The sequence below is a fragment of the Cupressus sempervirens genome, chromosome 5, assembly GCF_028749045.1.
Source record: "Cupressus sempervirens isolate cs-2001-9-10 chromosome 5, ASM2874904v1, whole genome shotgun sequence".
Lineage (NCBI taxonomy): Eukaryota > Viridiplantae > Streptophyta > Pinopsida > Cupressales > Cupressaceae > Cupressus > Cupressus sempervirens.
Window position 1 is genome coordinate 484,199,866 of NC_143122.1, and position 72,089 is coordinate 484,271,954.

At 35.4% G+C, this 72,089-nt stretch overlaps 1 protein-coding gene across 1 annotated transcript; it reads right to left on the reverse strand.

Annotated features, from left to right (window-relative positions):
• Positions 1-12,897: 12,897 nt before the first annotated feature.
• Positions 12,898-50,843, reverse strand: LOC149556852 (uncharacterized). Its single transcript, XM_089785923.1, has 3 exons — positions 50,732-50,843; positions 26,156-26,329; positions 12,898-13,345 (listed from the first exon to the last, which is right to left on the reverse strand). The coding sequence occupies exons 1-3, from the start codon at positions 50,808-50,810 to the stop codon at positions 13,245-13,247; spliced, it is 354 nt and encodes a 117-aa protein (XP_089642049.1). The 5' UTR covers positions 50,811-50,843; the 3' UTR covers positions 12,898-13,244.
• Positions 50,844-72,089: the final 21,246 nt, after the last annotated feature.

Sequence of the window (72,089 nt, forward strand, 5' to 3'; positions counted from 1 at the left end):
TCTACCACCTCTGACCTCCTCCTCAAAATCAACCAAGCCCATCTTCTTCCCTTTCTCTGTTTTCACCCTCTTCCCAATGGACACTATGGGGGCCTCTTAATCTTAGCAGAGGAAACACTAGGAGAGGGTTGAGGGGTGGGAGCCTTAGGGGCAATAATTCTCATAGGGACGTGAGGAGGGTGAGGATCATGAATAGTAGGGATGTTACCAACCTTCACAATTCTAGGGGTTAACAAGGCCAAATGAAAATGGTAGAGGTGGAACATTAAACCCTGGTGCTAGATAGTGAAATTAGCACCCTTTTTTTTTTTCTTTCACATTAGTGACAGTGTCCACTAACTCATGTAGCAAAAAGAAAGGCTATCATAGTTCCTAAAATGGTTAAGGAGGAGAAAATGGTAAATAATAACAAACTGCATACCTCCCTTCAAGAGTGAGATATTTTATCAGCACTAAACAACAATCATTCCAAGGCTTGGGAAGCTTTTCCCTTAGAAACCCACCACGATGGTGAATAGGTTCTTCTCCCTCCTGAAAGAAATAGTTCAAACAAGCTTCATTTGTGACTCTTAGTCACTTTCTACCATTTCCTACCCATTAGAGCAAGGCTCGTAGCCAAAGCAATCACTTCCTCAGACATCTGAAAGGTGATACCATTCACTGTCACTCTCCTATCATCCCAAGAATTCACAAACTAAAGTGAACAACATGCTAATTCCCAAGAATTAGCATGAATGTTGATGATATTCCTATGGGGGATTATATTAGCTAAAGACATGATTCAGAGCTTATGTGTTGCATTCACAACTATGTTTGTCATTAATGTCCACATGCAGGTTATTCTATGAAGACTGGCAGAGCTACAAAGGTAGAAGCATTTGGCTCAGTTCAAGAATTGAATATCACCTTATGCACACTTGAGGTTATGTTCTACAATATGTCCAGATGTTACAGCTAAGAGCTTGTATAGAAATATGAAGATTGAACAGAGTTATGAGGATTTAAGTGAAGCTAGCTTTCAGATAGTATTTCTAGAAAGCAAGTATTGTTGTCTTGATTCTATCTCTTCACGGGAATGGAACTAGTTTAAGTGGACCAAGATAGTTGTTAAAGATGTGTTAGAGATGCCTTGGTTCAAAGGGTATAATTAAAAGACCATCGATTGAAAAGTTATGAAGACTATGAGCTGACAGTTTGTTTGTAATCTTGGATAAAGTGTAAAATCATAATATAATGTGTTTTATAATATCTTAAGATGGTCCTATATTACTATTGTAAATTGGGAAAGCCTTGAGGTTGACTCAATAACTTGTTTTTAGGTCTTGGCTTGAAGGAAATATGTTTTCCTTGGATGTAAAGTGTCATATACAGTCATATTTTTATAATATGTATTGTGCAAACTTTATATGCAAACTTGTGAAGATCATAGTAGAGTTTAGTGTGATTAAGACATGGTGAGCTTACAAGGAACTATATTTGAAAAAGCTAGTTGTTGGTTGGATAGTTATTGTTTCATACTTGTATTATTTAGGAAGAATAATACCAAGGCTATTTCGACAGTGGGTTCAGTTGTCCTCCTTTCAACTCCTAACTGGGTTGGCACAACTCCTAATAGAGTTGGAATCTAGTGACAAGGATTCAAGTCTCCTAACTGGTACTCATATGTACTAATTGCATTCATTGACTCGATGTCTATCCTATCACAAGGAACTTTTATGGTGAGCTTACAAGGAACAGTATTTGGCAACGCTAGTTGTTGTTTCATACTTGTATTATTTAGAAAGAATAATACTAAGGCTATTTGGACAGTGGGTTCAATTGTCCTCCTTTCAACTCCTAACTAGGTTGGCACAACTCCTAACATGGTTAGAATCTAGTAACAAGGATTCAAGTCTCCTAACTGGTACTCATATGTACTAATTGCATTTCATTGACTCCGAGTCTATCTTGTCACAAGGAACTTTTATATTGGTACACCATTTTATGAGTATCATCCCCACCAAGGTTTTCCCTCTAGTCAAGGGTTTCCCTAGTCAACATATATGGTGTTATTGTGTATAGTTATCTTTCTATGGTTGTTACATCTATTGCTTACATGCTTCAAAATTAATAAAGATATTAAGAGTTATTTTAATAGTATTAACTAATACTTATTCACTGGTGAGGGCTCACAAAGAATAGTTTCTCCCTGACACAAAGTTTGGAGCACATTTTTGACAATTTTGGATATTTTCAAACCAACTTCAATACAAACACAAAATCTAGCACATAAAAAACTCACTTTATCTTTTTCTATATGTTACATCCCAAATTTTGCCCTAAGTTTTAAAATTGATCATAGCCATTGATTTAATGAATTTTTCTTTCATGATCATGTGAAGTAAGTTAGTTAACTATAGATGTTGTATCAATTTATCTCTTTCATGATCATGTTAAGTGAGTTAGTTAATTATAGACATCATATCAATTTATTTCTTTCCTGATCATGTGAATCTAGCACATAAAAAACTCACTTTATCTTTTTCTATATGTTACATCCCAAATTTTGCCCTAAGTTTTAAAATTGATCATAGCCATTGATTTAATGAATTTTTCTTTCATGATCATGTGAAGTAAGTTAGTTAACTATAGATGTTGTATCAATTTATCTCTTTCATGGTCATGTTAAGTGAGTTAGTTAATTATAGACATCGTATCAATTTCTTTCTTTCCTGATCATGTGAAGTGAGTTAGTTAGTTTATGTTGTATCAACTGATAATGAGTTATTTCATTCTTGATCATGTGAAATGAGTTAGTTATTATAGATGTTGATGAAATCTATAATTGTCACTAGATGATCGACAATGGTTTTTGAATTAACGATTAATATATCTTTGAATTAATGTCTTGGCAAGAATGTTTTGTTTGGGTGATTGCAGGAACAAGACAAAGAGAATTCTTCCTTATAACTGTATGTTCTTAGCACATTTACTTTTAGAATTATGAAATCTTAAATAGGTAGCATAGAAAAATATGTATGTTTAAAATTAATAGATGTTACTTTATTTTCAATTGAACATGTTAGATTGACTTAAATAATAACAAAGTAATCATTTATTTATTTCTTTACATTCGATGATGTTAAGATGCAATAGATTAGATAGCAGATACTTCTTTCTAGTTATAGTTAGTTAAATGAGATCATAGTCTTATGAAAGGGTTTTACTATTAGATAAATATTTTGTTTTACATTGGTTATGAAAAAATGGTATGTTACATATGGTATCAGAGCATTGGGTTCAACACTGAACCTAGGGCACCCTACCTTCTTGAAACCTAAAAGATTCTGGATTGACTACAGGATGCAAGTACGTAAAACACCACATAAGAAGACATGACACCCCATCTTTCCCTATCTCATTAAAAATATGACTACACCTATTGTTCTATACCCTAAGATAATAAAACTCTGAATTAGGCAATTTAACGGATGAAGGAAAGAGTCAAGTGGACTCTTGCTAGCAAAGCGGCATATAGAAAAAAGTTGATTCAAAGTTGGAATGCTCAGCAGAGCAACCCTCTCTTACAGTTTCATAGATCTTGGATGGTGCAAGATATGTACCAGATTGAACCAAAACTAAGTGTTGTAAAGCAAGATTAAATGTTATGTTGATGTAAACATCCTCAATAGAGGAAGATTTTGTAAATAAGGTTGCTTTAGGTGAAGCGACGGAATAATAAATTAAATTAAATTATTTGCAAATCATGTGTTGTAAAGCTTTTCTTTTTAGATCTCTTCTTTTTCCACATAATAACACAACTATAAACTATAGTTGGGAACCATAAACATAAAGATGAACAGCAACAAGAACAATGTAAATCAAGATAGCAAGAACCCTCAATCTTCTAATAAAGTGCTACTCCAAATCTTGCAAGAAACACAACTAAAGTTAGAAACCATGGAAAAAAGGATGAGTGAAATGGCAGCTGAGATAGGGTAGAACCGTAAGGAAACCCAAACGACACCACCTCCTAGAGTAGAGACAGAAGTCTCTGAGCATAACAAAACTCCCTCTCCCAAGCAATTGAAAAAACAAAAGAGGAAAGAGATAGTAGTTGATTTATCAACAAACATAAAGAAAATAAAACCACCTAAGTTTTCAAGTTCTAAGTCCGGGAAGGAAGCAGAAGTATGGTTAACTGAGATGGAACAATATTTTGAGATTAGGAATTTCTTTGAAACCTCAAAGGCAGTTTGGGGAATATATCATTTTACCGAAGAAGTTGCAACCTAGTGGGGAAATACCAAGGTTGAACAGAACATTAGGACCACTGAGATCAACTGGGAGAAATTTGTGAATATATTCTGAAAATGTTGGCTGCCACAAACCTTTTATGATCAAAAGCTTTTAGATTTCCAAAACTTAAAGCAAGGAGACATGTCAGTACATAAGTACTGGGAGAGGTTCATGCGATTACTTAAATACGTACCACCTTATCAGCAAGACATTAATTTGAAAGTGAGAAAATTCATCATGGGATTGAATAATAAGATAGGAGGAGTTGTTGATGTTCTCGCTCCCTGAACCATGGAAGAGGCCCTAGAAAAGGTTGTTCGATAAGAACACAAGATCAGAAAGGGTAACTCTATCCGAGACAACAAAAGGAAGACAACCTAGAATTCAAATGGTGCTGATTTTAGGCCTCAGAAAAAAAAATTTAAGGACTACATAAACAACAAACCAGAGCTAAAGAGCAATGGGGCAAAGAATACCAAAAGCAATTATTATACAGATAAAAACAATAGGAATAATGAGAAGAAAGGGCCATTAGGAGAATGTTTTAACTATGGAGGAGATCATTATTTAAAATAGTGCCCCAATAAACCCAACGTCAGCCAGCCATAGCGACCACCTTTACCATAGCAACAACAAGTTTTTCAGCAAAGGATTCACGCAGTTTGGATAATAGACAAGCAGAGCAGCATTTAGGCCCCATTGAAACTCCGGGTAAGATTTACGGGAACCTTGTGTCTATATTAATTGATACTAGAGCATCTGAATATTTTATATCTCTCGAAAAGCTCTAGTTTTATGGCAAAACCATGGATAGTCGAGTATGTGAGCCAATCAAGGGCTAAGGTGGAGTAATGCTTATTTGAAGCTCAGGTTGACTTCCCAAATTTTTCAATGGAATTGAACTTATATGTAGCACCCCTGGGGTCATACGACATTATCATAGGAATTAACTAGCTCAGTAAACATAAGGCCAAAGTAGATTGTCTTGCCAACACTATAAACTGTGTAGATGATCAAGGTAGACCAACAAGCATTTCAGGGATTAAACATGAAATTAGATCAAAACATATTTCTACAATGCAACTTAAGAGATATGGGAGGAAAGGTTGCGATATTTTCACAGTTAGGATTGAGGATACAAGGGAACCTAAAACCACCGCATATGGGGATGACTACATTTATGAAGATGGGGAAATCAGACAAAAGTTAAAAGAGTCCTTCGAAGAAAAATACCGTTATTTGAAGAATTATCAAGATGTGTTTCCTGAGGAACTTCCTGAACTACCCCCTTCTCGAACATTTGATTTCACCATAGACTTGATACCAAGAGCAGAATCCATATCCTGAGCCCCATATAGAATGACAACTACAGAATAAATGGAATTGCATATTCAACTTCAGGATATGTTAGATAAGAAATTGATCTGGCCTAGTGTCTCACCTTGAGGAGCCCTAGTGTTGTTTGTAAGGAAGAAGGATGGAACTGTGAGGTTATGTATAGATTACAAGATGCATAATAAGGTCACCATCAAAAACCAGTACCCATTGCCGAGGATAGATGATCTTTTTGATCAAATGAAGGATTTGACAGTATTTTCAAAAATTGATTTAAAGTCAGGATATCATCAACTTCAAATAAAAGATGAGGATCTACATAAAACCACATTTAGAACCAAGTATGGACATTATGAGTTTACAGTGTTGCCTTTCGGATTAACCAATGCCCCAGCAACTTTCATGAATCTAATGAACAGTATATTTCAGGATTGTTTGGACAAGTTTGTATTGGTCTTTATAGATGACATTTTAATATATTCTAATAACAAAGAAGAACATCAGAGGCACTTAGAAATAGTTCTGCAAAGATTAAGAGAACACAAGCTATATGGGAAAATATCTAAGTGTGCTTTTTACCAAAAGAAAATTCAGTATCTAGGGCATATTATATCGGCTCAGGGTATAGTAGTGGATCCATCTAAGATAAAAGCGATTAAGGAATGGCCCATACCTAGAAATGTATCCAAAGTTGGGAGCTTTATCGGGTTAGCAGGGTTCTATAGAAAGTTTGTCAAAAAAAATTCAAGGATAGCCTATCCAATCACTTTGCTTCAGAGAAAGGGAAAGAAATTTATTTGGACAGAGAAGTGTCAATCACCCTTCAAATTTTCGAAAAGAAAATTGAGTATAGCACCTATTTTGAGGGTACCTGGTCCACAAAACAGTTCATAGTTATAACAGATGCATCCAGAGAAGGATTAGAGGGTGTGTTAATGCAGGATTTTATGAATCTAGAAAACTAAAAAGTTATGAACAATATTACGCACCCCATGATCTTGAATTAGCAACAATTGTGCATGCCTTAAAAATGTGGAGACATTACTTAATCGAAAAACCTTTTGAGCTTAGATCTGATCATCATAGTTTGAAGTATATTTTCACCCAACCAAATCTTAATGCTAGACAAAGGAGGTGGCTGGAATTCTTAGTAGATTATGAGTTCGACATAAGTTGTATTACAGGTAAGGAAAGCAAGGTGGCAGATGCCCTAAGCCAGAGAAGACACATCTCAATGATAACTACTGTAAACTTTAGGTTGACTGACCAAATTTTACAACACTTGGAGTGTGATGAGTTTCATACAAAAATCAGCTCTTATTAGAAAACTACAAGATCCTAAGTATTTAGAGTTTAGCTTAGAAGAGGATGGATTATTAAGATACCACCACAGAATTTATGTGCCCAACGACCCTAAACTCCGAAGACTGATTTTAGGTGAATATCACTTAGCCCCATATTCAGGACATCTGGGAGTAATGAAAATGTTATCTAATATAAAACCTTTATATTTCTGGAAGGGGATGAAAAGGGAGATAATTGATTTTGTAGCAGGGTGTTTGGAATGCCAGAGAGTAAAAGTAGAACATCGGTACCCAACAAGTCTGTTACACCCAAATGAAGTACCCGAGTGGAAATGGCAAGTAATATCCATGGATTTCATACAAGGGTTACCTATGACCTGAAATCGACACAACACTATTTTGGTCATGGTTGATAGATTGACTAAGGTTTCTCATTTCATACCAGAGAATTTATCTGATGGAGCACCCGAGATTGCCCATAAGTTCATAAAAGAGATTTTCAAGTTGCACGAAATTTCAAAGAAAATTATTTCATATAGGGATGCTAGGATAACTTCCAAATTCTGGCAAACATTATTTACAACTCTGGGCACCAAGTTGAACATTAGTTTAGCCTATCATCCTAAGACAAATGGTGAGACAAAACGGGTAAATCAAGTATTAGAAAATCTCCTAAGAGGATACTGTATGGACCGACAGTACTAATGGGAAACATACTTACCCTTGTTAGAATTTGCATATAATAACTCCTATCAATCCACCATTAGAATGGCTCCCTTTGAGGCCTTGTACGGTCATAAGCGCAGAACTCCAGTGAGTTGGAATCGGTTAGAAGATAGAATCATTGTTGGGCTTGAAATGCTTCAAGCGATGGAGGAACAAGTAATTCAAATTCGTCAAAGGTTGAAGGAAGTAAACGACAGACATAAAAGTTATGCTGATGCCAAAAAAAAACACCTAGAGAATTCTCAATAGGGGACAAGGTGTTATTAAGGGTTAAACCTTAGAAAAATACTATCAAGTTTGGCAAGAATGCTAAGTTAGCCCCGAGATATGTGGGACCCTTTGAAGTTTTGGAGGTTGTAAACCCAGTGGCCTACAGGATTACTTTACCACCAACCCTTGCTAGGATGCATAATATCTTCCATGGGTCATATCTTAAAAAGTATATTATCCACCATGAACACATGATTGATTGGAAATTATTGCAAGTACAAGAACTAGGGGTGGTAGAGGTAAGACCGCTCAAAATACTCGAGGTACATAAGCTACGCTTACGAAATCGAGAAGTAATGCAGTGCAAGGTCCAGTGGGACCAATATGCTGAGGATAATGCCACCTGGGAGGATTATCATGATATTTTTCAAAGATGTCCCTATCTTTTCTCTGAAATTGAAAACTAAGTATTTCTTCTCTTTCTGTATAAAGTACTACTTAAGTTTGCCACTATGTTCATCGAGGACGATGAAAAATCAAAGGGGATGGGTATGTTACATCCCAAAATTTGCCCTAAGTTTTAAAATTGATCATAGCAATTGATTTAACAAATTATTTCTTTCATGATCACATGAAATTAGTTAATTATAAACATATCAATTTATCTCATTGATGATCATGTGAAGTGAGTTAGTTAATTATAGACGTTGTATCAATTTATTTCTTTCCTAATCATGTGAAGTGAGTTAGTTAATTTACGTTGTATCAACTGATAATGAGTTATTTCATTCTTGATCATGTGAAATGAGTTAGTTATTATAGACATTGATGAAATCTATAACTATCACTAGATGATCGACAATGGTTTTTGAATTAACGATTAATATATCTTTGAATTAATGTCTTAGCGAGAATGTTTTGTTTGGGTGATTGCAGGAACAAAACAAAGAGAATTCTTCTTTATAACTATATGTTCTTTGCACATTTACTTTTAGGATTATGAAAGCTTAAATAGGTAGCGTAGAAAAATGTGCATGATTAAAATTAATAGTTGTTACTTTATTTTCAGTTGAACATATTAGATTGACTTAAATAATAACAAAGTAATCATTTATTTATTTCTTTACATTCGATGATGTTAAGATGCAATAGATTAGATAGCAGATACTTCTTTCTAGTTATAGTTAGTTAAATGAGATCATAGTCTTGTGAAAGAGTTTTGGTGTTGGATAAATATTTGTTTTACATCGGTTATGAAAAATTGGTATGTTACATTATAGCATCAACGATTATAAATTGACCAATAGTGTCGACTATATCATGAACAATCATTTCGTCCCAAAATTTCAAAGGTATGTGTAGGTGACAAACCAAAATAGGGACCCCGTTAGTATCGAACAGCAGATCGTCTTTGTAAATAGAGAAACCATTTCCAAAGCACAGACGGAGGAATCCTCAAAGGATTTGAAAGATGAGAAAAAATACATTCATCAAGGCCTTCATACTCTGCAAAGCCTAAAGCAATCACAAATTAAGAAACCCAACTTGAAATAACAGCATTGTTTGATGATTGATCTATGGCTGAAAAAATCTCCCAACAAGAGTATGTTGCAAGCCTGCAAATGCTCTATCCACCCCCACATCAGCAAGAGAAAGAACTGAGTTCTGAGAAAAAAGAAACAGGGTCATAGAAAGGGGTGGCCTTGACAGCCCTACTGTCCAGAAATCTACTATGAGGTAGAGAAGGCTCTCTTTAGACAATAAAGGAACTGGGAGCACCACCTTAAAAGGAAACCCCAAACAAAAGTCTGCAACAGCATAAAAGAGGGCACAACTTCAGCATCACATGCACCTCCAGAAGAACATCTAGGAGAACTTTCTTCCTCCTAACCCAAGAATACATCCTAGAATGCAAATCCTCGACATAGTCAACTCTCTCTCCATCTGCACTGATGGGGACATCAATAGCTACAATTTTAAGAACACTGGCATCAACATAGGAGCCCCTGCCAGCACCATTGATAGAAAAGCGGCAAGCTGCTACAAGGGAAAAGAAGGCACTGCCTAGTTCAAATCTATCCTCTTCACCCTCGTCCAACTTGCCTCTCTGTCACCTGCACAACCCTCACTTGCATTGCCATCACTAGCTCCAATACTTAGGGATTCCATCATCATAAATAAAAAAGTAATAAGAGTTTGCAACTCTCAATGCTTGAAAATTAATGGCAAGTGATGATGCTTAGGATAGTAAGAAAAATTTACAGGTCGTCAATTGTTCATGAGACAACAAAGATGCCAGTACTGATCTGAATATATCTCAATAGATCCAATAAAAATCATGTTGCTTCCTACTGCAACTTAAACTTAACACGTGGTATTTGAATGGGAAGTTTGAACTGATAAAGGATGGATGGCAGAAGAACAGTAAACGATATCAGGAGGCGCTGGTAAATAGTTATCATGCTTCCTCCATTTTTATGCAGGTAAGATAGTTAACAACGTTGTCTCATTTAGTCAATGCCATTTATACTGTCAAACGCAATGGTATTGCCATTCCAAATGTGCAATGGTAGCTATGGCATTGACAAAAAGTGTGTACACATTGGTAGCTATGTTATTGATAAAAGAAGAGTGGATGTATGCTTAGAATATCATATTAATAATTTATTAATTTGGGCCCAAGCAGTTGAAAAAACAAGAAATCTTTTAACCAATGCATATCCTTTTCCAACCATAACAACCATATAAATGAATCAGATTTAGATGCATAAATACATCATTCTAAGATGGTAGAAGAGAGGGCGGAGATGGGGATGCAGACATTATCAGTCATTTACTTTTAAAATGAATAATTGAGGCTAACGTGAAACACCTAGAATCTTGATTCCCCATTGCCCTATATTAACAAGGAAAAATGAACAAGCTATGGGCCCAACAATAATGCAGCCTTCTTTGGCGCAATATTTATCAATCAAAGATTATAAAAGAAATTAGACAGTGCTAAAAGATCTTTTACATGATCATAATCTAAAGTTTAATCATTTGCAGTAGATGATATATAACATTCAATTGGAGAGAATGGTATATCCTAATATAACAGCAAATCACAAAGTCTTGATAGAAGTTTGATTAGCAACAAAATTTGTTCAAAGTCCAGAGTTGCTGGAAACTCTTCTGTCCTTCCTTGGGCGCACGTATCCCCATATCCAATTTGGAAACGTATCCGAAACTGCCCAGATACACGTTGAATATTGTATCCATGCTTGCCTTAAAAAAGTTGATTTTCCAAGCGTGCCAAATACTACGAAATTTGATATTTTTAAGATGTGGCATAAATCTTACCAATTTTTAATTTAAAAAACCTTATTAATACAATTGTTTTTGAAAAAATGGTATAAACAAAACCCGCACCAAAAGACAGAGAAAATGTTTTTCTATTCAGCAACCCATTTTGTTGGGTTATCTTTTGATGCAGCTCTACAATTGAGTTATAAATATTTATGTAGCATTTATGTGTCAATATTGTTTTCGAAGTAATGAAAAACTCCTCTAATAACTTAGAAAATTGCTTTAAATATGTGTATGTGATATTTATTAATGTCGTATCCAGCCGTATCCATATTGGGGATCTTAAAAAATGGCCGTATTCATACCAAATACTGCATCTGTATTTCTATCCGTATCCGTATCCATGCAACTTTGGTTCAAACACAATTGGACAAAGCATTTACAGTGGATGATCCAGCCAACAACGGATGGAAGAAACAATGGAACCTCTTACAGGATCATAATGGAAGAGTGACAAGTACAACTCAAGAAACATTATTCCTTTCTAGAACTGAAGTTACATGATCACAGCTAAACAAATTGTAAGGGAAGCAGCAGGCCCAAAATATGGGGATGTTAGACAGCATGGTTATAGAAATACTATGTACAACATGAACATCTTTTACATGTGAACTAATCTTTTACTTGCACGTTCTTCCAATAGTTTGTGTATCCTCAATGATATTTTAAGCACATGAATGTCTCTAAAAAGAGAGCATTTCAGTACCATCCATTTGCTTTCAGATTCCTCTTTTAAATAGTTTCAGGGGTACTAGTACTAAATACTTCTGTTTAACCATTGGCACGTTTGTAACAGTCTGTGCGAACCATATCCAACAATATAAAAATTGACTCAGATTATGATGCATAAATACATCACTCCATGATGGTAGAGGAGAGGGCAGAGATGAGGATGCAGACATTATGAGTCATTTACTTTCAGAATATGTTATTGAACCCAATGTGGAACACCTAAATCTCGATTCCTCATTAGCCTACATCAGCAAGGAAAAATGAACAAGCAATGGACTCGTTCATAATGCAGCTTTCTTTGGTGCAATATTTATCAATCGAAGATTATAAAGAAATTAAAAAGCAGTACGAGGCCTTTTACATGATCACAATCTAAAGCTTCATCAGTTGCAGCACACAATATAAGACATTCAGTTGGGGGGAATGGTTGATAGTAATATAACAGAAAATCACAAATCTTGATAGAGGTTTTTCTAGTGGTAACATTCGTTTTAACACAATTTGGAGAAAGCACTTACAGTAGATGATCCAGCCAACAGTGGTTGGAAGAGACAGTAGATACTCTTAACAGGGTGATAGTGAGAGAGCAATAAGCACAACTCCAAAACATTATTCCTGTCTAGGACTGAAGCTACATGAAAACAGCTAAAAAAATAATTGAAAGGAAAGCAGCAAGCTTAAATATATGGGGATGTTAGACAGCATAGCTACAGATATTATGTATATCATGACATTTTTTTCAAGTGTACCAACTTTTCAGTTGCATGATTCTTGCAATACTATATGCTTCCTCAATGATGTTTTCAAGAACATGAATATGTATACAAGGACAGCATTTCAGTACCATCCATTGGCTTTCAGATTCCTCTTTTAGTAAGTTTCAGGAATACAGCTTCTGAATACTTATGTTTTTTGTGCTGAACAAGCTGTTATTCATTTCCACCACTAAGTAATTGTAATTCACTTTTTATGCATAAATGCGGAGAAAGGCCTGTATATTAGCTTTATAAGCATCCAAAATCAAGCAGGGAGTATTCAATTAACAATAAAGATATATAGTCTCTGAACAAGTCTAACGCTGAATGCCAATGCTGAACAGATACCATCATAAGATATTTACCTGGAAGGCAGGGCCAACTGTTGAATTTAACAACTGACTCCACAAATTAATACGATGAGAAGAAAAATAAGCTATATTTCATGCCGAAGGACCCTGGGTTGGAAGTCCCATTGTCAAGTATTTCTTAAAATAACATGAGGTAGAGCTGCCATCAGGTTGCCTTACACAAGTTGAAACCCTCATTCCAGGGACTAAACGAGAGAATAGAAATCTATATCTACTTCTGTGGTGGTGAATGCGCAGTTATGAGATATCTCCTGACATAATATTATCTGGATCTGCCACAGGTTGGCTGAAGAAACCACATCAAATACAACCAAAATGACCATAATATCTATCAAAAGTAAAACTGTAGGGCCAAAACTCAGTAAAAAGCTCATAAAAAATACAAGAAAACAGCAGAAGAGGGATTATCTTATTCCTAATTATTTACAGGGTATGGTTAAAGGTTGCAAAGGAGAACTAACAGTAAAAGTAAAAGACATACATAGAAGTTTCCACCCAAACTAATAAAAAGTAAAACTGATTTCAAAAATTGTTCCAAGCTTGACCACAAAACAAATCGAGTAACCTTATTCTTGCACCGGGAGCACACCAAATCCAGCCATAATGATAAAACCAGCCAAAATGAATTTTAAGTATAAACCACAATCTGGAAAAGCTCCAAAAAGGCTGCACCACAGGTTCATCATCCACCCCAAATAAAGACTTTTGCTTGACTAATATAGACAAAATATGGAAAAGGGAAGAAAACTTGGATATTTACATTTACTATTTATTTAAACGTCACATTTGATTTGTCAGACGATTGAAACCTGCCCACTTATCTTGATATATCAAAATTTGGTAAGACCATTTTAATTGCTTCAAACTATTGGCATGTGATTTTGATGCATACACTTAAATTAGGGTATAAAACATAATAACTCCTTGCTGCTTTAGCAAACAAAAAAATGTTGTGTCTTGCCAAGTGACCTCTTTCATAAATAAGTGTTAGGGATTATAGCAGAGAATACAGGTTGCATGTGCATTGTTATGTTTGTCAGTCAGATGTAACAATCACTTATTATCTAAGGAATTGGTAGTCTTGAAATGGTGTGATGCCCCCTTTCATGTGGTATCCCGAATGGTAGGACTATTACTTCAAATTCCCTACTTACTATGTCAAATAGATATGATCTTTAAGCAAGTAATGAGCAGTAAGTAATCTGATCTATTTATAAATATATTTAATAGAAAATGTATAATTATGATGCTCACAGTAATGGAAATTGCAATGATATTACAATGACAATGTCAGTTATATAATAGTAGATTGATAATGGCAATTGTAATATCTGATATTTACAACTTTGTCACGTACAATGGAAAATATCCCATATCAATTGTGCAAACAATCAATGTAAAATATATGTATATGTTTATGTTTCTGATGAGACATGATTATATGCAAAGTCTGATGTAATCTTGCTACAGTGATCTGATTGTTGTCTCTAGTATTCAACTATAGGCTTGCAATGATAACATTGGCTATGTCTGATGTAGTGATAAATATATGCACAAGAGATGTTGTTTCTGAATATGGCTTATAAAGCCGGCTGTGTCTGATGTAACAATAAATGTATGCACTGGAGATGTCGTCTCTGAATAAAGCAATATATTCTTGCCTGAAGGATGCCATAAGGCAATATGCTCTTAACAGGGCAATCCGTAAAGGGTAATGATGAATGTGGATATGTAATGAATGGAGATATAGAAATTCTGTGAGATGTGTATGATGCTGTGAGATGTATGAATGATGGAATTGAATTGTAAGTTGGTGGGAGATACACAATACATATGAAATATGGAAATCACCATCAAGCAGTGGTAACGCTGGTTATTTAATGCAATGCAGATTGTCATGTGTATAGAGATGTATGGCTGTCTTGAAATACGTGAAATGGAATGAATATGAATGTGAGTTTACAATTTCTTATCCAATCATGGATACTGGTTACATGATGGTGGGTGGGCCTAGCCAACCACTATGCTACAGTTCGTTCATGAAGTCAGCAAGGTCATGGTATCATTTAAGAGTGATCAAAGGATTGATCACTTTTAGATATTATCATAATAATACTGGCTGCATGGAGATGATGGACTAAGTGCATCAATCCTCGTATAATTAGAAACCTCACTGTGGTTCACTTATAGCTAAACATATTATACAATGTTTATACAAGTGATGCCGCCCCTTGTCATAATATTTATGCTGTTAATGAGGAATACAAATAGTTTCAAATTAGGGATATCACAGTCTCCCCTCCTTCAAAATGCTTGCCCATGAACATTTGGTTACTATCTTCTTGCTGAATAATTTTGCAATTGAGGCCACATCCAACTCCTCCATCTTTCTTCATGATGACTTCAACTCCTAGTTGACCTGGCCCATCTTTCCTTTGTGGGCGATTTTGCTTTTGATTTAGAATGCATTCCTTACGCTGGGAGAATGTGCATACGATGTTGCTCTAGTTATGATTTCAACCAAAGACGAGATTGAAATGGTTTTCCTCTCTTCTGTAGATTGGCAGTGATTGTTTGGTGGATCATTGTTTAGTGAACCCTGCAAGATGTACTCATGCCCCTGTGCTTTGAACTTGAAGTTTTGCTGCTTGAAGTTTTGTTTGAAGCTGCAAATCTGTCTCATCCATTGAACCCCAAGAATCATGTTGAATTTCCCAATTTTCATGATAGGGAAGTGATCCATATAAGTGTAATTCCTCATAATGACTGCAAGTTTGGGAGGTACAGTGTTGCAGTTCACGATTGACCCATTAGCTAATGTGTTCTCAACGTCTTTTTGCTTATAACTTGGTATTCTAAGGGCTGCAACCAAGTTAGTGTTGATAAAGTTATGGGTTGAAACTTGAACCACTATCCAATAGAATATTTATGTCTTTCTCTTCAAGACTACCCTTGACTTGAAAAGTGTTTTGGGCCAGTCCATGCAAAGTGGCCAGGAACCCTTCTTGCTTGTGTTCTAAAGGCAGTTTACCTTCTTGGTCGGAATCACTATCAGTACTTTCAAAGTCTTCATCCTCGTCACCAAAAAGCCTCACCTCAATATAATGAATTTGTTTCTTTCTTTTTACTGCCAAAAAATTTGCCTGCAAAAATTTCAAACATATGTGTACCTCCCTGCTCCTATAAACTTGCAAGAAACGGACTCCCTTTTTGTTCCTATTCAACTTATTTGTTAGCATAATTGACGAGGATAAAATAAAAAAAAGGCCCATGGATATTTAAGCATTAAGAGTTCAAAGTGATTTTAGAATCAATCCTTATTCATGAAGCTATGCTAGATATATCATCAGAGCCTATCATTTCGATTGGAAGGTACAAATGTGTGGACACATTTTAGCTTGTCAATTTGGTGTTGAATCACATTCTACACCTAACATTGGATAATGATTGGATTTAATGTTCACAACATAAATGGAATGTATCGAAGGAATTTATGTCTGCAATTAGATGCATTGGTTTGTTTGTTGGGACATGATCTACAAAAGATTCAATTTTAGTTCTCAAGCTGCATCTGCAAACCAATAAAGAAGCTCACAGGTTTGAGCTGGCATGGATAGCAGTGATGCATTGCTTTATCTTTAGCAAAATCACACCCATCTTCAAGCAATCAAGATTTTGCGAGAACATTTGACTAGAAGAATGATCCACGTCACGCCATTATTCATTCAAGTCTTTGCAGTTCTTGCAACCCAATCATGCCCAGAAGCCACATTTTCCAGATACTACTAAAAAGAAAATGATGAGTTTCCACAATCCTTTATGGATTTGATCTGTATAGACATTATGGTTATACCTTATTAGTATATTACATCTGAAAGATCAAGTATCAGTTTGCTTTTAGGTCATTGGCGGTGGATGAGAGTCATTCAAAAACTTTCTTTGGGTTCCAAAGCATCTATTTGAGCAATGGGATTTCCAGAATTTGTTTTCCAAGCTTCTCTTTATTTGAGTACCAAAGGGTATGTCGGTTTCCAAGGCTGTCTCCAGAATTTGGATGGTAAGTGGAACAAGTGCAAATTCCTATGTCATGGCCCAATGAGGTTCCCAGAACCTCATCGGAGCCCGACACGTTAAATAGGACTGTGGAGATAAAGCTTTTTCATTGTTCTAAATTAGTGTTGGAACCAGACACAGGTCTCTGAACCACCTAAGTCACTGACATTGTAAGGCGGCAAAGTGAACGTTTAAAAGAAAGAAAATCACCATGATTTATAGCTTGCTACAAATGAAGTGAAATCTGGCCATTTAGTGAGTTCCAGAACCATCTGTGTATCCCCATGGAGGTGTCAGAATTGATATTGGGTTCTGAAATAGTTCCTACCACAATATGAAACCCCGACATAATTACTCTCTCAACCACACGAAAATGCAACAACACATTTTCTTGAAAATTGTAAAAGAATTTGGAATGCGTTCTCAAAATGCTTTTGCATTTTGGTACTGGGTTGGTGGCCAGTACAGTGTGTGCAGTGTTGTGGGTGTTTTTCCCATTATCACTTCAGTATTGCTGCCCTATTGTAAGCAAGTTCTTGGAAGGAACACGGAGTATAGATCGCCACTTCTACACTGCTCCTTTTTTCTTTAAATCAGTTTACTGGACCTTTTGAGCATATGGAATGTATCCTTTCTTGGGTATCCTGCTAGGGCCATCTTGCCTTATTCTCGGGCTCTAGAGAAATTTTCTTATATCTAACAGCTCAGCATGGAGAGGTATCGGAAGGGAGTTTCCATTGATGGTGCCCAATTGCCTTTTGAGGCTGGTGAAATCAATTTTGGGGAGCCCTGAAAAAATGGCTAGCATAGCTTTCACCAGTTAAATCATCAGTTGGTATCAGACAAGTTCTACTCCATAGGTCAGAGCCTCTCTCTAATCTATTTGATTAAAGTTTTTCAAGCTCTTACGCACAAATGTCTTTTAGAGGCATCCTGCTAGAAACCTCACAACTTCATTTCTAGAGCAATTGTGTAATGTCCCCTTTTTGGAACATTAGGAAATTAAGTATATGTTCATGGAATATTAAATTGACTCATGAGAACACAGTATAAATTAATTCAAAAAGGGTCAAATTAATTGAATACAGAGAGTTGAAGTGACAAAAGAGGAAACATGACAAAAGACAGAGAAGTGGAAACTGAAGAATCACAGCTGGATGCATTAAAAGAAGGGAGACTCATTTTGCAATGCTTGGATTTGAGATTGATTTTCTTGTTTCTCTTTGGAGAACTTTGGGAAGCTACCAGCTTTCTCTTGTTGAAGTCTGAGGACGGAAACCTCACGATCTTCTAGGTGGATTGCCTGTAGCCCCAATTCATAATCTGTGGTGGATTCACATAAGAATTCACATCTGAGACTATTGGTGCATCTTCATTGTTTCGTTCCAATCTTACTGTTACACAGTATTTAAGATTGGATATTGATATCTAGTTATTGTATTGCTGATGTATAATGCAATGACGTATTTTGAGGTCTTTTAACGAGCATTTACTTGTTCATTGATGGTTTATTTTGTTGGGTTTATTTGCAAAATATATTTGTTGTTTCCCGAAAATTATTCTAAAGTAAGTTTGGGAAAAATATCCGACTAGGATATTATAGTGGTTACCACTATAATATTTGGGAAAAATATCTGACTGGGATATTATAGTGGCTCTGAGGGGGACAAGCAGAAATCTGAAATCTGGTTATGGCATTGACGTTTGGGACATGCTTCCTTTGGTTACCTAAAGAAATTATTTCCTAGTTTATTTGCAAAATTTGATGTCTAGGACAAGCTCTAGTGATCTAGTGGTAATCTTGGACATCTCTGAAGATGTGATCATCGTAGTCTAGAGTTTGAATTTCCTTCTTGTACTCCCCCTGAAGTTTAGGCTCAGAGGAAAAATACATCGAGTCTTCAAATATGTACAATCATCAATAAAAGTAAGTCTCAGGAAGCATGTCCCATACATCGATGCTATAACCAGATTTCAGATTTCTGCTTGTCCCCCTCAAAGCCATCCATCACTAGAGCTTGTCTCATATTAAGATTGGATCACGTTGGTTTGTTACTTTTATTGATGATTGTACTCGGATGACTTGGGTATTTTATTGATGATTGTAAGTCTTTAAATATGTCTACACTTGTTTCTAATAGTGCATGGATAATTACTGGTTCATTGATGGTTTATTTTGTTGGGTTTATTTGCAAAACATATTTGTTGTTTTCCGAAAAATATTCTAAAGTAAATTTGGGAAAAATATCCAACTGAGATATTATAGTGGCTCTGAGGGGGACAAGCAGAAATCTGAAATCTGGTTATGGCATCGACATCTGGGACATGCTTCCTTTGGTTACTTGAAGAAATTATTTCCTAGTTTATTTGCAAAATTTGAGGGCCATCACTAAAGCTTGTCTCATATTAAGATTGGATCACGTTGGTTTGTTACTTTTATTGATGATTGTACTCGGATGACTTGGGTACTTTATTGATGATTGTAAGTCTTTAAATATGTCTACACTTGTTACCATCAGAGCAATTCAGACCATACTTTATTCATAAAGAATCAGCAGGGTAAGATCACTGCACTTATTGTGTATATGGATGACATGATAGTTACAGGAAATGATCCTGAAGAAAGGAGGGCTCTGAGGGGGACAAGCAGAAATCTGAAATCTGGTTATGGCATCGACCTCTGGGACATGCTTCCTTTGGTTACCTGAAGAAATTATTTCCTAGTTTATTTGCAAAATTTGATGTTTCTAGCTTCTGGTGTGAAGTTTGTGAACTTGCAAAAAGCCATCATGCTTCTTTTCCATTAACTTTGAATAAAAGTCCAGTTCCATTTATGATCATACATTCTGATGTTTGGGGTCCATCCAAAGTCACTACCTTGGGTGGATCATGTTGGTTTGTTACTTTTATTGATGATTGTACTTGGATGACTTGGGTATTTTATTGATGATTGTAAGTCTTTAAATATGTCCACACTTGTTTCTAATAGTGCATGGATAATTGATTTCGGTGCTACGGATCGTATGGCATTTGATTCTAGACAGGCCTCATCCCTTAAACCATCCTCACAAAAATTTGTTTCCACTGCCAATGGCTCTCCAGCCCCAATTATTGGAGAAGGATCCTTACCTCTCACTGATACTTTGAATCTAGATTCTATTTTAGTGGTTTTGTCTTTGGATTACAATTTGTTGTCAATTTCCCAAATCACCACTACTTTACTTTGTGTTGTAATTTTTTGGCCTAATTTTTGTGTGTTTAAGGACATCCAAATGAGGCAAATGATTGGTTGTGGTGTTAGGCGAGGGAAGTTGTATTACTTGGACTTGGTGTCAAAGAGTTTGGACAAGCTACGTCAAGCTCTAATGATGGATGGCTTTGAGGGGGACAAGCAGAAATCTGAAATCTGGTTATGGCATCGACGTTTGGGACATGCTTCCTTTGGTTACTTGAAGAAATTATTTTCTAATTTATTTGCAAAATTTGATGTTTCTAGCTTCCAGTGTGAAGTTTGTGAACTTGCAAAAAGCCATCGTGCTTCTTTTCCATTAATTTTGAATAAAAGTCCAGTTCCATTTATGATCATACATTCTGATGTTTGGGGTCCATCCAAAGTCACTACCTTGGGTGGATCATCTTGGTTTGTTACTTTTATTGATGATTGTACTCGAATGACTTGGGTATGCTTAATGAAGTCTAAAAGTGATATGAACTTGTTATTTCAAAAAAATTATAACATGATTCGTACTCAATACAATGCACAAGTTCAAGTTCTTCGTAGTGACAATGGAGGCGAATATTTGAGTTCTAAACTTCAGCAGTATCTGGAAGCACACGAAACTATTCATCAAACTACTTGTTCCAATACACCTCAGCAGAATGGGGTAGCCGAGAGGAAAATTCGTCACTTATTGGAGGTTGTTTGTGCTTCTCTGATAGAAGCCCATATGCCATTATCCTATTGGGGCGAAGCACTTACCTCTGCAGCATATTTGATCAACCAGGTACCCTCCAATGCTATTGATTTCCAGACACCATCCCAAGCTCTCATTGAGGCAGTTGTTGCTCCTGCTGTCCCAAATTTACCTCCTCACGTCTTTGCTTGTGTAGCTTTCGTACACCTCCATAAGCATCAGCGCAACAAGTTATCTCCTCGAGTGCTGCAATGTGTCTTTATAGGATATGTTGCTTATCAAAAGGGGTACCGATGCTATCATCCTCTAACTCAACGAATGTTTATTACATTGGATGTAGTTTTTCATGAAGACTCGATGTATTTTTCCTCTAAGCCTAAACTTCAGGGGGAGTACCAGAAGGAAATTTAGACTCTAGACTATGATGATCACATCTCTGAAGATGTGGATGTTCACATTCTTGAAGATGTGGGTAGCTTGGACATCTCTAAAGAAGGGGAACTCTCTGAAACTGTTAATCAAGAAGTAGGTGAAAATTTGGATCAAAGCAGTGATGAACACCCAAAAAGTGAAGCTGTGGGTCCACCTCCATACGAGTCCCTCATACCACACCAATCGCTTACCAAGGATGTTCTTAAACCATCTAGAAAACAGCTACCCCAACGTCTCACCAGAGGTATCCCTAAATCCACATATGAACCCGAACTTTCTAGTAAAGTTAAATATCGTATGAGTCATTATGTGTCTAACCATTGTTTATCAGAATCAAATCAGTCATTTGTAAATCAATTATCTACTGTATCTATTCCTAACAATGTACAGGAAGCCTTAGCTGATCCAAGGTGGAAAGCCGCTATGAATGAGGAGATGAAATCATTACAAGAAAATAATACCTGCGAACTTGTTGACCGTCCACCAGGAAAGAAACCAATTGGATGTCGGTGGGTTTATATTGTTAAGTACAAAGCAGATGGTACAATTGAACACTTTAAGGCGAGACTGGTGGCAAAAGGGTACACCCAAACCTATGGGATCAATTATACAGAGACATTTGTACCTGTAGCTAAAATTAATACAGTATGAGTCTTGCTATCTCTAGCTGTGAACTTGGGTTGGCCTTTACAATAGTTTGATGTGAAGAACACTTTTCTACATGGAGAGTTGTCCGAAGAAGTCTACATGGAACTCCCACCTAGCTGCATGATACTAGAAATACATAGTCTGAAGTTGTGCAGATTAAAGAAGTCACTATATGGGTTGAAACAATCTCCAAAGGCATGGTTCGGAAGATTCACAAAGTCAATGAAAGCCTTTGGTTACCATCAGAGCAATTCAGACCATACTTTATTCATAAAGAATCAGCAGGGCAAGATCATTGCACTTATTGTGTATGTGGATGACATGATAGTTATAGGAAATGATCCTAAAGAAAGGAGGGCTCTCAAGGATTACTTGTTCAGAGAATTCGAAATGAAAGACCTCAGTCCCTTGAAATATTTCCTTGGGATCAAAGTGTCTCAATCTGATAAAGGGAATTTTTTGTCTCAAAGAAAGTATGCCTTGGACTTATTACAGGAAACCGGTATGTCAGCATGTCAACCCACTGATACGCCCATGGAAGAAGGATTGAAGTTATGTATTGAGTCTAATCAGGTACCAGTTGATAAAGGAAGATACCAAAGACTCGTAGGAAGAATGATGTATTTAGCACACACAAAGCCAAACCTTGCCGATGCATTAAGTATTGTTAGCCAGTTTATGCATAATCCTAGAGAGCAACATATGAATGCAGTTATGTGCATTCTGAGGTATCTAAAGTCTGCTCCTGGAAAAGGAATTTTATTCACTAAAAATGAGGACTATCAAAGTGTGGATGCATATACTAATGCTGACTACGCTGGAGCAATAGATGACAGGTGTTTTACTTCAGGTTATTTCACCTTTGTAGGAGGTAATCTTGTTACATGGAGAAGCAAAAAATAGAATGTTGTTGCACGATCAAGTGCGAAGGCAAAATTTAGAGGTATGGCACTTGGAGTATGTAAAGCATTGTGGCTAAGACTTCTCCTGAGAGATTTGGGCTGTCCGCCTAGGCGACCAATTCACCTATATTGTGACAATAAAGCAGCATGTGATATTGCTCATAATCCGGTTCAACATGATCGTACAAAGCATGTGGAGGTAGACAGATTCTTTATTAAGGAGAAGTTGGATGAGAAGATTGTGGAGCTGCCTAAGATTCGATCAGAAGATCAGCTGGCCGATATTCTTACCAAAGCAGTTTCAAGTCGAGTGTTCTCAAAGTTTTTGGGCAAGTTGGGCATGTGAGATATCTATGCACCAACTTGAGGGGGAGTGTTGCAATATTAGATTGTTTCTAATATTGAACTGATTCTTTTCCTGATTCTTTCCTAAACTATTATTTCCTAAATTGATTCTTTCCTTTCCTGTAGCTTTCCTGTAGCTCTTTTCTTTTCCTATAGCTTTATATTTTGTGGCACACAACTATATATGTACCTGTACAGTTTTATGTGAATACAATGAATGGAAAATATTCTTCTAGATTTCTGATTTTCAAGTCATATTTGGAAAAAAGGTTTTTATGAAGAAATGGAAAAAATAATTGATTGAGGATATACACTGCCGAATAGTAAGTATTTGCATTTGAGAAATAAAAAATTGTTGTGGGAAGATTGTAACTGTAAAAATTCTTTTGGTGTCAAGTATTACCTATTATTATCACACTATACTTTAGCGTATGTTGTATATTGGAGTATCTGAATGCAATTCAAAAACTTTGTGTTGGGGGTCGGTTCAATCAGTTTTGGTGTGCATTTGCACACTAATATTTCATAAACAATTGTCACAATAAGTAAATATATGAATATTAAAGGAGTCCTAGCACAATAAATTGACAAAATTTAGGATATTTTATGGACGGATATTGAAGATTGAAATATGTTGTCGTTTCCTATAGTTGGAAATATTTTATAGATTATACTTTCAGGTGCCTTGTAATTTTGAATACAGTCGATTGTCGTAAATATGAATAGGCATCGTGCATATACTTGTGTAAAAGAGGACAAACCTTGCCTGGAACTATTTGGGGGTACAGTGATAAGAGGAATCAGACAAATGGTGAAATACCACTGAAAGTGCAGCCTTGACCTGAAAGGACATTGGGTGAGCCATTTAATTAATGGGAACAAAAATAGGCACTCAGTGTAGACTCGAGAGAAGGAACTTAAATTCAATCTGACGTATTTCGCAAGTCTGGAAAAATTTAAGTTCGCTGTCTCACAGCCATCTGGGATTAAAACTATGAAGTGGGACCGACAAGTGATCGCAGAAGCAGGTGGTGTGGCTAAGGGCACTATGCTCATCGAAAACATTGGAGATTTCTTTTGAGGTATTACTTCTGAGACTGGCGTACATGTTGCCATCATATTCGGGACATGGGGATGAGATGTTGGCTCGAATAGTTTAATCACCCATGCTTTATATTTCACCCCTAATATTTGTCGTGGAAGTCTGTAGTTGTTGTGAATGCTAGCATTGAACTTTCTGTGGTAAATATAGCAATCGATGGATAAGAGAAATGTCATTCACCGTAAACTGAAGTCCATAGAGTTGAAAGTAATTGCGTGATTATGCTGGCTATTTGAGCAGAAACACATTGAAACTATCCTGGTCCTGAGCTTGTGAAATGGACATTTAAATTGTGGTGAGCGGACTTGAGAAGACAAAATTTCTAGTGTTGTCAAACGAGTCTCCTAGTATCTTCGGTTACACCAGAATGGGGGCAGTGATTATCAGCGTCAATAATTAGCCAAAAAAAGGAATGAGAAGATTCTTCATAATTAACATCAAGAAGAGCAGAAACGACAGTTTCTGATTTTGTTTGTTAAAGCCCAAGTTCACGCAGAGAATCCTCTGCTCAATGTAACATGTATTTGAATATCTTTAGGAAACGGAAGTTGGTGAAACGGCCATGTATTTCGTGAGATAGGAAAAATGGAGAAGCGTAACAAAAAGGAGAGAATATTTGGCTGAAGAAATAACTCAGAAATAATTGTAATAAAAAGCATACAGGCATTTGAGTGCTCGCAAAAGAAGACTTTAGGGTGGACGGCAATGCTTATGAGGCACGAGAACAGCGTTCTATATTAGCGCTAACATCAATAGCGTTCTCAGAATATTTCAAGTTGGTGTCGTGATTATAGTGTCGTGAGTCTCTTGGATGCGGCATATGTAATCTTCAATTGGTGCTATTAATATATCAGACACGATATTATTCTAGAGAAGCTCTGCATATTATTCCACGTCGTGAGCCTGCCTTGGGTATAGAAAACCACATCTGCAATTATAGGACTGTATCTTGCAAGGAGATAATTAAATTCGATGTGGAAAGGTTCTAATTACAGTAAGTTAAACTTGAAGCATAACCATGGACAAAGTGTGAAAAGGACAACATCCTTGAATTCCAAAAGTAACAATGTGGCTGGTGTTTCTGAAGTGAGTCGGATTCACAATTATCAGGCCTCCTTGATTATTTGGCATCAAACAACTCAGGGATGTTGCAAATATCTTTGTAATTCCTCATCAATTGTTCGAGTAAATCAAATTGATATCTCTCCTTGCAGGCATTCTATTGAGACTATAAAATGTTTAGAACTGTCATGAATGTAATAGAAGAAATATCACGTATGTGCTCCTTGGGTGAAATCGGGTTAAAGAATACCAAGTTCTGTTGGTGTTGCTGATTGGTAATGGGTAGAAAATGACAGTGGGGCATTATATTCAACACTTATACCACACTGAATCAGACTGACTGACAGGAAGAAGCCACTTACAACTTCTTAAGGAATGCAGCTAGAGTGAGGAATACATTAGACCGCAGGTCACTAATACCAGTTACTTATCTCAGCAATCCTTACCAAGAGTTATGCGGCAGAAGAAAAATTGGGTGTTGTGAAAAACCAAAATGCCAGTATGTACTGTATTATGCAGAGACCTTAGTGACTTGAGTTAGATCATGTAAAGCAATGACAGTGAAGTAAGAATGTACTATGTATGGGAAAGAATTGTGAGCAGAATTTCAAATTTTGCTGAGAAATAGTAACTATTACCTTGTTTGGTAACTGGAGCCACTGGGTGTTTTTTGAGAGTTGGAGAAGTTATGAATTGTATATTGTTTTTGATCTCCCAAATGCACCGTTCCAAAACAAGGTTGCGAGAATCACCAGTTGGAGTGATCCTAAATTTCTGAGCAGTTATATCTGAGAAGGCTGATAGCTGCACAACTGAAGACAACAGTATATTATTGGGAGCTTATTCAGTCAAAGCCCTTAGAGTGCATAAATATTAGTGCCAAACAGCTGACATCTACAGAAATAACAACTGTCCTAACTAAAACCCACAATCAAACTCCAAGTAAGCTCAGAGATTTACTAAGATGTAAAGTGTCAGCCAAAATTATAGCTGGTGGAAGTAGTGAAAAACTGGGCAGCTTATACGAACTGTTGAGCAGATCAAAAACCAAGAAGTCGCAATTTTAATGGCATCAAATGACATACCAGAATTGGCCAAAATACTCTTTGAGATAGGTAACAAACTTGGCGTGGAACCACAAACAGAGGAAAATGCTCTCATCACCTTAATCCAGATGGAAGGATGTCTGAGGATTGTTGAGCAATCACCCCCGGATTTATTGCAGACTACTCTTCTGCCTACAGTGACTGAGTTGAAACAACACAAGTGGCTGAAACATCCAGATGGCAAGGTTAAACTGTTGGTTACTTCTTGTCTGATGGAGATCATAAGAATTTTAGCACTGCAAGAACCTTATAAAGAAGACATCGTGAAGGAGTTAATACAACGTATTGTTGATAGTTTTCAAAATCTAAAGGATTGCTGTAATAATCATTTCCCTAGAATGACTGCTATACTAGAGACATTTGCAGAAATCAGATTATGCAATCTTATGCTTGACATGGGATTGTACGATTTAATATATACCATGTTTCAAAATCTATTAGGCACAATCAGGAAAGAACATAATGTAGATGTTATTGCAGCCATAGAAAATATTATGGTTATGTCAATTAATGAGAGTGATGCTCATTTCCAGTCGCTACTTCGAATGTTGTTAGCAATTTCAAATAGAAAACAAAAGGCTTCACAAGGTGCTTATAAGCTGGTCAAAAGGGTGCTCAAACAATAGCCAAAAGTTGAGAAGTAAAAACAATGGGCTAAACAAGAACCGAAGGCAAAGGAATTACAGGTTGTAGAATGTCAGAAAGTGAGCAAGAATAAAATGAGGAAAAAGCAGCTCTGTTTTAATTGCAAGCAATCTTAGTCTCATGGTCACTATTGCGAGGATAACAAGGAGGAAGAGTCAGCTCAAGTTGAGCATTTATTAGTCCAGCCTCTACATGACGAAGACCATGAGAGGGAACCCACTATGGATGATGGTAAGGAATATCCTAGTATCTTATTTGGTGAATTGGAGGTTACAATTGACAGACATTATGGTGATCACAAGGTTGAAAATGAATCTCTCCACGAGGATGGACAAGGTGAAAACAACGACATAATAGTTGATGAGGTAAAACATTTTGAGATGGAGGAAAATCAAAAATAGAGCACAGTTGAAAATGATGATGTCAGTATAGAGGCTGAGTTGAAGAACCAATCAGAAATTCTATTTCTAGTTGATGATTTCAGAGCATATAATTTGGAGGATAACCTGAAAGTATCAGATGATTGGGATATTTCAGCCTTCGTGCAGCTTGATAAAACCCATTAGAGCATTGAGGAGGTGTTGCGGGAAGTTCAAAAAGGGGAAAGGAGAAATGAGACAGTGAATAGAATTAATAGTGGATTTTTGCATACACTCAAAAAAGGCATTGGAAATGATCAAATCAGATTACTTGAAGTTGGTGAAAGACGGACATGGCTATCAATCATGCTGAAGATAAAGAGAAGGAGATAGATGAGTTATGTCTCTAAGTATGGCACATCACTCTTTATTCCAAGCTGAAAATCAGATTACATGACAGCTACTACCAGCAAAGATGATCATAAGATCAAGGATATCTTACACATTGTAGAAGGGATCGATATCCTTGGTGAGAATGAAAGTGAGCTTAGTGCCCCCATTTCGCCATACCTACATGAGGCTTATTATGATGAACAAAGCTTTAAGGATCAGCGAGAAGCCAAACACATGGGTTCTGATTTTTACTTATATATCTACACAATGCCACATGGTTAGGGATGAGACAAGTGAAAACGATTCAGAGACTTCACTTGGTAGTGATCATTTCATTGATGGAAATGTTGATTCTACTATCCATACTTATGGTGAAGCAGATAATTCAGAGTTGTCTTAAGTGTGCCCTAAGGATTTTTACAGCTTACCTAGAGATTTATCGTAATGTTTCGTTCTAGAGTTGCCTTACGAAGTCTCTATATTTTTAGTATCGTCAATCAAACCTCAACCTGTTACACTCATTGTCGCACAATGGAAAGCCTACGCAACATCCGTACGGTGAATACAATGTCTATACGGTATGGATTTGGGGACGGTATGATAGGCTATTAGAATGTTTGTGCTTCAGGAATACGTTTGTGCTTTGATTAGAAGATACCATACAAAAAAAATTCTCTAGCCCTTCGATGTTGTTTTCTTTGTCACTTTATTTTCCAGCTTTCCAACAACATCTCGTAGTATGCTTCAGGTAGTCTTGTTTTGTGCTTTAGGTATCTGGCCATGTGCTCCAGATCGTATCCCTCGATGCTTCGAATAGCCAGTGCTTCAGGTAGTTCTCCCTCAATGCTTCAGTTAGTTTTTCTTGATGCTTCAGGTAGTCTTCCTCAATGCTTTGGGTAGTCTTTTTCAATGCTTCAGTAGTCTTCCTCAATGCTTCAGGTAGCCAGTGATTTAGGTAGTTCTCCCTTAGTGCTTCGGATACTCTACCTTTATGCTTCAGGTAGTCTTCCTCAATGCTTTGGGTAGTCCTTTTCAATGCTTTGGTAGTCTTCCTTTATGCTTCAAGTAGGCTTCAGGTAGTTCTCCCTCAGTGCTTTAGGTAGTCTTTCTTTATGCTTAAGGTAGTCTTCCTCAGTACTTCAAGTAGTCCTTTTCAATGCTTTGGTAGTCTTCCTCAACGCTTTGGGTAGCCAGTGCTTCAAGTAGTTCTCCCTCAGTGCTTTGGGTAGTCTTTCTTTATGCCTTGAGTAGTCTATACAATTCATATCAGAAAGACAATATGGTCGTACGGCCCAAGGCTGATGAGAGTTGTTTGTGTGACTGGTTGGAGATGGTCGTATAGTATGGAACAAGATGGTCGTACAGTATGCAAATGGTCATACAATTTGTGTACAACACAAGAAGTCATACGTTATTGATTGAGGTGTCTGTACGATTTGAACTGCAGTTGTACGGTGGAGTCTGGGGGTTGTGCAGATTGATACGAAAGTCGCAAAGGGTCGTCGAGGTGATGGATTCAACTGTACTTTGAGATGCCAGAACAAAGTGAATATATTTGCCAAAAATGTCAATTAATGCCACTACAAATATTGAAATCCAATCACAAATATATACATATATGTATTTGCAAACAAAGATGGTGGGCGGAATTGTCAGGTCCAAGCAAGTAAGACAGAGATGAAGTAGGGTGAGAGTTGAATCCCACCAAAACCAAATTAGTCAAGTAGGGAAGATCTTTCACCTCTAAAATGGCGAACAATATTGAACTCTAAATGGAATTTGCAATACAAAGAAATAATCCAAATCGCATGCCAACTACTACCTACATGTCGTGCTTAAATACCATTCGGATGAACTCTTGAGAGTTTATAAAGATAGCCAACGACAACACCTGTGAAAACGATTAAAATAAAAATGGGTCCGAGATATACTAAATCAATCGGAACCACAAATACAAATATTGTTAACTTGGGCCCTATATTAATTAATTAAAGTAACTAATAAAGGTCCTTTTATTATATTATTTAAATTTTGAGACCAATTAATTAATTAATTTAATTTAATTATTACATTAAAATTTGCAGACATGACATTTATCACCAAGTTCTTATAATACGACAATTGCCTACTTATTGACTGATGATTTTATCTTTCTACATACTCCAATTATCTATGGCTTCCCTGCTTGGGCTACTAGTACTTTTCAAATTTCGCTTGGCCTCCGAGGGGTAGTGAGTTGCATGCAGATGATTGGGAACTACATTTGTTGTGATATATTCCATGTGAGATGTTTATCTTTCAAGTTCAACGACATATTGGTGACACCATTGTCACTCTTGACATAGATCCGAGTTATGATACTGACATCCTGAGTCATGATGATTTGGTTTCCTTGCATATGGGCAGCATGTTGGACATCTATTTATTCAGCTGGCTGATTCATGAGGTTGGAGATTCATTGATCATCTATTTATGCACCCAAGATCATGTTGATAGGTTAGTTTGGGATCTAGGTGCCAACAAGATGTATGTTTTAGACTTTGGGGATTATGTTGTGATGCTACAAGCCGAAGATTCCTAATTAGAGTTGTACAGCCTATAGATGCAGCATTACTTCACAGATTGACTTGGGATACAAGGATCATAGTGATAAATAGATTGCTTTCCCGCTTCGGGTATTACGACATGGTCGGTCACGACTTCAGAGTTAGAAGACGGATATGGGACCTTGGCATTAGTTTGTGGACTCATGAGTGCTTGTGGGCAAGCAATCTCGAGGAGGGACTTGTAATGTCCCTTTTTTCGGGACATTAAGAATTTTGAAGTCAAATTCATGAAATATTTAATTTGGCTTATGAGAGCTTAATGCAGATTTATAAAAGGGTCAATTTAATATTAAAGGGGCATTAATGACAAGATGACAAGGGACAGGGCAGAGGAAGCTGAAGAGTCATGGCATTGGACAATAAAAGAAGAGATGGTTTCTTTTGAGCATGCTTGGATTTGAGATTGATTTTATGGTTTCTCCTGGGAGAACAAAAGGAAGCTTCAGCTTCTACTTAGGATCGGAGGACGCAAACCCTCTGGTTCTTGGGTGGATTGGAAGTAGCCCCAGTGCATCATATGTGGTGGATTCACATCAAAATTCACATCTGAGATTTCAGGTGCATTTATAGTTTCTCTCCAATATGACTATGTAAGTGTATTTAAGATTAGATTATGTTATCTGGTTATTGTATTGCTGATATATAATGCAATAACATGTTCTAAGGCAGCTTAATGAGAATTTACTAGTTAATTTGTTACATCACTTATTTGTTCATGTTTTAAAATTTAGTTTTGAGAAGATTTGGAGATAATATCCTACTGAGATATTATAATCATCTAGATAATGTCAGAACTTGCATAAAAACCATCGTATCATTAATCCTAGATCAGAAGATAACATATGTAAGCAAATAAAATCAGATTTTCCGGGTATGTGGAGAAGGGAGAACATAATCTCACTTATGGCTTACGAGCTTGTGGAGAAACTAATTAAACATAAGTTTGACATGTTCAAGGAATTTATGACTGAACATGAGTTAACATCAGCAGGTTTATAGGTTGAAGGAATTTTGAAAATGAGAAAGAACCAAATGAGGAAAGAGCATGTGTTTTATTTGCAAGCATTTTTGGTCACTTGGTCACATTTGTGGTGATGACTAGCAAGAAGAGTCTGCTTAAGAAGTGTAGATCAACATTGAGGCAGTTGAGGACTCGTTGGTCTAGCTACAACATAATGAAGATCATAAGAAGCAACTTGCTATGGATGGTGGTACGATTTGTATGAGCATCCAATTTGGTGAATTGGAGGTTTTCACTGACCAACATTATGGTAATCATAAGGCTGAAACAAACTCTCCCCTATTATGATGTAATTGGTAAAATACTTGCTTATTATTAATAGAAACCGAGAGGTCAATTGTTACATCCCAATTTTTGACCTAGCTTGAAATATAGCCATTGAGGTTTGCATGAAGTTAGTTGGTAGTTTAATTTGTTATAATCTGACGAAATGGTAAGATAGATAGTCGTTATGATTTCAAGTGAAGATGACATGTTAGTTGATCGTTAATCACGAATTCATGGAATTAAGATGAAGGTTAACTATTATGATTATTAAATTTAATTACAGAGAAATTCCTTACAGGAAGCATGTCGAATGGGTGGAAGCATTGTCAGAAAAGAATTAGGCAAGGCATCACCATCACTGGGTAGACAGGTAGAGGACCTAGCGATTTGAAACAAGATACATCTGTGGAACTGCATGAGTTATTTAAATAAATAATTTAAATAAAATAATTGAGTTAAAATATAAAACGTATCTTAAAGGATTTTAATTTATCTTAAAAGATTTTAATTTATCTTTCGTTATATTGTTTTAATAATTATTTATAAACGTACATTTAAATATAAAATGATTTAGCACCATTATAATTCAATAATTAATTAAGTGATGTTGCTTGTACATATTAGATTTTAATAATTATAATAAAACCTTTCATCTTCTTTCTTTCTTTCTTTCTTTTCCTCCTTTTTTTTTATTCTTTAAGTCGATTTGAAATGGTTTCGTATAGTAATCTTGTAACTGAAGGTAGCCGTAGGGTCTGGCCCAATCTATATTATGGATTCTTTATGGCTTTTCGGCATTTCTTTTCCGTGCACTCTTCTTTGGCTTCCTATTCTTTTAGCATTTTGAGTTCCTTGTAGCTGTTTGTAGAGACTAAATCCAGTTCTGATCGTAGTTTTGGCTTGAAACAAATCAATATCATTTCCGCAAGCCATTGTGCTAGATAGACGGGTTGATACAAGTGCAGGCTCTTCTCAAAATTTGGTGATAGAGAGAGTCACGTAAGATATTCCAGCTTATGAAATTTGTTTATGCTTTCCTTTGGTTATATGACTGAAATCCTTGAGCCGGCTCAACAATATGGGGTAGTAAGACCCAATTGTATATAAGTCTACTATACTTCAATACAAGTGTATCGTTTTCCTTTGTAGTTACGATTTGATGTATGCATGACCCTGTCTTAATCATCTAAAGACTGTCGTGTTCTTAGTCTGCCGACTGCCTCTTACAATATCATGGCAATAATTTATATTTAAATCAGTCGTCTTCCTTCATTTATTCGAACGTATGAAATATCTGATTTTCTTTTGAAAGCTATCTTCTCAAGTAAAATCAATTACATCTTGTTATAAATATTGTAGCTGAGATTGAGTTAATGAACCCAAAACACCAAGGATTTCACCAGGCTAAGATGCCAGTATGCAGTGAAGAAGGTGTAAAGCATCTTGTGAATAATAGTTTGAAAGTACCAAGGAATCACTGGCTTGATGGCCTAAATATGGTGAGGAGGTGTAGAGATATCTACAAAACACGTAAGATATCAGAATTAAATAAATAATAAAATAAACAATGCATTAGCTCATGCATGTTCCACTCATGAAGAATGTTGTCAATTTTGAGATCTTTAAAGAACATAATCATAGAGTATGAAATGTTGGATGTATGTAATAATTGACAGAGCCGTCTGCTCAGAGAATTCCAACTATATGAGACTCACCCAGCTGTGTAGCCAAGAAAAAGGGTGACAAGGTGAAAAGGAGGAAATCTGTAATAATATGAATCTGTATTAGTTATGACATTTCAATATTTATCATTTAATATGAATTAATAAATAGCTGATGCACATTCCTGTTATCGTGATCTCCTGCTTCCAAGTCATATGGTGAGTTAATTATCAGGAAGCCCAGTAGATGGCAAGATGACCCCTGCCTATTCCAAGTAGGGAGGGTCTTTCTCGTCAAAGATCATGTGGGGATAAGTTGTGGTCTAAGGTTGGGTGGTTAAGCCCCTGACAATGTTTCACCTCTTCCCAAGAATGTCAAATGTGTGTTAGACAGATGAGCTGTGCATTCAATTGTTTATCGGAGACAGGTAATATTACTTTTATTTATGAGGAGGTAAGATTAAATTGAGTTATTTCATTGTTACTGTTATTTTACACCTAGATATAAGAGATAGAATCATGGATTGCTTTCATTTATATGATATCGAATATAAGCATATTTCTAATCTTGAGATATTGTCACAATTAAGTAATCAAAGGAAAAGGAATCTAAAGCCCTAATTGATTGAGAGATGATTGGAACCCTAAATGATACAGTAGCATCGGGAACCCTAATTGAATCCGTGGTATTGGAAGCCCTATTTGAATCAATGGTATCGGAAGCCCTAGTTGAATCCGTGGTAGCAGAAGCCCTAAGTGAGATAGCAGTATCAGAAGCCCTAAATGAACCGAAGGTAAATGATGCCCTAATTCATACAATGGTATGTGATGCCCTAATTTAAAATATAGTGGTATTTAATTGTAATTATCATTTGATTTAAGATAGTGATTTGTAAGATGATAGTCATCATATGAAATTGTTAGTGTATTTGAGGACTAACCCGGGTGGTTGCAAAAGCATCCCTAGTTTGATTCCGATCTCAATTTTTCGAGGTATGTGGTTATCAATTTCTGTAGTAATTTCATTTGATGGTATTTCAAGCTTTTAGTTAAGAAATTTTGTCTAACTGACTTTAACGGTAAATCTCATTCACATGAACATGAATGATATAGCTGTCTTCCTATGAAATGAAGTAGAAACTGTATTCTTTGAGTATATTAGATGTTAATTTAGACCTGGGAAAACTAGATGTTACATCAATATATACAAAAGAATGGAATGATATTTCATTAGGAAACGATCGTAAAGAATAGAAACTTTCTATTCTAGCCAAGAGAAAACTAACTAAATATTAGAAACATTCTTATATTTACAATAGATTACAAATAGATTACCATTCACTAATAATAGATGCTTATCTATTATCATAATACCCTCCCTTAATGGTTAATCTATCCACAACATCAAGCTGTCCTCTGAATTTAACAAACTTATCAGGAACAAGAATCTTGGTGAGAATGTTTGTAGTTTGATGAATGGTAGGAACGTATTGCAAATCTATGGTCTCGTCTTCAACAAGTTGTCATACGCTGTGACAGTGAACATTCACATGCTTGGTTCGTTCATGAAAGACTAGATTTCGTGCTAACTTGGTAACAAGGTGTTATCAACAAACAGAGTAGTTGATCCTACTAGTAACATGTGCATATCCCCAAGCATCCAAGGAAGCCAAACAACTCCATATCCTACCTTAACAGTTGCTCTATATTCGGCCTCTGTAGTGAGAGAAACTATCTGTTGCTTCTTACTGGTCCATGTGACTGCACTGGATCCAAAATTGAACACATATCTAGAAGTTGACTTTTTATCATTAACAGAGGCTGCCCAATCCGAGTCTCTGAAACCCATTGAGTGTAGGATTAGAACTTCGGGAGTAAAGAAGTCCATAATTTGAAGTGCCCTTCACATAACAAAGCACACACTTTGTTGTCATCCAATGATCATCTTTGGGAGCTGTCATAAAGCGTGAGCTGTAGTTGACTATGACGCTGATATCAAGCCTAGTAGTAGAGAGATAGATGAGACTGCTTACTAGTTGCATGCATGTATCATCAACGGGAGGAGAATCAAACTTGGCTGATAACTTGAAACCTTTCTCATGGATGTAGATGCAGGCTTGCAATCCTACATACGAAATTTATCTAACAGAGCACATATTTGGACTGAAAGATAAATATACCAAAAGACTATTATCAAACCTCAACACCTAGGCAATAATGCATGAACCCAAGATTCGTCATATCAAAAGACTGGCATAAATTCTTTTTGATTCCATGAAATCAAAGATGCTAAACTGCCAGTGATGATCAAATCATCCACATAAATAACTAGAAGGATGATGTCACTATCAGTAGTCTTGATGTACAAATTTGAGTCTGAAGAACTCTGTGTTACATACCAATTTTCGACCTAATTTAAAAAGTTTGATATCGCTATTGAGGTTCACATGAAGTTAGTTGACAGTTTAATTTGTTATAATCTTGCGAAATAGTAAGATGGTTAGTCATTATAATTTCATGTGAAGATAACATGTTAGTTGATTATTTATCACGAATTCATGGAATTGAGAAGGCAGTTAGCTGTTATGATTATTTATGGTTAATAACTTGTTATGGTAATATGATTTAACTATGGAAAATTTCCTTGTAGGAAGCACGTCGAAGGGGTGGAAGCATTGTCAGAAAAGGATTGGGCACATAAGCATCACCATCACTGGGCAAATGTGTATGAATCATGAATCGCCATGGTTGAGGACCTAGCGACTAGAACATCAGGATGCAATCGCTGGAACTGCATGAGCTATCAAATAAATAATTTTAAAATATAAAATAATTTAATTAAAATATAATACGTACCTCAAAGAATTTTGAATAATCTTTCACCATATTATTTTAATATATGTTCATCGACAACAATTTGTACCTATGTATGTACACATAGATATAAATATAAAGTGACACCATTATATTATTTTCTTTATAATATAATGATGCCACCTCACCAATATATCTACATATACATAGATAAATATAATCATAATATTTTTCGAATTATAACCTTTAAATCTTCTTCCATCCTTTTTATTCTTTTTTTTGTTTGAAACTGATTGAACACTTTTATTTGGCATCCAAGAGCCAATACATTTCCTTTATGTTACGGCTTCTTGGAAGCCAAGGAGTCACATTACTCATTATATATTTTGAAGTCGACGGAGAAAGAAGGCAGCATTTTATTCTAATTTTTCTTACAACAGTCGACCACCTTGTTCTTGCATACGACTTTTGTGATCATTACCTTTTATTTAAGAAGTCAGGAGAGAGGCGGAGGAGATATGTATCATTTACCAGAGCACCCGACTTCTATCTTGTTTCAAGCACCCGACTTTCCTCTCATTTCCAACTCCCTCTCTCATTCCCAACTTCCATTTACACCTGATATTCTGCAAATGCTAGTTCAAAATCACTACCTCCATGGCATTGCCAACCCTTTCCGCCTTGTAATGGTCTTCTTTTGCAAAAGACATGATACATCTTTACACTGGACTTTTCCCTTGAAGAATGTTTGTGGAGGGCCTAAATCATAGCGGCTAGCTAGACTCTTTTTTTTTCCAGATTGTCACAAGTTGTGTAATCAATCATGTTCCAAGCATAGTTGTATAGTTCTTATCATTTGCTACTAGTTTCCGATTTCCATAACAGCTAAACTGTAGTTATAATCATTGGATAGAACCTCTTGAGAAAGAGTTATTTAAGATGCAATAAAATCATGATTTAAATATACAATTTGGAAATCAGAATCAATGATATTTTTGCTAGTTTTAAAGAACATATTCTTTCAAGTCACAATTTGTGATAAGTTGGAAACATATAATATTCTTTTATCAGTTAAGGATTAACAAAAAGAGTAGGTTGCTTTGAGATTCAAACATCTGGGACTCACCCGACAGTATAGCCAAGGAAAAGGGTGAAGAGGTGAGAGAAAAGAATCTGCAATAACATGAAACATAATCAAATGTGACATAATAATGTTTATCATTTTTAAAAGGAATCATTTAATAGCTCAGTGCATGATCATGTTTATTATATTCTCCTGTTATCAAGTCGAGTGATGTGATTAGATACCAGGATGCTCATTGGCTGAGAAGGTATTCCATGTCTATTCCGGGTAGGGAGGGTCTTTCTCGTTAGAGATTGTGTGGGGATAAGTTATGATCTGAGGTTGGGTGGTTAAGCCCCTGACAATGTTTCCCCTCTCCACAAGATATTAGGGCATGCATCTGATAAAGATAAGATGAGCAATTCAAACAATTATCAGTAATAAGTATTTTTACTTTTATGATATATATATACAAGTAGAAGATATGATGAATTAATATCGTTGAATTTAGTTATCTCTTTTGATGTAAACAATCTTTCTTGTCAATGTAATTGGTAACCAATTAGATTGGATAATCTTCCAACTGAATATGGAATATATCTATAGGATTGTTATTTCAGTTTTTCACTTATATGAATAACGATTATGAACGTATCTTCTAATCTTATGTTATTTCCATAGTTAGCAATAGGAAAAAAAGAAATGATATAGTGATATCTGATGCCCTAAATGATACAGTGGTATCTGATGCCCTAAATGATTCAATGGTATTTGATGCCCTAATTGATATAGTGGTATCTAATGCCCTAAATGATCTAATGATAATTGATATAGTGGTATCTGATGCCCTAAATGATCCAATGGTATTTGATGCCCTAATTGATATAGTGATATGTGATGCCCTAATTGATATAGTAGTTTTTAATGGTAATTGCCTTTTTGATTTTGGTATGATGGTATTGGATGGTAGTTGTCATTTGATATTGATATAGTGGTATTTGTGGACTAACTTGGGTGTTTGTAGAAACATCCCTAGATTGATTTTAGTCTCGAATTCTATGGTATATAGATTTTAATTTTCATGGTAAATTCATTGATGGTGTTTTCAATTCTTAGTTATGAAATTTTATTTAACTGATTTTAACCATTAATCTCATTCATATGAACGTAACTGATTTAACTGTCTTCCTATGAAAATGAAGTAATAACTGTAGTTCTTTGATATGTTAGTTGTTAATTAAGACCCGAAAAATATGTATGTTACACTCTGGAAGCCTTGATCACTAAGGTACTTATCAATTTTTATGTATCATGCCCTAGGGGCCTGCTTCAAGCCCTAGAGAGTTTTCACCAATCTAAGAACTTAATGGTCTTTACCAACAACCTTGAAACCAAGAGGCTACCTCATGTAGACGTCTTTGTGGAGATCACCGTACAGGAAAGCACTTGTGATATCCATCTAATGGACCTTCCAGCCAAACCATGATGTTATGAGTAGGACTAATCCGATTGTGCGCATTTTTGCAGTAGGAGCAAAGGTCTCATAATCAAATGTCCTGATGTCGAGAAAAGCCCTTTACAACTAAATGAGCTTTGTACTTATCCAAAGTACCATCAGATTTGTATTTGATTTTGTAAACCCATTTGTAACCAATGGGTTTCTCCACCGGTGGAAAAACATAAAGGACCCAAGTGTTTTTCTTCAACAAGCTCTAATGTTCAGATGTCATGGCTTGTTGCCACTCTGGAATTCCTTTAGCCTCGAAATATGTTTAAAGGTTCAAACACACTATGAATGTTGGCCATGAGAGCAAAGTTAACAGATTCTATAGGTTTGGTCTTTTTTCAAGCAATTCTCCCATCAATGAGTTCATCATCATGAAGATTAGCAAGTGTTTGAGACCACCACTTAGGCTGGAGAGGAGGGCGACCAACATTAGTATCAAGACATGCTTGGTGATCAGGTTCCTCATTCGAAGAATCGGGATAAAACTCAGGTGAAGCATCTACAAATCTAGATGATCCTGCAGGAGAAGCTAGAGTTGTCTGTATAGGGATCACTGGTATAACTAGAGCTACAAGAGCTACTAGAGCACTCCCATTAGGTGGAACTAATAGAAGCCTAACTCCCAAAACATGAGCCTTCATAGATTGGTTCGCTAGATCGGGAACAGGAGAAACAAGCATGAATGGTCCTCATTGTTCATCAATGACTACATTACGACTATACAGGAGACAAGATTTCTCAATGTCGATCAAGTGGTAGACTTTGTGAAGACTATTGTACCCAACAAGCATGAGTTTCTGACTCTTGGCATCCAACTTGGTGCGTAACGCATCAGGGATCCAAACAAAAGCAAGGGAGCCAAAAACTTTCAAGTGACTAATTCTAGGCTTGTGACCTGACTAGGCCTCTTCGGATATCTTGCCTTTGACTGCCACTGTGGGTGACTGTTTCAAAAGATAAACTGTAGTGTTGACTGCTTCTACCCAGAAATTCTTTGGAACATATCTGTGTTTGAGCATGGATCGAGCCATCTTGATAATTGTTATGTTCTGGCATTCAACTACATTGTTTTGTTGTGGTGTGTGGGGTGTGGTTTATTTGTGTATGATGCCATGAATACCCAAGAAGCTAGAGAGTTTGTTAGAACAAAATTACCCCCGATTGTTTGATCTAAGAGTAATGATAGATTTTTCGGACTCTTTTTCAACTGAAGGTTTAAACTTTTGAAATACAAGAAATGCATATGATTTCTTTCTAAGAAGATACACCCACATTTTTCTACTAAAATCATCAAAAAACAACAGAAAATACCTGGACCCAAGAATAGGGGTGGTCATAGGGCCGCAAATATCAGCATGAACAAGTTGAAGTACCTAAGAGGCTCGCCATGAATCACCACTGGTGAAAAGTGTGTGATGTTGCTTCCTTGTTTGCCATGCATCACAAACTCCAAGCTGTTGAGTCTGAATCTCTAGCAAATCAAGGACAAGCTCTTCCTAAGCAAGCTAAGAGAGATAATACACACATAAGTATCCATACCACTAATGCCAAGTGTGCTAACAGAAGAGCATCGAGCAGCCATATCTAAGTCCGAAGAATCACCAAAATCAATAAGTCAGAAAAGACCATGATCCTCAAGACCCACTGCAACAATTGACTGAGTCACCCGATCAGTGATTGTACACTAATGTGAACCAAAGGTGACATCCAAGTGTGGAGAATGTCACAATAACTCACTGATTAAGAGTAGATTTAGTTTCATCTCTAGAACGTAGTACACATTAAGAAAAATTAGATTCCTCCTAGCAAACTGAATCTGAATGTTGCCTATACCGACAACGGTGTACTCTTCTCTGCCACCAAATAATAGAATCTGAATAAGGCTGGTAGTTAATGAATCAATCTCTGCAGTGGGTGAAATGACGAGAGGCACCTAAATTAATTTACTTGGCAAATGACTTCACATGATCTACAAGTCTTTTAGCCATGAAGGTGTAAAAGGCAGATTTCGTCTGCTCAGTGTGCTCTGCACTATTTGCTTTAGGCTGTGAACCTGATTTCTTAAATTTAAGCAGTTAAGCATTTTTGACATTCAACCTTCATGTGACCAAACTTTTGGCAATAGTTGCTTTGAATGTTCTTCTTTTGAGAACCTTCTAAAGCTAGAGCAGTGGACTTATGCTGAGAAGACTATTGAGACTTGCCTTTATCCTTATGAAAGAATTTAGTAGCAAAGGCTTGCTATGTGGAGGTGAAGCTAGAACTGCTACCGAATTGTTGTTTCCACCAATCTTGTTGAAGCAAAAGTGTGCAGAGATCAATGAACTTCAAATCAACACCTGAAGATGTGATGTTGAGAGTCTCGATAAAATGCTCGTAGGACTTTGGTAAACTGTGGAGAGTGATGACCACAATGTCCTCTTCCTCCATCTTGCGACCGATGCCAAGCAATTGATCACAGATTTCTTGAATCCTATTCAGATGAGCTTGGAGCGAGGTTCGCTCATCCATGATAATAGAAAACAACTTCAAGAAGAAAGCTTTGCTTTTGTCAAAAGTCTCATGAAGACCTTTGAGATGTGCCCATATCTTGACAATTGTCTTGCATTGAAATATGAGAGAGTTGATCATTAGCTACAGATAATTTGAAAAGTATCACTCCCTCTCGATTATTTAGATCCCTTGAATCATGATCAGTGCCAAGGGTAGTCAAACACTATGTAACACCTAGAACAACCTGATCGGTATTTTGATATTCAAAAACTACTATGATCCATTGCTTCCAAGTGCCATAATTTTGACCATTGAATTTTGAGTCGCTCTCAAGCAGAATATTTGTTAAAGATGACATAGCATGTTTTCCAATGAAAAACATGAGTATCTATGAAGGCACATTCTTCAAGGCAAAAAAATGGAAGACCTAGAAAATTTGAAAGGTGATCCAAAAGAGAGTTCAAAATATTCAAAAAGAATTTGTTGTCAATTTCTAGATCTACTGGCACAAAAATCGAGGCACCCAAAAAAATCGGACGACAACCCAGTTGAGATCTCGAAAAACCCACCACAAATCTATAAATTGTTTTTTGATTTGATACAAGAAAATTAGGGCTTTGAACAAACACGGCCCTGCTGCAAAAAAACCACAAAAAATGGTAGAAATATGCAAAAAAAAACAGACGACAATTGCAAAAAAATGGATGTAAGAAGCAAATATTACAGAAAATCATTTTGAAAAGTATTGCTCTGATAATTTCAAACAAGAAATTATAATATTTTTTCAAAAATATTCAAAGAATTAGCTCTAATACTATATTACGATGTAACTAGTAAAATACTTGATTGTTATTAACAGAGATCAAGAGGTCATATACAAAAGAATGGAATGATGGTTCCTTAGGAAATGATCATAAAGAATATAAACTTTCTATTCTAGCCAAGAGAAAACTAATTGTCATCTATAATTTCGAATATTTACAATAGATTACCATTAACTAATAATAGACACTTATCTATTATCGTAATATCCCCATGAGGATGAATTGTAGAGACAATGACGTAAAAGTTGATGAGACAATACATTTGAAGTCAAAGGAGAATTCTGAAAATGGTGCAGCTGAAAATGAAATTAAATCTAGTATTGAAGAACTAGAGCAAGGTGATGTTTCTATAGGGGCTCATTTTGGAGGATCAACTAGAAATTCCATTTTCAATTGATGATTTTGGAGCGTATAATTTGGATGATAAGTTGAACGACAAATAATATGGTCATTGCAGCCTTAGTGCATTTTGATAACACCCATAAAACATTGAAGAAACCATATGAGAAGTTAAAATTATTGAAAAGGAGAAGGGAATAATGAATGGAACCAATAGTGCAAACCTTCCCACTCTTAAAACGGCATTGGAAAGAATGAAATCAAGCTACTTAAGTTGCTCAAAGATAGGGATATGGCAATCAAACATGCTGAAGATAAAGAGAAGGAGATAGATGAGTTATATCTCCATCGATGTATGACAGAATACTCATTACATGAGGCTGAAAATCAGAATTCTACAACAGCCACTTGCATAGATAATGGACATGATCGTAGAACCATGGATCTCATACACATTGTAGAAGGGATCAGTCCTTTGGTGAGGATAAAGGTGAACTTAGTATTCCCACTTCACCCTATCTCTAGGAGGCTCATTATGTTGAGGAAGACCTTAAGGACCAGCAAGAAATGAACAATGAGAACTCTAATTTTTATGACAGCAGTTATATATCTACACAATGTCATGAGGATAGGGATGAAACAAGTGAAAATGATTCAGAGACTTCACTTGATGGTGATCATTTCATTGATGGAAGTGTTTGTTTGAATGATGATACTCATGGAGAGCTGAAAATTCAGAATTGTCCTTAATGTATAATAATAGTTTCTATAGATTATCTAGAGACATATCACCAAGTCTTTTTGAGATGGTAGCTACTTATTTTTTAGTAGGTGATTTTATCTTTATGCATACTTCACCTATCAGAGGTTGTTATGTTGGGTCTACAATTATTTTTTAAGATTTGGTCCAGCCTCTTGAGGTTAGCGACTTGCAGGTTGATTCGTGGACATTCCTCATCTTGAGACAAACACCTCATGAGATGGTTACACTTCTAGTACAGGGGTACGGTGACAATAGTGTCAACCTCCATATTGTGGGTCTAGTTTATGACAGCAATATGTGGTGGACTTATGAGACTTACTTCATGCATTTTTGCAAGTTCAGTTGAGCGATCTGTTTGTTCAGTTGATTGATTCAGGATGATGACAAGTTGATAGGCACCAATTTCTACTACCAGGATTGTGGTGACAAGTTGGTTTGGGGTCCAAGTGTTAACAGGATGTATGTTTTGCATTTTGTGGATCATGATATGATGCTACAGATTTAGAGATTTACGATCAGAGTCGCACAACCTATAGATGCAATAGAAATCTAGATATTTATATGGGATCCAGGGGGCATAGTGATAGACAAGTTGCATTCTCATTTTTGGAATCACAACATGACAGGTCCTGATTTCAGATTTACCAGTATGAGTTGCCGAGATGCTAGCAGATGGATATGGGATTGTAACATCTAGTTTTCCAATGTCTAATTTAACAAATACCATACTCAAGGAAATACAGTTGCTACTTCGTTTCATAGGAACACAGTTATATCATTCATGTTCATGTGAATAAGATTTACCGCTAAAATCTGTTAGACAAAATTTCTTAACTAAAAACTTGAATTACCATCATTGAATTTACTACAGAAATTGAAAACCACATACCTCAGAAACCTAAGTTTGATTCAACTAGGGATGCTTCTGCAACCACCCGGGTTAGTCCACAAATACTGTAATGTCCCCATTTTAGCAGTTGACCAAGTGTGTGTGTGTTAGCCTTGTTCTACATGGTCCTGAGGGCTAACGAAGGGTTTAATGGGATCCTGGAGTGTTTTGGCCTAGTCATTTCCAGTTTGGGCCAAAATGAAGTTGATTTACTCAATTTCAGGCATACTTACTATTTTTAGTAAGTCAGCAGGACACAGTGCAGGTCAATTTTGGTGATTGGATTTGATACTCCTCGGTGAGAGCTTTCCGATGAGCTATCACTCGCATTATTCGGAGTCCGATTGCTAATACATTTTAAAGCCTGAAGTTTTATTAAAGTAACGCCTAATTTAATTGTAAAATATTAAAGTGTTACTTTAATATTTATTTTATGGGGATGTGTACCCAAGGGAGACATAAGGGGTATTTTAATATATGTTTTATATATTACACATCTTTTATCCCACATTGCCGATATGAGTTGAGCGGACCCTTGGAAATAGAATAAAAGGAAGCATGTGTGGCTTCATTAGACAGGTTGAATATGAGAAGAAATTGGTGTGTGAGTTGCAGCTCCGTTCTTGGCATTTGAGGACGTTTATCCTCTCTTGTAACATTCTAGACGTCATTCCCTTGGGGTTTGGCCTTTGGAATTATTTGTTATCGGCTTCATTATCAGGCAGTCTAGTTGCATTTCCGGCTACAGGCAGATTTGGTATTTTGCTCATATCTTCTTCACTAGTTGTCCGACGCTTATGCCGCTTTGAGGGAATGATATTACGAAGGTAGTGGACTGGTTGAAGGACAAAGTATTGTAGCAGCAAGTTCGAAAGCATGGGCTGGAGTATTATGTCAATAATGCTGGAGTAATTAGTGAGTTGATAAATCTGCCATGTATTTGGTTTTATGAATTCTGAAAATAACATTTTATTGGCTGTAGTTCATTTCCACTTTGCATATTATTGTAGTTTCTTTCTTGTTTATGTTGTATGATACCAATTCCATGCACAAAACACAACAAACAAATAAACGTTTGATTTCTGGAGTTATAAGGGGTTTAAAACATTAAACGGAGAAATAAGAGGTTGAATGCAAACTGTTTGACATAATTCCTTTCAGCAATTTGGTTTAGTTTTTGGGACATTCAGGGGTGCCCATTACAAATACACTATAACAATTTCATACGACAACTATTATCTAAAAACTACTATCTTAAAATCAAATTAAATTAGAGCATCACATACCATAGTATCAATTAGGGCATTGTTTACCTTCGGTTCATTTAGGGCTTTTGATACCACTATCTCACTTAGGGCTTCCAAAACCATGAACTCATTTTAGGGCTTCCGTGACCATGGATTCAATTTAGGGCTTTTGCGACAACGAATTCAATTTAGGGCTTCCACGACAACGGATTCAATTTACGGCTTTTGCAACGACAGATTCAACTAGGGCTTCCAATTCCACTGTATCATTTAAGGTTCTAGCTGTCACCCAATCAATTAGGGCTTCGGATTTTCTTTTCCTTTCGATTACTTAACTGTGATAGTATCTCAAGATTAGAAAATATACTTATATTCGTTAATCGTATATATATGAAAGTAATATAATGATAACAATGAATTACTTCAATTTAATCTTACCTCCACATAAATAAAAATGATAATACCTATTTTTCGATAAAACAATCGAATGCATGGCTTATCTCTATCCGACACACATTCGACATCTTGAGAGGGGTGAAACACTGTCAGGGGCTTAACCACCCAACCTCGGACCACAATATATCCCCACACGATTTCTAACGAGAAAGGCCCTCCCTACTCGGAATTGACAGGGAACATCTTACCATCCACTGAGCATCATTATATATAACACGCCATACGACTTGGCAGCAAGAGATCATCATAATAGGAATATGCATGAGCTATTAATTAATTCATATTAAATGATAAATATTGAAATGTCTTAACTGATACTGGTTCGTATTATTGACGATCACCCATCTTTTCGGCTACACAGCCGAGTGAGTGCTAGGTATCCGAAATTCTTAGAGCAAACATTTTTAACAATTATTCAAGAAGATTTCATACATCCATCATTTCACATTCTATGATTATGTTCTTTAAAGATCACAAAATAGACAACCTTGACAATCATTCAACACAAATGGAACATATATGAGCTAAGGCGTTATTTCTTTTATTACTTATTTGATTCTGATATCATCCTTGTATTTTCTTTTACAGGTTCATCTAAACCTCATCACCATAATTCGGGCCATCAGGCCGATGACTTCTTGGTGCCTGAATATTTATCCTTACTGTATAACTCGCACCTTCATCACCTCATTCTGGCATTAGCCGGGTGATACCCTTGGTGCTCTCATTACTATTATCAGATATTATAACATATTTTCAAAAAATAAAAGTAAAGTTTAAATGAAGAACTTCAGAGATTATTCATAAGATTGGCAATCATGAATATATTATGTCCTTTCAAGACATTAGACTGCTTTGAAAATATTGCTTGGATAAACAATCATAGCCAACTAAGGTTATGCTTAAATGCAGTGGACAAATTTGCAGACTTAAAGATGATTTACGTATATTCCTAAACGTATGAAAGATGGCTTGTTTTAATATTGTCTGGAAAAACTTGGAACAAGACTCAAAGCCAACTTAGCTTAACAGGTTTTAAGAATAAAATAAGGAAGAATATGCAAGATGTCTCCTTACATGACTCACTGCTCTGCAATCGAATTTGCTATAACTTGGACTCAAACGCCTCCTTCAGATCTCCACGAGAAAGCAGTTGATTATTGGAAATGCAAAAATGTATAAATTCAGGTGCTAAGGGCACCATAATAGAGCAAGGGAAATTGAAAGATAAGTGGTAGAAATAAGAACAAGTCGGATATCTATGTGTCGAAACACGACAAGGCCATCATATAATACTTTGGGAATGACCTTATGGCTCCCTGCCGTTACAAGATTCATATGGTTTCTTATTCAATCGGTTTTAAAAAAGAAGAATAAGAGGAGGGAAAAATAAATTGAAAAGGAAAGATGAAGAGTTTATTTATTAATATTATTTTATATTATCTTATCATCTTGGTTAAGTTTATAAATACAAACGTTAATAAATATTAATTAAAATATTATGATAAAAGATATATTAAAATCCTTAGAGATATGTTTATATATTTTAACCCAATTATTTAACTAAATTATTTATTTAAATAACTCATGCAGTTCCACAGATGTATCCTGTTTCAAATCGCTAGGTCCTCTACCTGTGTGTCCAATGATGGTGATACCTTACCTAATTCTTTTCTGACACTGCTTCCATCCCTTAGACATGCTGCCTGCAAGGAATTTCTCTGTAATTAAATTATAAATTATATAATCTTAAATAATCATAACGGTTAACCTTTCATCTTAATTCCATGAATTCGTGATTAACGATCAACTAACATGTCATCTGCACTTGAAATCATAACGACCAACTATCTTACCATCTCGCCAGATTATATCAAATTAAACTACCAACTGACTTCGTGTGAACCTCAACAGCTATATTTCAAGCTAGGTCAAAAATTGGGATGTAACAGGGATCCTGGTATTGTTTATGGACTCATGATTGCCTGAGGGGAAGCAATCTCGAAGAACGAGGACTGTAATGTCCCAAACTCATGATTGCTTGAGGGCAAGCAATCTCAAGGAGGGAGGACTGTAATGTCACCTTTTCAGGACATTAGGAAATTAACGACATGTTCATGTAATATTAAATTGACTTATGAGAACATAATATAAATTAATTGAAAAGGGGTCAATTTAATAATAAAAAGTGAGCCGAAGTGACAAAAGGGGGAACACAAAAGACAAAGAAGTCGAAACTGAAGTCACAGTTGAAATGCATTAAAAGAAGGGAGACTCATTTTGGTATGCTTGAGTTTTAGATTGATTTTCTAGTTTCTCTTTGGAGAATTTTGGGAAGTTGTTAGCTTTATCTTGTTGAAGCCTGAGAACCAAAAATATTCAGGATTTTCTAGGTGGATAAGACATAGCCCTGATTCATCGTCTACGGCAGATTCACATCTAAGACTGCAAAGGGAATCTTAATTGTTTATTTCCAATCTGATGTAACTATATTTCAGATTGGATATTGATATTCGGTTATTGTATTGTTGATCTATAATGTAATAATGTTTAACAAGCATTTACTGGTTCATTGCTGGTTTATTTTCTTCAGTTTATTTGCAAAAAATATCTATTGTTTTTCTAAAAATTATTTGAAAGTGAATTTGGGAAAATTAACCGACTAGGATATTATAAATTGAGAATGTTGATGTCACATTTTGTATTGCTTGCATTGGACTCATGGAGGCAAGTTATGGAGATTTAAAATTTCACTATGCACATGCATATCAAGGAGATTTGGGTTTGTTATTTGAGGAACAGCCTCCAGGTTCCAATGATTCCTTGTGATTTCTTTGTACTATCAATAGTCAACAACCACTATATATGAAAGGTGAAGTTCTGGAAAATCAGATGAACTTATGTCTAATTTCTTAGCACAACCAATTGGTCTTGCATATGGGAAAGACTGTAGAAAAGATGAAGAAATATGTACTCTAGGGACATGTCCTTGGCAAAAAAAACAAAGTTTCCGAGACAGGTACGTCCCAGGGACAAGGGGACAGCTATGGAACGTCCCCCAACCGTCCCCAAAATCATCAAATGAACAAGGGAGGTCTCCAAAACTCGGGAATGCTTGGGTAAGAAAAGGGGGATGGCCAGTCATCCCCAATTTTTTGCATGCAAAAAATTTAAAAAGTCAACACTAAAAGATTTTTTTAAAGCTCCCAACTTGGTCGCCCAAGTGGGCCCTGATGGAACTCTACATTTTTTGCAATATTTAGATTCCGAAATGCCATGCCAAGGGGAGAACCTTCATATTCACTAGCTTGAAATGTACAAGTCTAGGGATCGTTTTAACAACCAAGGCCAAGATGTGGTTAAAGGGAAATTCACTGTGACGGTATTGGTCAAGGAATGAGTTGAACAAGTAAGAATTTCTTTAACAAAAAGCCACTGGACTTCTCATTGTCTTATTACTATGGAAAGATTCCAAAATCTTTGTGGCGGGTTTGAAGAGGCAAATGTGGTCATGGCATATTTTCTGGATTGTGAAATAGCTCAGTACCTTCTAATTGACAAAGAAGACCATAGTGAGGGTGTAAAAACATCTCTGTTCTCAGTTCCTGTGATTAATGTTTCACAATTGAATTATGACATTTTGCATTTGTATTGGACATTGGACATGCTTCAAAAATAGCTTGAAGTGATTGATGCATGATGTAAGAGGTCAAAGACATTAGCATTATCTGCAATTCAGAGTGGAAACAAACGAGTTGCCCTCAGACATATACATTACATGAAGATGGCAGTAGAAAGTAAAGAAAAATGCATTGGATTCATGGACAGAGTGGAAGAAGTTCTTGGTGTAATAGTGGATACTGAATCAATGAAAAAGTATCTTGATGAGAGTGTTGCTTTGCAAAAAGAGATGGAAGATTCCTTGGGGGCAAAATCAATTTCATCCATTGACATCGAAGATGAGGACCTGGAGGAAGACTTCAAAAGACTTGAGATGGAACTTGAAGATGAAAATTTATTGAGTAAATTGGGTGCTTCAGGGGATAAAATGTTTGTTTCAGAGGGTAAACTGAATGACTCAGAGAACAAAGCAGTTGCTTCAGATGTTGAAAAACAAACTGAATCTCTAAGGGCAGCACGGAAACATTTACTGTCTCAAGCTCTGTCAGAACTAGTGCTTGAACCTGCTTAAGACATATTATTTTATGGACGAGAAATTTGTAAAATCCATTGAATTTCAGTGTATATGAATCTTCAGCCTGGATGCCACTTTTCTTTCTGTGGAAGTAATTATCAATGAGACAGAGTTTATTGTTGAAATAGAACAAATACGGAATATGGCTATCATAAAATGAATATGCATAAGAAAAATTATATTTTATGGCAAGTGTTTTTTGTGAAAGACTAATGAACGATGCTCTACGAAAATTATTAATACAAGAAGCAATGATAAATTACAAGACCAGTGCCATCATTGAGAAAATTTGAGGGCAGAAATCATACTGGTGTATTAGTATGAAAATTTGAAGGTTCATGACAATGTAGGAAAGGAGTTCACAATGAAAAGAGTGCAGGAGTGCGAATACAGAATAGTAGGGAACAAAAGCAAAGAATTGGACATTAAATTTTATGCAAGAAGTTAAATTGTATGTTTGGCTCAATTAATAATACATATTGCTCCTTTGTGTTTTTTGCAGGCATCTAAACGATGGAAGAAGCGTTTTTGAAGCATACAAAATATATATCCTCATCTGTTTGTACCTAGAGTGATCGAAGAACTCTTTGGTGGAGACAAAATGATAGTAGCAGTCCGAGTTTCAAAAGACATGAATGGTGCCATCTCATGAGTTAACGGAAGTTACCGCTATTATGTTCCAAAATAAATATTTAGTCTTCGGAAGTTATCTCCAACACTAATGCCATTTTTATGTTGAGATAATTAAATTCTTTATCAAAAGCCTTAGTCAATGGACATGCGCAATGAAAGATGAACCCGAGAAAATTAGAGATATGGAGATTCAAGTATATTTATACTTTTAAACAAAACTTTAAAGATTAATCCTAATCACCGTTGAGGGTTAAGGAGGCATTAGATCATCCAACTATTAGTTATTTTTATTAAAAATTATATCAGTTATTTGTTAGGAAGAGGTGCGGTGCTTACTCCTTTTAAAAATAGGAGATGTAAAATAAGAAAGGATATAATTCATTTCATATTTAAAAGATTTACATATTCTATGCACACTTTGATATATTATATTCTTTCATTGGTAAGGAAATGAGTAATTGAACAAAGCTCGTGAATTTGAATTATTGGTTGAATTTTATCTGATTTTGGAATTGAAATGCATTGGATGGATCATCAGTAAGGACTGTCTTAATGTGCAATTTCTATTTTCGGCATAATTTGTAAGCGTGTCTATTTTATATATTTGATTAGGGTTTTAAATATTATTGAGTTGTGTCCTTTATAATTATTTTTTTAATTCTATAAACATTCTAATGTTTGGACAAGTGGACTGGGTCATTACTGCATTTTAAACTTGATAAACATAGATATTGTGAAATATTTAATCGATTCCGTATTTATGTCTAGTTTGTGTCCATATCACAGTAGTTAAAGTGCATCCTAGACTAGTTTAAAATTGTATTTATATAACTGATCTGCTGCGTAGCATTTGAATTGTTAAAATTGTTTATAGTTTAAATACATTGAACTTTATAAAATTGTACGTGTCAACTTATAATATTGACTCTAATTGCCCATTTAATTAAGCACTAGTCTTTATATTACCCTTGATTCATAATCCATATGCTGGCAATTGTTTTATTTCTTTCCATTGAGTAATTAATATATTCATTTGTTGTGTTCATTCTTTATTTAAAACGTTGTCACATTTCTCTATTAATTCATAATTTTCAAGTTTAAAGTTTGTCTATAATTCTTGCCGTTGAGAAAACTTCCAATACATTCGCATTCTAATGAATCTGCTATAAGCATCTTGGATCTAAGTGTTTTGTCTAGGATCAAATACACCCGCCTTAGTTTTGCAGAGCCAAAAGTGCAGGAGATTTGGATCGCATCGATCAATCCCGTCAAGTTGGCCTTAATCGGTTGGATATCCCAACATCGAGCAAGCAAGGCTCGTAGGATTCCACTCTACAGTTTTGGGAACCAACAGGCCCCACCCCTCCAAATTCCCTAAAAGGTTAAAAGAGACCACACTTTAGTTATTTTATCATTTGTTTAGTTTTGTTAGTGAAGTTGAAGTGTGTTGCAGTTGGCTAGGGTTTTCATTTTGCAAAAAGAGGAGGTGATTTTTTTGCTTCCAAGAGTTTGACTAAGGGTTTGAGTTTCCATTTTGTGCACCAAGTATGGAAATCTTTATGCTTTCATTTTCCATTTTTTAAATAGATTTGTAGCTTCAAAAGTCTGAATTTTTTTTTTTTAAATTCATTGTTTCAACTCATATTTCCATTGCATTTTTAAATATCAAAACAAAGCACAATGAGTAGCAGTGAGAGTACTAGTAGTATTGGTGATGAGGAAGAAAATGTGATCGGGGGTGATGTTGCTAGTAGTGAGACAAGTTTAAGAGCTAATCCTATATCTGATTTGTTTAAATGCCCTTCCACCATTTTGAAGGATTTTGCAAAGGGTTCTGTCAATGAGAAAAATCCTCTTCTCCAATATGTCACACTTAAGCCAAAAGATAAAAAAAATTCAGGAGGGACTAAGGTGTGGGATTGTCATGCTTGTGTTGATGATTTTAGAGGCAGCTATACAAGGGTGAAGTCACATTTTTTAGGTGTTGCATGTCATGGAGTCAAAGCTTGTCCTAACTTGACTAATGAACAAATATTAGAATGACAAAGATTGCACTTAGAGGCTGAAATGGAGGGGCAATATTTGACGGTGACATCACCATCTATTCTATAACAATCATCTAGGCATATATCATCCGCCATTGGTACTAGTGGCAGCCCTACTAAGTCTAGAGGGAAGAGAAAGATTAGTAGTGGTGAGAAGGACTCAGTGAAAAGTATGTTTAATGCACATGAAAAGGAAAAGTGAGACATTTATTGGTAGATTCTTTGTTGCTAATGGTATCCCATATCATGTAGTCCGTTCAACTTATTTTAAACAAATGGCAAAAGATATATTGAATATGAATCCATCATTTGTACCCTTGGTGAGCATAAGCTACGAATCACCATCCTAGAGGAAGAGTACTCAAAGGTTGCTTTGTTGTTTGAGAATATGAAACACACTTGGGTTAGGATGGACTGCTCTATTGTGATGGATGGATGGACCGATGTTAGACATCGACCACTCATCAATATCATTGTCACATCCCCTGCTGGCTCTTTTTTTTTAAAGCCATAGATTGCTCAGGAAAAAAGAAGGATGCAGAATTTCAATTCATCATTTTGAGAGATGTCATAGAGGAGGTTGGGTCATTTAGTGTTGTAAAGGTTATCAAAGATTCTGCACCTATGTGCAAATCAATTGGTATGATGATAGAGGGTGCTTACAGGCACATCTTTTGGACCCCTTGTTGTGTTCATGCCTTGAAAAATCCATTGAACGACATAAGGAAGATTGAATGGGTGAAACAGGCAGTGCTAGAAGCTAGAGAAGTGCAAATGTTTATTTGCAACCACCACACTTCATTCTCCTATCGGTGGTGGACTTGACATGGGAGAGATACACCTGAGTTAAAAACACTTACCACTCGCCTCCTTGCATAGGTTGCTATTTCCTCAGCTGTAGAGAGGAATTGGTCCACATTCATTTATCCACTCTATCAAGAGGAACGGACTTGTTGATTTCCAAAATCACAAATTGGAATCCTACATGCCTTGCCTGCTTGATGCTGGGATACCCAACTAGTTAAGGCCAACTTGACAAGATTGATCGATGCAATCCAAATCTCCTACGCTTCCAACTCTGCAAAACCGAGGTGGGTGTACCTGATCCTGGACAGAACACTTAGATCCAAGATGCTTATAGCAGATAAATTAGAATGCAAATACAACAAAAGCTTTTCAAAACGGCAAGAATTATAAAAAGCTTTTATCCTACAAATTATGAATTAAAAGTAAATAATTGTATAAATGTTTTAAATAAAGAATGAATACAACAAATGAATATAATAATTCCTCAATGGAAAGAAATGAAAAAGTTGCCAGCATATGGATTATGAATCAAGAGCAATATAAAGACTAGTGCTTGATTAAATGGGCAATTAGAGTCAAAATTATAAGTTGGAACATACAACTTTATAAAGTTCAATATATTTTAAACTATAAACAATTTTAATAATTTAGACGCAACGGATCAAGTATATGAATGCAATTTTAAACTAGTCTAAGACGCACTTTAACTCTTGCGGAGACAAACTAGACATAAATACGAAAATGATTAAATACTTCACAATATTTATGTTTATCAAATTTAAAATGCAATATTGACCCAATCTACTTATCCGAATATTAAAATATTTATAGAAATTAATCAAAAAAAAAACACAACTTAATAATAATTTTAAATAAATAATTATGCCGGAAATAAAATCGCAATAAAGACAATCCTTACAGATGATCTATCTATTGCACTTCAATTCTAGAATCACATATAAATTTGCTTGGCAATCTAGAATCCACGGACTTAGTTCAAAACTTCATTTATTTACCATTGAGAAAATAAAATATATCAAGTGCATATAGTATATGTAAAAATTTAAATATGAATGAATCGTCCCTCTCAATTGATTTTACATGTCATATTTATAAGTTTTGAAAAGTGTTCATAAAACATCACACATGTTCATAACAAATAACCACCAATATAAAATTTTAATATAATCCCGATGGTTTAATAATTTTAGACCTTGTATTTTATTGGTCTTGTATTGTCCTCAAATGTCGGCCAAGACTATAATCCGAGAAAATGAAATCTTTGAAGTGAGCATTTTCCCGTGGAATGCATAGAGATTCAGACGCTTGGACCTCTTCGTTAATCACTAGCATCAAGTCTTTCCGCGCAGGTTCCACTCCGTTCGAACACTCTTTGTGATTCGATTTTCTTTCTCCCGTGTATTCCTTAGATATCATTTAGACTTTGTCTAGAATACATTTATGTTGCCACACGCATATGTCCAGACCTACAAAAGCATAGAATGTCATCAGATACTTGCATCCCAACGATTATACCAGTACTTCAATACCATCAGAATGACATGGATGTAGGGCAGTAATCATCTGGTGATATCCCATTCTGAAGGTCTGGTAATAGAGGAAACATGTCTTTCTACCTATTTGTAACATTTCTTTCACAAAGCGCTCTTTGCAACTTCTATCCAGCCAAACTCAAATAAAGTTCCAAGAATTTAGAGATTGATGTTTTCTCAAGAAAATATAAAATGTCATAAAATGTGATGAATACATTAATTTTGGGTTGTACAAACATTTCTGTGCAGATATTTTGTTTAGTATTTGGAGAACTCCAATGGTATCTCTTCACTATAGGAATTCATTCGAAATGTACTAATATACTGACGATTACCTTGTGATCCCATTCTTTTGCTTTGCTGGAAGAGAAACAATTCACTATTCATGAGGACTGAATATTTGGAAGTGATTGCTAATAGCCTTCATGTATATCACATGATCCTGAAATCTTTGCTACTTCTTCCATACCTCGATAATAAGTTTTGCTTGGACATAACTCTCAATGGTCTCCACTACTATATTTGAGAAAACATTCGCATCCTCAAGCTCACCACTAAATTGTCTTGCACATTCAGGGGGAATCCAGACAAAGACATCTTAAAAAAACTTGTATCTTGTGAGTGCCATCATCAAAGCCTTAACATCCCTTGGTCGTCTTTTCTCAAAATTCTTCATGTTTTATAGTTCTGAAGTAAGACCCCTTTTGGCTACTTGCTCACATCGACAAAGTATGTGGATGTATATATTTTTAATAAAATTCCTGTAGGAAACTGAATCAATACAATCCCTTCCAATCCCTCATTCTTTGGATCAAGAAGCAAGCTAGGATCTTGTACCTGTGGATATAATCAATTTCCTTTTGCACACACAATCAAAACAGGTGGCTTCATTTTACACAGGTTCCTCAAACTTTTTCATATATGTAACACACTTCAGTCAAGAAAATATGTGGAATAAATCATTTTACTTGCATCTTCAAACACCAATCAGGCTGATATAATCTCAGTCTCCTTCACAGGAAAAATCTTACCTTGTATACATAGTTCTATGCTACAAATTCTGCCTAATTATGCTATGTTGTTTGAAGTCATTGCTGCCTTCTCAAGAAGACCTAACATTTATGACACAAGTATTTCCATTATGGACATATTCCTTGCAACCATATCACTTAGGATATATCCACTCTCATCTAACTATATCTCATGGAATCTCCCCATCAAAAGATAGCTCACTAACACAATCATTTAAAGTTGCATCTGTACAATCCATATTACAGTTACTATCACATCCTCTTCTATGCATAATCCTTTAGGGTCACAAGAGATTACTACATGAAAACTGAGTATCTTTATCCATAGAATAACATATAGTTTGAATGGTTGAAAACTAGCAGCACTGCTGAATGAAAATAATGATATGAAGCTTAAAAATAAATCTTAAGAACAAGCAAGAAGATTCATAATTGATTAGATAAAAAATTCATCCTATGAACTAAATAAAAAATACAAATGGAGGTTTTAATCTTGTGAATAGTTGGAGCTCCATTAGAACTTACCTCTAAAAGAGCGAAGAAGCTAGTGACAGTGCATCATGCTCTTCGACTTGCAAATCGTCAAACTCCAGAGTATAGGCAGACACCAGCTTTGCGGTGGGATGTTGGGCCTGAGGATGTGGCCCAGATAGATGAGGATGACACAGCACCAAGATTGGTTGGGGTTCCATTCGATGAGACTATGCTTCCTATGGAGGATGATAGTGAGGACTCTAATTTTGATGCCATGGCGGCAGAGGCAGAATAGGAGTAGCAGTCTACTTCATTTTTCTATGTTTTGTTTTCTATGTTGAACTAGAACATCATGATGATACATTGATACTTTATGTCAGCCCTCTAACCTTTGGGCCTATAGCTTTGGGCATATTTAGATTTGTCAAATTTTTATGATATTGTTCACTGCTAAACTTATATTTAAATAAGTTTTGTTCACATATTGATATGCATATTGACAATTGAGTACTAAAATCGGTTATTATTTCCTAGATGGCATTCGAATGTTGTATGTTATAGTTCTATAATGTTTGTGATATGCTTTGTGCTTAGTTTCATATGAATGACATGTATATTTGTAAATTTCAGTGTATGTTTTAAAATTTCCCTATATATATATATATAGTTGTCCCCGTTTGTCGTCCCCCCTCCCTCTCCAAAATCACCAAAAAAAATTGTCGTCCTGGAAACCCACCCCGCCATCCCCTGACGTCCCCATCCTAAAAACTTAAGGGAACATAGATGAAGAATGATAAAAGTTCATGATACTCTAATTATGCAGAAGACAGTTTTTGGTAATCGACCATCACTTAGCACCTTTCTACCATCATTGACAGCATACGATATAGGCAAGCTGCTAGCAATGTACGAACACAGGGAAACAATGGAGTGTTTTAACCACAGTGTGTCTATCTTGATAAATCAATACATTAAAAAAAAATCTCCTATTTTGTCTCAGCCATGGCATTTGCTTCCTTTGAGCATATAATGCGAACTTGTTGACCTATTGAGTCTCGATCGGTATGAACAACATTTCTACATCCATATATACAATGAAGAGGATTTAGAATCATCTGTGATGTGCAATTCCCAAGAACGGAACCTACTAAAACCATTTCATAGTATCAAAAGCAAGTCATATTGTCCATCACTGAAGGCAATATTGCAAGAAAAATATATCAACAATTTTCCTCCCTAGGCGTTTTCAAAGGTTGGAGCATTAGGATTCGGTTACCCAGATATTGTTGCTATTAGATCACATTATACCCAATTTTGTTGACAAAGTAGTTGTATGGGCCTTCTCTCAAGAACAAAGACTGGGAATGCAAATGTCAATAAGAAAACCATTTGAAATGAAGTTCATAGAATTCATAGCCATCATACCTTATCCTTGTGGGTATGTACGCAAATTGTTCGGGTTTCATCACTCATAGCTGATAGTTGAAAGTTTAAAGAAGTGGCTATTGGAAGTCAGGGAGTCTCCCAAGAGGTTATTTTATCTTCCCAAATAGAAGGGAGCAGTTACAAAAGTTGAAGGGCCCAAGGGGAGACAATCCTTTATACATGTAATCAAATGACATTCGCCAAGACTTTCTTTTTTGTTCTTTCAAACCCTCATTGCACAGGGAGGCAAGAGTGAAAATCAGTGTTACCCAAAAATGTGTTTCCACCCTAAATGCCAAAGTACAAGAAACAGAAACCGTTTTGGTAACTTAGGGGATTTGAAGACATTTCCAAGCAGTCCCCGGTCATGCAAAAAATCTGAAACAATCCCAAAAACTTGAAAATAGTCAGCACATTTTCTGGATACCTTTGACTGTCCCCAAGATTGCTGGGGACAGCCAAAAACATCCCCAGCATCCTGGGGACCCTCAGATATTTTTGGCAATAGTTGGCGAAAGAAGATAAATATTTGTAACTTTTTTAATCATTCATGGACACTAAAATATGCATTCATGTTGTTATTGGCCTCAACTGAAATACGCCTAAGGCATTCTATTATTTCATCATCTCATGAAAAATTATTTCTTCTCTTATTGTCGCGTGAGTGGGTGTTTCATTGTTGGGTTTGCACTTTGCAAGGTTGCATATATACTAACCTAAGTATATTGATATATGCAGGGTTTGCAGGGTTTCATTGTTTGGCCCAAGTGATAAATATTTACTACTGATTGATCTGAAAAGACATTTTTAGCACAGCAAGCGCTTTTTTCATTAATCAAATTTTTGGACTTAATAGATTTCTTTCTATCCATGCTGAATATTGCAGAGCAATTGTTTAGTACCAAAAAAAACTTCTCAAAGTTTTAATCAAAAATCTGTCTGAGTATGTTTTAGAAAATAGAATGTGAAGTTGTGAACAGTTAGGGACTTCAGCATATTGAGACTTAATTGTTGTTGCTGTTTAGGATTCTTCGGTTGTTTCAATGAGGTATATCTATGAATGTATGAAATTGAAATTTGAACTCTCATTTGATTCATTTAATGCTGTATTCTATGATGATTTAATGAGTGAATAATCATTGATTTAATGCTTTTAAATTAATAAATGTTATTATGTTGATATGATGAATATTACAATGTTATATAATTCATGAATATTTCCACACACACACGGATATAGCCATCCCCTATCGTCCCTTGCTCCGAATTTTAGAAAAATCTCCCAAAAACCCATTTTCCTCTTCCCTCGTCCCACAAACTCGGGGCAACACATAGGTGAGAATCAGCCAAGAGGAGAATGAATGCATGAATGAATAAAAGATTTTAATAACATCCACAAAGGCATAGCAGTCTATGAAACTCACAAGCTAGCACACACCCCCAGTAAGGAGGAAAAAAGGAATTTAATTTTCAATTCTGTAAACAGGGAATGACAGGGAATTTCATTTCTAAAAATAGCCTTTTGTATCGAGGGGCTGAGATCTTTGCATTTCAGTTTGATCATGAACACAGAAACAATTTCAATCTTTTTGTTTAGTTGTTCTCTTTGCAATTGTAATCCTTCCTTTGAGAATTTGAAATTGTATTTAACCTTTCTTTCATTACATCTGATTGTGGGTACATGTCTGTTCTAGAATCTTTGAGTTTTTATCTCTTTGTACACATCTAAAAGAGGTCTCTTTTCATTTTCCTAATAGTAGTCATTTGTGGGTTTTGGAGTGAATGATCTTTGTATTGCATATTTCTTTTCCCTCTTATTGTAAATCCATAACCACATATGTATCATGGTGATGAGCAGGTGTTAGTTTTCCATTTCTGCATTATGGTTATAAGCATACCCCAGAACACCCAAATTATATCACATGAGGGAGTTGTACCTCTAAAATTCAGAAGATTATCAATCCGATCACAATCTCTCCAACTGTTGATACTTATTCATCCTTCTCCCTAGGCATTTCGAGTCATTTTCTATACTTCATTTGAAGGAACAATCTGCTAACCAACACCTTTGCATCAGTGTCCAAGTACCCATGGTTCTTTGCAAGTAAAACATAACTTTTGTCTACTTAACTCTTGTCTTGTTTCCATATCATGTTTAAATAAAAGGGAGTATTATTGGATTCTTTGAGATTTGTTGTCTCCTTGGGTGAGAACTTGTTTTTGGTAGTCCCTAGATCCATTTCTCTTCTTGTACGGAGGTGATTTAATGCCTAGACCCAACCTTTTGGAGGATCTTGTAAACAATCTATTAAAGGAACTACTAGGTGTCCTTCGGATCCCTCAAAAACCCTCTAAAATTTCACGATATATTGCTTGATTGATCCTTTTTGCTTTTCTTGGGTAAGTTCTTTGAAATGCAGCTCTGGGTCATTATAATGATATCTCTCAATTAATTTCTCTATAAAGCCCATATAAGATTTGATCCTTGAATGTCCCTTAGTGACTAACCTACAACACCACAATTCATGGACTATCCCATCTAGTTGAACTGCCGCACATATTTGATGGCCTCCTCTTCCGCCATTAGATTTAATTGAAAGTAGGTGTTGAATAACTTGGATCATTTCTGCAAATGTAGTAACATTGCCAATGTGATTGATGTCTTTCAAATGTAGATTTGATGACTCCTAATTATGAGAGTAGGAGACATGTCTCTATAGTTAATAATCATTAGTTAATAAATAACTATATGTATTACTCATCTTTAAGCATATTTGTAATATTAATATATTAACCATATATGTAATATACTATTATATTATTATATAATAATATATAAAGTATAATATATATTATATATATCAGATACTTATCTTAAGATGATTTACCATCAACAAGGTATCTCATGATAAAATCAATCTGATAGAAGCTACAACCTTAACACTCCCTCTTAGCTAGGGAGGATTTATAGAACACATTATGCTCTCAAGAATAAGAAGAGATATCATCTCAATATGATGTTCAACTCACTGAGACCAAATTTCTCACCCTTCATAACACAAAATTGAAGTAATTTTCACTACTTTTAAAAAAACACCACCTTAAATTGTGGTCTATAGTAGCACCTATCGTGTCCGGCAAGGTCCGGCCCAAAGAACCATAACAAGTTTGTTGTCATGGTGTCCAGCTAAATCCGGTCCAAAGAACCATGATAATAGGTCCACCATTTGTAAGATTTCCACCTTACAATGGTTACCTTATGACTGTTCATTATCATGGTGTCCGGTAAAATCTGGCTCAAAGAACCATGATAACAAGTCTACCATTTATAAGATAGTCATCTTATAATGGTTACCTTCTAATAGTTCGTTATCACAGTGTAGGGAAAAATCCGTCCCAAAGAACAATGATAACAGATCTACCATTTATAAGATCATCATCTTATAATGGTTACCTTCTGTTTATATATGTCAATGAAAGATTGTCACCTTTCGTTACATATCATATGTTAAATAGTAACCACCATGAACCTAGTCAAAGTATGGTATAAAGGCTTTCACCTCATTCTCTCACAGAAAAATACATTACAAGGAATTTCACTTAGAACTTCTCCTCATAGAGAAGATATCATTAACAAAGGATTGCACCTCAAAATTCTCCCTCTGAACAATGGTCCTGGGAAGTCAAGTCCTCTAGTTACTCCAATAGAATCTCTCTTCAACCAAGGATGCCTTTCGAACTCCCTCTAAAACTAATATCAATCTTCGGACTTTATGGCGGTAAGTCATTACTTCCTCATGATATACATAGGAGTAGGCCCATCAAAATCATGCAGTCACATAAATGTATTTCTAGACTCCCTTTGAGTATCAATCTTCTAAGCTCCTGCGTCGCCTTCAAAGAAGTGTCATACTCCCTCTTAATGTAAAAGAATCTCATAATCTTAATCATCAAAAATGTTTTCTTCAAAATCCTCACTTTATTCATCTTAATCATCAGGGTCTTTGGAACTACTATCATTAGATTGAGTCTACACAATATTTGGTAGTATGTGAAAAGTACCAACTTTCTTTTCTTATCTGCACATGAAGATTCAAAAATTGTCTGTTTAGATTATTTGAGAATGAAACATCTCCCCTCTAAATAAGGTTCAAACGGGAATGGAAAATTGACTATTATTCCCTCCACCATGTAAAATTTCAACTCATTCTTATATTGTTGAAAATTTTTGTATCAAATGCGATGACTCCTTTCTAAGTTCCAACTTGCTCTTTTCATCCATTGAAGCTCCAAACATTCATTAAGCTTAATAGTAGAAGCGAACACAAACTCGTCAACAACACGCCAATATCTTGATTGAGTATGATTGTGCCACTTGAATGACTCTACAACTCATACATCAAGTTTCATTTATCAAAGAGAGACTTGTAGATAGTTTAATTAAAGTCACAACTTTCTTAAGATGTACACAAGGGGTAGGCCCATTCACACAGTTGCATGAATTACAATCCTCTTGACTGCTACAATTTATCGATCACTGAAGATTTCATCACAACATTGGTTTACTCCGTCTGAATCAATATGATCGATATCACTAATGGTTGACGAAACCATATCCTCTATCTCCTCCCTCTGACGGATGTGTCAGAATCCCTCTGAACATAAATCTTCTAAGCTTCTAAAATAAACTTTCCATTAACAAAGTGTTAAGACTCTCTTTGAATCTGATATTAATCCTCCTTTTCTTGCAAGAACATTCTCGAAGGAAAAGATCAAGGCAGATGCTTGTAGAGAAAAACAAGTAAGCGAGATATTACAAAGATTAGATAAATAAAATACTCAACGACATCAATAATTCTTTTAGTTGATATTTCATTCTATTAGACATTAATCTAAGAATCATCCAAATTATTTCAATATAATAAATATCTAATTTAAGCATATACATTAACCATTTATACATATATTCCATTTTCTATAGATATACTTTAATCAATATTTTCAACATATTATTATTTTCCTATAGAATCAATATAATATTTCCTTATTAATAACCATATTACATTTACAAGAACAAATATCTAATTAAATAGTAACATCCTAATTATTATTATTATATATGTGAGAACAAATTCATAATACAATCCACACCTAATGTGGCATACCTGCAAATGTCGTGCCCACTTACCCTTATCCTCTAGTAACATTGGCCATGTCAAATTCCTTTCAATCTTATTCACTAACGCACAGTCAACTCTTGTTGAACTACTTCATGTGTTGTTTCCTGTTAATAGGGGCACATGTTCCTTGTACATTGGTTGATCACTTTAATGCGTACGGGTTTCATTTCCCCATTTCATGTCCTCATCTTTATTTCATTTTCGATAACTTCCCATCTGAATTCTATGGAGGGGATGTGCAAATACCCAACTGTTATTATACATATGCAATTTTTTGGTATTCAGAAGTCGTGACAGTAGAGGGCCTCCAATATGAATGTCAATATCTCTTTCTCTGTAATCTGTTTGTGCATGATGCTAAATTGGATTGAATAAATAATGAATGACGATGAAGAAAACTATGGAGTGATGGATATGAATACAGCCATATGATTCATATTCTAACTCAAACACGTATAACTATTTATTGCCTCAGAGTTCTTCATTTCTTTCCCCCCTTTCTAACTAGATAGTAAATCTATTGTTGACCCAGTGTGAACTGTCCTTTCTTCTTTTTCCTGCTCACTATCTTGTATTTTGCTGACTTGGATAAATTAATATTGGTTATATTATGATCCAGCATGCATTTGGTGACTTCCCCCCTACAAATGATTGCCCATTAACATCATTAACACCTTCAATACTGTAGTGGTCGTCATCATATGAGCACCAATTTATTGATTTACTATTATGATTGGAGTAGAACCCCCAAATGTTATGAAATGGTACCATTGGTCACCGCATGTTTTATTTATGTTGCTTTTGTTTAATGATGTTATCTTCTTACCATTACAAGTTAACAACTCAAACTATAAGAGTTTATGATAACCATCACACAGATGTTAGAAGAGTTCGTGATGTCAATCAATTTATTATTGAGGACGACCATAGTCAACACTTCAACTGTTACAAATTCTCATCACATACTTGTAGATACAATTCATTAAAAGGAAAACAAGAAGGCATATTCTAAATATTTCTTCCTTCCGACTATTGTCTGAAATGTATCTTCAGATCCATTATGAATGTCTGCATACATTTGAATATGTACTGATTTATTCACTCAAATATTAACCATTTCAATAATAATATCAGCGTATATGACTCTGCGCTAATATAAGGCTATGAACTCCATGGTGGCTTGGTATGGTATTATTAAAATAATCTTTGACTTATTTGCATAGCATATACTAGCTTTAATTCAAATAGTAATAAATCTCAATGTTTCTTACATTTGCAATTTGGCTCTGATACCATGTTGAATAACTTGGATCATTTCTGCAAATGTAGTAACATTGCCAATGTGATTGATGTCTTCCAAGTGCAGATTTGAAGACTCCTAAATACAAGAAGAGGATACATGTCTCATGAAGAGACATGTCTCTATAGTTAATAATCATTAGTTAATAAATAACTATGTATGTAACTCATCTCTAAGAATATATGCAATATTGACATATTAACCATATATGTAATATATTATTATATTATTATATTATTATATAATAATAAAAAATTATATATATAAAAAATTATATATATATATATATATATATATATATATATATATATATATATATATATATATATATATATATATATATATATATATATATATATATATATCAGATATTTAACTTTTAAAGATGATTTACCATCAACAAGGTATCTCATGATAAAATCAATCCGACAGAAGCTACAACCTTAATAGTAGATATCTAATTTGTGCACCCATAGTCTTGTCCATGTTTTATTGGATCCATCGAAGGATGTAAAACTAAGTTTTAATCTTCTTCAATTCAGAGTATCCTTCTCTATTTCCATTTTGTGGTTAATATTTCTCTAGATATTATCTTAGTGACATTTCAGTCTGTAATTCGCCATCTATCCAATCTTTTTTAAATTGTTCTTATAATTGTATGAAATACGATTCAACCTTTTCTGGTTGTTCGATTATAGAGAATGTGGGCATACCCAATCTTGAATTAGGTGGTGTAAATTTGCCTCTTGGGATTTCAATCTGTGAATGTTTGTCTCACCCATTATTTTCTGATTCTTTGTTTAGGACTAAGTGTATCAAAACATCTATTGTTTTCTAATTCATTTATTTTTGTTGGGTTTCCCTTCTTTCAAACAAAAATTGGTCCATCTTGCTATTCTCTCCTTCGCCCATTGTCTTATCTTAAGAGTTAGACTTGTTTTCCTTCCACTATTTGTTTTGAGCTTCTTGTCAATCATTCACTTTATAGCAAACAAGATAAAAGGAACTGATACCACTCATAACGTCTCCTTTTTCAGTATTCTGAATGCTAAGACTATTACTCCAAATTCCCTACATACTATGTCAAATAGATGTGATTTTTAAGCAAGGGAAGATAAATGAGTAATCTGTATCTGTTTATAAATTTATTTACTAGACTATATATAACTATGATGCTCACTACAATGTAAATTGCAATGATTTTATAATGACAATGTCAGTTTCAATATCTGATACATACAACTATGGGACATAAAATGGAAAATATCCCTTATCAATTGTGCAATGGTAAATATCCCTTATCAATTGTGCAAACAATTGCACAATCGATGTATTTATATGTATGTCTTGCTGTTTCTGATGAGGCACTGATTGTATGCAAAGTTTGATATGATCTTGCTACAGCAATCCGCTTGTTGTCTCTAATAATCAACTATATGCTTGCAATGATAATGCCAGTTGTGTCTGATGTAGCGATAAATATATGCACAAGAGATGTTTCTGAATATGGCTTATAAAGTCGGCTGTGTCTGATGTAATGATAAATGTATGCACTGGAGATGTCATCTCTGAATAAAGCTTTTATATTCTTGCACCAAGGATATCGTAAGACAATATGCTCTGAACAGAGCAATCCATAAGGATATGACAAAATATATAAAAGTATATGATGATGATGCCTATGTTGTGAATTAGGGTAGTGGCTATCCAGCCACAAAAAACATTTTATTTATATAATGTTTACAACTTTTGCAAAATTGACAAAATGTTTCTTCTTGGTATGGAGAATGGTTTTCATGGCTGCATAGCCACTGCCATGAATTAGAACTCCATCTTATATCCTTGCAATTATCAGACGGTTACATCTCTTGACAATTGAAGAGATGTACCTCTCCACATCATACCTCTTCAATCATCAGTTGGTTCGTTATGCCACGTATGGTTCTTTCTGTTATTAGTCAATTATGTCAATCGACTAAATTAGTCGATTATAATATTCCAATTATAAACTTTACTTAGTTGATTTAAACATAAAGTTAAATCTGATTTATTCTTTTATAGCCAATTGGCTAATATGCATGGGTAATTGATGAATGTGGATATGTACTGCATGGAAATATGGAAATTGTGTGGGATATAAATGATGATGTGAGATGTATGAATGATGGAATTGAATTGTAAGTTGACATGGGATACAATACATATGAAATATGGTAATCATTACCAAGTAGTGGTCACACTGGTTATTTAATGCAAATGTGCATAATGATGTTATGGAGAGATATGATTGTCGTGGAACATGTGAAATGGAATGAATATGAATGCAATTTTATAATTTCTTGTGCAATTATGCATATTGATTATAGATGAAGGGTGGATCTAGCTGACCAAGTGCATCAATCAATGTATAATCAGGAACCTTGCTACGGTTCACTTATTACTATGCATATTATACTATTTTTGTACAAGTGACCTTTCATAATATTTACATTGTTCATGAAAAATTCAAGCAGTTTGAAATTAGGGATATCACAAATGGAGCTTTGCACAATTGCTAACATGCTTGTCTTGAAGGCATGTTAGCTAGACCAAAGAAAAACCCATACAAAAAGCATTGTTATTGACAAGAATTATACCTGTAGTGCACAAAAGAAAAGTGAACAAAGCTTTGCCCAGCTACCAGGGAAGAATCCATACATAATGTAAAATTGCAGCATGCCGAACAACAAATAGTTTATATGTTAGTTAAAAAGTTGGAAATGCATGACCTTTTGCCTTAAAATATGATTAAATCTGGTTACTACTGGTGCTTTTCTTCCCAGTGACTTGTTAAGCAAGTTATTGGATAGTAACTATACATCAGAATGCAACACATGGAATGAGAAAAGGAAGGTATATAGCCATTACTGAGATCAAGCACAATGGGAACTTTTATTAACTCTCTTGAACCAAATGGCACAAAAATTGGACTAAAATATTTCACTATGATAAGACTTATGTGCTTAATAAAGGTAGACAAGGGACCATGAATCCAAGAAAAAACTTTTAATCTGAATAAGCACAACAGTTAGTAACCTCACTAATTTGCCAAAAGAAAAAACTCTAAACCTGAATAAACACAACTGTAAGATAACAATTTTCATTGAGAAAAATCATTCGTTATGACTTCTTTTGGTCCAAAATAAAATCTTGAATCTGGCTTTCACAGAATACTAACCCTTGTTGTCACATACCAACTATAACTTCCCTAAAAGTAGGAAATAAAATGTGAGGTAAATAAATAAGCTTTAAACAGAAAATTAACAGCTATCCTTTTCCTATGAACATTAATTAAAAAGTCTGTCAACTGATAAAGGATTTTCAAATAACTTCCTTGAAATCTGATCAACTAACTTATTCCGTTATATTCAGGATTTAAGAAAAGAATTACGAGACGAACAAAGCATATTCTTTCACACGAGAAGGAGCTAACAATTCTTCATTGAAATAAAAATCTCCGATTATGAATTTATAACTGAATGTACTTCTTTAAAGTTTTAAACTTCAAACCTCCATAGGATGAAAGAGTTATCATCAAGGAACTTGGCCACCCCAACATATTGATCTTACAATCATGACCTAGAGGTCACCCACACAGCTTCCACAAGGAAGCGGCCCAGCCCTTCTCAAAGGCATGTGAACCAGGGCTTCAGTTTTCTTTTTCAATCTGAGACTTTGTGTAGAACCCACAACCGTCTTAGCCAGCTAACCTATAGACATCTTCACCTATCAAGGTGGTTCTCCTAGCTAGACATTGCCCTACCCTAGTGGTTCTAGTGACTGACACTTACTACCCATAGCATAGTACCACCTTGAGCACCTTCACCAAGGCTTTTGGGTAAACACACACTTCTTCACGTGGTCAATGCCACCACCAGAATCGTTAAGAGTCAATAATACTTCTTAATATATGTTTCCACAACCCCATGAACTCATCATCCTTTAGCAACCATACCACCCATATTCTTGGCCATAACTTCATTTACCCAGCTTCTAGGTTGCTCAAAACCCATCTTGGTGACTTAAGTTGACAGGTAATCAAGTTGGTAGTTTATTATTCTATGCAATACAAGCCCTTAAGTTTCACCTGAACAATTAAGAACAGGAGCTAGAAGAAGACTCAAGAATACTTGATCATACAATACTATTTCAGACTATGACCACATTCATCAAAACCAGATTGACACGCATACAGGGCATCAAGAAAAATACACTTGCCATGCCATGGCTCTACTTAAAAATTAAGGATCTAAGCCTAAGTATATTATTCTATTTCTCATGACAAGATGATAGATTCACTTTATTAATTCCAGACCACTGATGATAAGAAAAGAATATAGATATGCTACCCATGCTCAAAAAACAGGGTACAAGCTTTATAATATGAAATCAATTCATTTTTTAACTTCTCTACTATTATATGCATTGCACAGCAGACTATAATACTATTTTTACATGTTTGAAAGGATTTTGTAGAAGAGAATCATGCTACGTACTGATGCAAGGTAAATGAGTAATGATTTGATCTGGTGCATCAGGAACAGAACTTTTTAATGTAATGATTGAGACAATAGCTAGCATACAATACATATCACAAACAGAACGATGTATTGAATCCCAAAAATTCCTATGTATAACATCTAATGATCATTTTTTATAGAAAAACTATTAATGCATCTGATAATGAATATGACAAATAAAAAGGGCAAAGGTTCATTCCTACAATCAATTATCGTTCACCAAGTTGGTTACAATGAAAATTCTAGAGTGATACACACTTCCTTCTTAGAAATGGAAGATGAATTCTCAAGCACTAACTTAAGTACAGAAAACTCCATGCTGAACTCAAACCAAAAACATATGCAGAACTTCACACCAAAGCCCAAAAAAGAATACTCACAAAGAATCAAGCTTGCAAGAATAGGAGTGCAGGGGTCCCTTTAAAGGTTCTAGAGAGTTCAAAATGTTGATGCTATGGAAGGCCACTGATCAGAGTTACAGAATAGCTATTTTTATTTCAGTCAAAGGAAATTTAAAATGACCTTCTAGATGGTCCATGTATAAACATTTGGTATTTTTGTCACAAATCTTTTCAATTATTCTGTTTCAGATTCTATATTTGGGTAATGTTTATTTTGAATTTTTTTTAACATGCATTTATTTACCTTGAATAAATTGCAGACAGATATATTGTAAAAAGTTATAAATACATGTTATTTGCACTTCAGTTTTTTATGATAATTTCATGCCTGCTTGCTGTTAAAATTATTAGTCAAACTTCTCATGTGATTTTGTGATGTGTTTGTTTAGGGGGGAAATGGAAGCATTCAAGAAAAAGTGTATCGAATAAGACTCTTATTTTCACACTAACATTCAATACAGGAGAAAGAGGGGCTTCAAAACATAACTCTCAATATAACCCAAGTTAGAGTAGCAAAACTCAACTGAATAAAGAGATGCCAATGCTAAACCCAAATTATATCAAGGAAATATGCAAGCAAGTCTTCTTTCATGCAATGCTAATTGATTAAAAGTATGTAAATGTAATTTTGAAATTGAACTAATTGATTCAATGAAAAGTAAGATAGATCTAGATGCTAAATGTATGCAATCAGCACAATTAAGATATGGAAATAGGTCTACACTAAAAAGTGAAATGAATAATAAAGTACTCACCTCAAACTGTACAAGGGAAAATGCTCTGAAAGTCGCGGATCTGAACATGTGACTAAACTCCGGGCTGCAAATGCACGATCACAACAGAAAATGATGTTTTTTGCAAACCTCCAAATAGACGTTGACCCAGTGGTAAAGTGTCCGAACACTTTACGAGAAGATGGACATGTCTCTAGGACACAATAACAAAGTCGACCCAACTTCTACAGAAATGTTTCAGCGAGTAGTTTCCATATCTATGGTCGCAATATCGATATCCAGCACCTATATGCAGTAGAACTTGGTGTTTGTTTTGGTTTGATGAGGGATTGTCTTGGTCAAGCCCTAGATTGAGGAAAATGAAAGGAAGCAAGACAAATGTAAATATTCACCTTGCTAGAAGAAATCCTTGTCAATAAGGATTTTGCAATAATTGTGTGTTGTCAATGTTGAATCTGTACTAAAGAATGTAGGAAATCTCCACAAATGCAATGAGTCTATCAAACCCACATCATGGAGCCATGGATGTAAATGTGCATCAATGAAGAAGATGATAAATGCCTCAATGTATATTTCCTTCCTTGGTCACCAACAAAATGCTAGATCTCAAAAAGGAAATGCTCATAAAGGATTCTTGAATCTTTAAATGTCTTGAGTGCTTGATGAAAATCTGCTTGCTTGAATGCTTGAAAATGTCTTGTGATTGATGGATGTCTAGTGGATGTGAAAATGAGGCGCCTAGGTTTCCTTTTATAATAGTTTTTAGGCTCAAAAAAAAGCAAGTCAACAAGATCACCCAATTTTAAAAATTAATTCTCCAAGACAAAATTGACCTTGGGCCTCAAAATCCTTAGGGAATAGATTAACCTAGATTGACCTCTTCTAGAATAGGTTGACTTTCCTCCAAAGTCAACCTATCTCAGCATTATGTCAAAGGAGAGCCCCTGGGGTCTCGGGAACTATGCTGACAGAACTAGACAAGAGGAAACCAAATGGAAGAAAGGGTTGATTGAGAACAAATTCATCCATGGTCCATAAGGTCACTAATAGAAGGGAGCCAAAAGGTCTTAAGTGATGGGTGCATCCATTTTAAGGCAATACATTTAGTCCCCACTTTAGCAAGGGTATGACCTACCTCATATTCACACTAAAGTAGATCAAAAGCAATAGTTGATCTTATCATGACTAAGGAGACTAGGAAACTACCAAGCCCCCAACAGACTTGATTCTTTGTCAATTCCAAAATCATAACAAGAGAGATGTCACTCACGAGACAAAGAGAGAGAAGGAAGGAGGGAGAAAAAGGTTTGTGTTCCTTATTGTAAGCCACACAAAACAGATAGGATTGAATAGCCAAAAACAGAAGGGGTAAAGATCAATTGGTCTAGCGGGTTTGTGTGTCTGATAGTCAATCCCACAAACTTTGTGCCTTGCGGTAGCTTTACACCCCCATGATATAGTACTCCTAAACCATGAGAATGGTTTGTGTATGTGCTAGGAAAGGTCAAATGGTCTAGCAAGTGTGTGTGGCATGCTAGTCAACCATTTCAAGAGATAAAAAGGGGAAGAGTACGAAAAATAAGGGGGGCATAAGATGGAAAAATAATTGCTTATTTTAGCATATTAAGGAAGTGATGAAGAAGGATGAAGCAATTTCAACATCAAGATAGTATCCACAAGAACCCAAAGAGGTCACAGCTCCTATGAGGGCCATGAAAGGGAAGAATGCAATGCAATACCATGCAAAAAGTAAAAAAGAAAATCCTTGTAAAAGATAACACA

What these genes read in the sequence shown, in the direction of transcription:
- LOC149556852 (XM_089785923.1), bottom strand. Translation starts at nt 50,810, where the DNA reads ATGGCACCATTCATGTCTTTTGAAACTCGGACTGCTACTATCATTTTG. An exon ending in GAGTTCTTCGATCACTCTAG is followed by an intron (nt 26,330 to 50,731) that starts GTACAAACAGAT and finishes TGTTGTCTTCAG; the next exon opens with TTGTGCAGCTATCAGCCTTC. An exon ending in GGCTCCAGTTACCAAACAAG is followed by an intron (nt 13,346 to 26,155) that starts GTAATAGTTACT and finishes TGGTTTCTTCAG; the next exon opens with CCAACCTGTGGCAGATCCAG.